Raw genomic sequence first — 72,089 nt, forward strand, 5'->3', positions numbered from 1 at the left:
TCCTCTACTTGGGTTTTCATCTCCCTTACAGGAAACTTCCTTTTCAAGAAGACTGGAAGCTCTGGTTCGCTTCCATCATCGTATTTGTGTATTTCAGGTAATACTATTATGTTGTTTGAGCTGTTTGTTTGGAATGGCGATGTCGGATGTGGCGGAAGGGTGGTGTTGCAGACTTTTGAGTGGGACTCTTCTGGTTCCTTCAGGTTCATGGTTGGTGAGGTGTTTTCCTTTCTCGATGTCAAAGGGGGTGAGGTGTTTTCCTTTCTCGATGTCAAAGGGGGTGAGGTGAGTCTGAGAGGGTTCTGTATCAACAAGGTTTGGGGGAGAGTTTTTTCAATTCTGCTTGTTGCGGTTTTGAGGTGTTTTCCGTGTGTGGAGTTTGAAAGTGGTCAGCTAGGTCCCGGCTTGCGTGCGAGTTCATCAGTCTTATCCACTTGCTCAGTGTGTCATCTCCAGTGGGGGTGAAATAGGTGAAAGATTGAGTGTGTCTGGAGATGGCAACAATACAGTGTGGTAGGGAGTCATATATGTCTTCTTTTTTCCTTGATGTTTGTATGACTGCTACATGCCCTGCTTGTTTGCCTTGAAATTCATGCACTGTTGACACATTAAAGCCTAGGTTATTAAGTGCTCGTTTTTCAGCCTGTTTGAATACAAGGACTTTATAAAGGTCTTTGTCCAATCGCAGCTCTTTTATGTCTTCCAGGTACTTTAGGCTTGTTTCGTTTTTTACAGGGTTGCAAGTTACCATTCCTTGTTCATAATAAGATGCTAAGAGGGTGGTAACACTGTTAGTACATCTATATGAGAAACTTAGGACTTGTGTCACCTCAGCCACTCTTGTGATGTCATAGTATGTCATGTTGTAGTTTTGTCCTGTTTATGAAAGGTATTTGTTGTTTATTTCCCACCAGTAGTGCCTCTTTTACTCCAGCAATCGCACAAGCAAAGAGGATTTCTCCAGCATGGAGCATTAAGGCTTCATCTATAATTACCCTGTTGTATCTTCCTCCTTTTTTATGTGGTCTGTTAGATTTATTATGAAGGAGTGCACTGTTCTGCATGAGTCTTTGATCTGCTTATTATTGTGTGGTTGGGTATTTTGTTTTAATTTTAGCCGATTTCTAAAGTCATTTGCTCCCTCCCTGGTTGGGAAAAGGACCAGGTCATTTTTTGAGTGGTTGTTTATAATAAACGTTGTTTTGCCACATCCGGGCACGCCTTGGACAAGTTGGAGTTTTATGTCAGTGTTCTTGTCTATGTCAACATTTTTTATGCCACCATAGAGCGCCAACTGATTCATCACCTCGGTTTCCCCTGAGACCAGAATTATTTTTTTTTTGCTGGCCTTGTGTTGGCATCGACTGTGTATTTTGAGTTGTTGTAAGTTAGTTTAATAAATCGAGTGCCGTCAAAGCCGTAGCAGTACTGTTTTGTTGGGTTTAGGCGCAGCAGAGGTTAACCGGTACTGAGGTCAATTACGTCATAAGCTATTTTTGACGCTGCGATCTTTGTTTCTAGCGCTTGTATTGAGAGAGAGAGGGCCTTTGTTCAAGGAGTTGGCCTTATAGAATTCAGCAAAGGATTTTAGTAAGACCCCTTCTGCTTGTCTCCAGGCATTTTTTTGTTCCTCCATTGCTGCTTTAATGAAGGCTTGTGATTCAGTAATTTCTAGATTTTGATCTTTAGCTGTAGTATTTGTAGTCGCAGGCAATTTTTCATTGTTGAAGTTTGCGCCTCTTCTTCTCCATGTGCTGTATATGGTTGGGTTATTTTCGCTGGCTATTCTTGAAAGGCTGAGTTGGTGTTTAAAGCAGGTATCTAGTATGGAGTCAATGGTTTTCTTTATTTTTTTTGTTACTTGTATAGAATCTATATCTGTGCAGGTAGGCATTACTATTGAATTGAAGTACAACTTGTAATATTTCTTCTGTGCTGGCTTTATTTGGCATTATTGGGTGCCACAGTTCGTTTATGCTGATGGTGAAAGGTATTGGAAATGTTATGCAGTCATTTACCGTTTCCATGAATTTGAAGAGCTTTGATCTCCAGTCGTTGTGTTATGAGGAGTAACAGATTATGCTGTATGGTTTCTTGTCATGTATTATGGTGGCAAAATTGTTGTACGATAATTCCTTGCTTGTGACTCTGCCTTTCAGCTCTGCTAAAGTTTCTGAAGGCAGTGTGAAGGAGCAGATGGATGTATCTTTGTCGTAAAAGCCAATACCGCAGGCCCTCTCCCAGTCAAGGTCAGAGTGCAGTTGTGATGTCACAAGGGGCGTATGTTCAGGCACAAAAGCTACAGTTTTCAGGTTACTAATCCTGTTTGTATCTTGTATGTTTAAAAATGAAATGCGGCCGGTATTTGTATTTACTGCAGTATTGCGTATTATTTTTCGTGCGACTGATCTGGTTTGACATGTGTCTGTGTCTTCTGAGTCACTAAGCTCTTGTTGCTCAAGGGTACATGAGAATGTGTTATCTATGTTAATCACATTATTGTCCATTTCTGGGTTATCACGTTATAGGTTCAAGTCTGCCACTTTATCTACATTTGAAGTTCTTGACACAACAAATAGGTTTTTGTTGTTTCCTCTTGTGGGAAAGTCAGTTTTTTTTTGTGGCCAAGTTTTTTATGTGATGGCTTTATATTGTTGTTTTTCAAGGCCTTTGTGTCTTTTTTACTTTCCAGTGACTGAAATCTAGAATCTAAGATGTTCAGGCTGTTTTGCAGTTCAGTAAGCTTGGTCACAATTGAGGGGGTTGTTGTGAGGAGCAGGTCACTGTGTTTGAGGGGAGACAGTGTTTGGGTGGCCATGCATTTTACCTGTTTGTTAGCGTTCTCAGTTTTGCTACTGTCCCTTTTTATTTTGGTTATATATTGCTTCAGTTCTTCTATTTCTTGTAAGTGTGCATCCATAATTTGAGTTTGTTCCCTGTCATGTTCCTCAAAGACACTTTGAAGCTTCCTTTGGTGGTCTTTTCCTTTTTCGAGGGAGTTGTCCAATTCAATTAGTTTTAATTCCAACTGTTCAATTCTCACTAAATGTGATTCTTCTTTGGTTAGTAGATCTTCTACAATGGCCTCCATATTATCAAGCTTTATTATAGTCAACGCACTATTTTCCCTTTTTAGCTGATTATTTTCTTCTAGGAGTGCAGAAAATAACTATTTTCGCTGCTATAATCAGCTGTTCCTGTTCTGTGGCGCTGTTTATTGGGTCATCTCCAAGAATACTTAATTCCAATCCTCTGAGTTGTTCAGTATGTGGCTGTCGTTAGGAGGTGTATCTGTGGTAACAAGTTCTGAATACTTATTTACAGCTGAGGAGCAATTCGTGACTTCTGGGGAGGGTATAGATAAGGGGCAGCCACCCTGTGTGGTATTCAGTGAGGATGCACTTTCCTGCTGTAGGGGGGAGAGTGAGGTGTGTAAATGTGGTCGTCCAAATTGATTCTGCTTCTCTTAATGCTTCGTTGAGTTTTTGTTCTTGTGGTTGTCTGCTTGTTGGATCCCGTATAAATGCACATTTCCCGAATAGGAAAATAGTTCTGTGGCTTTTACTTTTGATGTTTTGTGGTCTTCATAGAACATGATGTTAAATTTAGGATGATTTTTGCCATCGCATTTTATTATCTCAGTGATAACTGCAGGCCAATGTCTATAGCCCTTTAGCTTGGCGAAGACCAGGTCTCCTACTGAGAAACTGCTTGAATATCTTGTAGAGGATCTAAGTAGCTTTATTGATAAAATATTCATTGACATATCTCAGATCTTTCAGATTAACATTAAAAACTTTCTTACTCACTACAGCTTCGTCTGTCCCAGTCACAACTGGTTGAAATGAATAAAAGGAAAGAGAAGGGATGATACTCTGGGTAAGTGGTAGACAAGATAGGAGGAAAGTAAGAAGGAACACCTGAGTACATACCCGATGTTAGACAGAAGAAAAGGGTAAAATGAGGGAAAGGCTTATTACACAATTCAGTTTGTGAGTCGCACGGTAATTTTAAAGTAAAACTAAGAGATTTTGACCTAGTCGAAGATGAGAGGTATTACTACTGTAGAGAGCTGGAATAGCGCAGTATGTTTTAATGGATCAAGAAAAGGATAGAGTTGAAGGAGAATTTTGAGGGATAAAAAAGTAACTGGAAGAAAAAGAACTTTGTAAGGCGTAAGGAAACGGCAACGATCTTGCAGATGTGCAAAAGTATAGGGACAAAGAAGCATGAGGTGGAAACAAAAGGAGGATATGTAGGACATAGGATATGTGTTGTTTTCTACAGGATAACTATAGACATGAAATTTTGCATATAGCTTAAGCAAAGCTTATTACGTAGTCTGAAGTATTCTTACCTTGTTTTACTTACAGTAATCAGAAAAAGAATAAACTTATGCAATAACTGAAAGTAATTATATGAAAGTCCCATGATGCAAGACAGACATTAAACCACCCGGGAGCTCATAATCTTAATGAGTAAGTGGACAGCAACCACAAGGTTACCCGAGCTGAGTATGTTATTACTTTTGTTACTTGTAACATTCTCCTTCAAGGAGGCCCTATTTTTTATTTATTTTCCTAAAATAGACTTAATCAATCTTTTACTTCAACTGGCTTGCTTGGCCTACTTCTTCTACTTTCGACGCTAGAATTATCTAGTAGTATATCAACTTCTTTCCTGCCCCTCCTTGACTCTTCTTCTACCTTCAGAGGATAAAAAACCTTGCTGGTTAGTCCAACTTGGAGCTGAAGGGCACAGACGTAAACATATACAAAATATAAAAAGGAACTAAGAAGCACAACACAATCCTGGAGGAAGTTTTATCAAGACTTATAACGTCTTCCAAAAGCCTCAAGAAGTACAAAACATCTTACAGAGGGAACAAAGGAGCACGATAGCATCACTGAAAAAAGAGGAATGTATAGCAAAATGAATTGAAACAACGCACTTACTGTTGGGACCCACTTCCCCAGGGCAAATATAATGGGGGAGAGGATAATTAGTGTACCGCGCATTAGAAGATCACGCAAGAAAGGAATGTGGACCAGAACACCTGCTTGAAAATTTTCATTAAAAAAAAAAGAATAAAACGGTAGAATAGGCCATTAAGTCCTTTAAGGGGACTCGGATGGGCAAAAAAGTTTTTTTTTACGGAAAATTGATTTTGTATTCCCTATTTCATTCTTTTTCAGAAAACACTTCACTTAAGATTTTCTGATGGTTAGTTCTTTTTTTATAGCTGTTTTTCTAAAGAATTGCAAAGAGATTTTGACGTGCAAGTACCAGAGAGCGATGACCAATAAGGAGGCCTATGATCATAAAGATCATTTCCACCTGCCTAAAGTGGTAATGGACAAAATAAAACCAATATTCCAATATTTAGGGACTTGGCTTCACCAGACCTTCTAAGGAAATGTTTACACGGAGGTACACAAAACCCCAATGAATCCGTCAACAACATAATTTGGTCTCGACTTTCTAAAAATACATTTATGCTAAGGTCAACCCTTGAAGTAGGTGTATATGAGGTTGTTGCTTGCTTCAATCAAGGTAATATTGTGAGATGTTTAGCTTTAACAATTAGGCTACAAGCCTGGCAACAATTTGGTCAGACATACGAAACAGAAAGATGAGATCCGACAAGCAGAAAATGCCATCGAGGAATTAGAAAAGAAGTGCCGGCAGAGGACAAAATTAACCAAATTAAGACTGGAAGAGTTGCTTGAGGAAGAAGAGGATCCAGATAACCCAGCATATGCCCCTGGACACTATAAACTGTAGTTTATTTTTGTATTTTTATAGAGTTGGTTACAATAACTTCAAATGCGTTTTCTGTAAAACTATGTTTTTTGTTCGATAGGTACACTTTTTTCAAGAACTATTATAGGTAGCCTGTTGATTCTTTTTTAATTTGTTCCCTAAGTAATAATCTACATTTTGAATACATATTATTGCTTTATGTTCAATACTTAATTTTATACATCAGAGTAAATTGTAATTTTTTATATTTTTTGCATAAAAAGAAAAAAAATGTCACACACGTTTATCTGAAAAGATTTTTTATAACCCTGTATTCAAAATGTTAAGAAAAGTACAAGGAACATAATTTAAAAAAATTAACTGGCTACCATTTATAGTTTTTAAGATAATGGTACCTAAAATTCATCAAATTAACATTGCGGGGTAGGCCCATCCGACTCCCCTTAAACCATTCAAAGCCCAGGGCAGACAGGATTTACACTACACTACTTCAAAAAGGGGCAGACATAGTGTCTACACATCTAGTAACAACTTTTAGAGCAAGTTTCTGTTTAGAGTATATACCAAAGTCGTCAAGAAGTAGTTGTGTTCATTAGTGAGAAGGGAAACAGAGACAACACTACCCAAACCTCCTATACACCAAAAAGTCTCACTGCCTTTTCTGAACAGATATGTAAGGGACGAGGTAATCAGAAACTCCCCCTTGCATGTAAATCAGTACGTGTTTACATTCAGAAAATCCACAATAACAACAGCACTGCATAGTTTAGTTGTGGAAATTGCCTTATAAAATAAGGAAATCATAAAAAGGAAATACTAGAAACAAATGGAATGGGACACATATCCATTCTAAAAGAAATAAAGAAATCAGACAATCTATACAGTCTCAGACATAAAAACCAAGTTTATTTTTGAAATACCATTCAATGTTACTACAGGAAGTAAAAAAGAGTCACTGGAGAAAGTCAGAGATTCTCAGGATAGAGGCCAGTTGTGTTCTATATGGATAGCTCGTGAATGGGGACTGCTTCGGGACCGGGTCTTAGAGCCAAGCATAAGACATTCTGTTTTTAGGTTCAATAGCCACTGTTTCAAACAGAAGTTGGAACCATATAAGTATGCGCACAACTAATGATAACCAAAAAATATAATAAAGCAAAAATTCTTATTCTCTCAGACAGCCAGGCAGCTATTAAGAGACTACAAGTTTAATCTAACGCTGGTGTTTAGTTGCCACCACATGTTAAAGGAACTAAATATAACCAAGTAGAGTTGGTGTGAGTACCGGGCCAAGGCATCAGAGGAAATGAAGAGGCACTCACTGGCAAGAAAGAGGGCAGAATCCACATTGATAGGTTTGGGACCTTGTTTTGGTATGGCCTTTAGTTATGGCAAGGGGTTTATAAAGAATAGGGAATAAAAAGTTAAAAGTTTCAATTGGCATAACTCCCGAGGATTAAGAATGTCAAAACTATTCATACACCCGCTACAGGAAGGTAACAAAATGGCTTTGACCTTACCAAAAGAACAAGACTTCAGATGAGAATGTTAACAGATCATGGGCTTCTCTGGAAACACCTTAAGAGACTAGGACTGAGTGACACAGAAGTTTGTAGATTTTGCAATAGGAGTCAGCAGACCATTTCTGTGTGGTCCATCCAGCCATCTCAAAATGTTGACTCATGTGGATAAGAAAGGCTTTTCTTGTGCCCTGTGATATGAAAGACGTGGGCACAAGAAAGCCAGCAGAGTTCTGTTAAAGCTTGCAATTTCATGGCAATTAACAAGGGGACATAAAAGACCTCAGGTCCAATTGCATTGGGCTTGTTAGCCGTACTTTAACAGGCAATAAAGAAAACATATTTTTGTGTTATATTTGAAAAATCCATGCAAAAGACCGCAGTAGGGAGTAAGTAGTGTAACTATGTGATCTTCTGGTGTCAACCCTCCAAACCTTTCCTGAAACAAACAAAATTCTTTATCAACATTTAGAATGCTGTAACTGATTTAAAATACACTAACTGAAAATAATTATGAATTTAGATATTTTAAACTGTCACATAAGTATTGTGCCATATAAGTCTTCAAATATCTTTAAACATTAAAAAATCCAGTACCTCATTATGTAAAGTGCATGGTTAACAGACACAATTATAGTAAATGTTTTTATTAATTACCTGTTCATTAACACTGTAAAAAATGTAATTGGTGGTTAAATTTAAATGTTAGAGAATAAACATTTCTCATAAAAATGTTAGAGAATGTTAGAGAATGTTATACATAGTATCCACAAATAACTGTATCAAACTTCACCACTAGATTTGTTCCATCATAATAAATAAGAAGTATCAGAAAGAGTACAGTTGGTAAGGTTTAAACTTTCTAACTCTATTTAATTTTAAAATATAATTTTACCCCGTGCTGTAATTCACTAGTGGTAATAATGAAAATATTTCTGATGCTCAAAGAATCTTCATTGCCTTGATATTTTTTTATTTATAGTAAAATTATTACTATTTATGATATAAAAACTGCCGTACTATACCATAATCTGAAATACCTCTAATGTAAATTTAGTTTAAGTAGTTATATTAAGGATTTGTTACTTATTAATATCAATGAGGCTGCAGTATAATAAGCAGCCACTGCCACAATCAGATCATGATAGATTATCGAATGATATCATACCATCGATATTTATGATCATCCAACCTAAAAATACTAAAAGGAAGATGTCGAACCAAATAAAGTAATAGATATTTCAAAGAACAATTTGGTTTTCTGGTTTCAAATCTTACAAATTAATTTATAAAAATTAATATGAACTATAAATTAAAATATAATATATAACTAATATACTTACAGACAAAACAATAACATTTACTTACCTGTAACTATTTTAAAGGATAAATGTGAGACCTTGTGAAGCAAAGAACACACATACATCATTATTCTTGCCGCCATTAGTCAATAACCAAACATATGATTTCACTTAGAATGTATTTCTAAACAAGATTTTACATTGAATAAATTTCTAACGATAATCTGAGTTTAATTTTAGGTTTTAAAAATTGTATTATAAAGAACCTGAACTTCTACATGTAATAGAAATGTATTTATTTCAAGTTGTATAAAATAACTAAACTGTATTTAAACTACTCTTGAGTCACGTAGTACTTACAATTACGTCACAAGGTAGACATGTGTGATAGCATTTAAAAAATGCTCAAATGGATACCTACCAATAATCATTACATCTCGTAGATACATATATATACTACAAGATGGTCAGCAACGCAGTTACTTCTAAGTATTTTTTTTTTAGGATTTCTTTGTAGCTCTGCAATTCAATAGTTAGGGTGTTTGCAGAAGTTAATCTTAGTCAATCTACAATGTTTATATGTAAAACATTGCTCAATAATTAAAAATACATTTCGAGCGTACATCTACATATTCATCACCATTGTTCTCATTGTCACTAACCTGCTACATAAAAACAAAATAACAGCAGCTTGCAATGACTAGCCTACAGTACTCAGTACGTTATGAAATAAAAACAGCTGGCAATAATAATTTATGGGTTAATTTTGTATTTGATAGTATCGATAATCATGATTCAATTGTGGCGGTGGCCGCTTATTATACTGCAGCTGAAATTTATAATGGTAATTACTTAAAGTGTTACTTGGATAGCAATATTAGAGGAAAAAAGCCTCATGAAAAACCTTGAAAGGAAAATTCAATTCAGAGAATTTCATAATTTGCCTTTAGACCTAAAATACTTGTATTTTAATCAAATCTAGTTTTAAGATTGCCTATGAGAAAAACAGTAATTAACCCTCCATCTGTTAGACAACTGGGACTAAAAAGTAACTGCTAAAAGATGTTTCTCCAATGTTGAACCACTAGTCACTAGTCGATCACTAGTCATCTTTTAATAAAAACATTTGCTTCCGAAAATAAAACAAGTAGGGCACATATTACACCAAATTAACCAGGAACTTCACAGATTAATTTTATATAGTTTATTGAATAATAATGCATAATAAGTATGGATCAAAATTATAAATTTGCAAAATAAATCTTAGTTTGCAGTGTCTAGTTGCGCACTTAAGAGAGAATGCAAAAATCAGGACTTTTTCCCTATATTTTTGCCATGGGAAATTTCATTTAGGAATGAGTTTAGCTACAGAATTCCTTTCTCAATAAGATCATCTGCTTCAAACATCTGTTCGTTGATATATGTTGCGAAGAAAGAACTTCGACGATATCTGTAATGATAGACTAGTCACTAGTATTTTGTTGTTTTACATAATATTATTAGAGTTTTGCTGGTACCAAACGACATTAAACTTTTTCTTATGAAATTTGCCATTAAGTAGTATAGATATCTTCAAGGAATAAGTCAATTAATTATAAATGTTTATTTTGTTATAAAACTTTCGAGAGGACTATAGCCACCATATTGATGCACCGGCATTACTAATTGTGTATTCTAAACTTGTATTTGTGAATTCTATGCTTGTACGTATAAACTATGGTAAACAATAGTTTATTTGTGATTCATTTATTGTACAATAATTTAGTAACATTCAAAGCTCTGTAGGCTGAATTGTGATAATAAATCAGGTAAACTATTATTATTAGACAGTTTTTATAGTAAATTTACTTCATTTTAAGCATTTTCTAACGGTAGGCTATATTGTGTGTTTAATTTATTCACTTAACCCTCCGAGCATCCATCATATTTTCCTAAACATCCACCTGTTTTTATAGGTTTTGCAGTCTTTTTTTGCATAATTCATAAAAAATCTTAAGAATAGTTTAAATATAGAGTATTATAGCCTACATAATTTTTCTTTTAAAGAATCACCGAATATGAGTATATAAAAAAATGTTCTTTTTGCAACAGCCTGTGAAAGGGAAAAAATATTTTTTTAATATAAGTATCCACATGTTAGCCTATTAGTATATATTACTTTTAGAACAATTTCATAATAGGCAAATTATAGCAAATTTAGTCATGAACACATAAATATACAGGGTTGTAGGGTTCTGCGAATATATTCATAATTTTATACAAACTTACATGGATATGCACAAATTTGAATATTTGCCTAAATTTGGTATTGCTAAGTAACACAACAATAAAATGTTCTACTAATGTTGAAGCAAGCGAGGGGCTACTTCTTCTGGTGCTGTTCTTGTGAGTTAATCAATTAGAACCATCACAAATTTTCTTCTGGGCATAGGCTTAGTATGTTTTTTTTAATATAAGACGAAGGAGTCAAAAATCGCCATGTCAAGGAGATTAGAACAGTTTTTTTTTTCCAATAGCGAGTGGGGGGTCCGCGAGCATGATATGTGATAGATGTATTTATCTGGTAAATATTAAGATCAGCGACTACCGCTCAGATCGCCGTAAGGTTTTTCGTACTAACACAGGTTAACGTAATTTCACCGAAAAAAATAGTCCTGATTATCGCTAACACATAAAAACCAGCTTTTCGGCAGTAAAATGTTGGCAATACAAAACACATAAATAACAAGATTTTCGACTATCAAACTTAAAACAATGGCCGACCATGGTCGTTTTGATGAGTTGACAGTAGTCACGTGACAAACAGGAAAGTTTCCGATTGGCCGGGCGGGTCACGTGACCTATAGGACGGCTTCGATTGACCGCCAGACGTAAACAATGAAACCCACATGGACAAGGAATAATTAGTGAAGTTATTGACATGGCGTGCGATGGTTAAGGTCACCAAAAGACCTTAGCTTGCCTATTCAAAACTCAGATCACGCAATGCTTGTCCGCTTGCTCTTTTAGAAAAAAAATTAACTCGAGCTTGCAAAGTCCAAGTCCAGATCACGCCATGACTGCATACACATACAAAACTCAGACAGAACTAACGCAGGTTTCATTACAGGCAAAAGGTAAGGGGCGCGCGTTTATCACTGATAAGACGAGTTTATACTAGAAGTAGTACCTGGACTACTGCCCTACGAACTAATAAGACCAAAAAAACGAATAAATGCAATGTCAGTCAGGTTTTTCAAATTTTTTTTTCCCAAATTTTTTTTGGGGGGGGGGGGAGTAAACGGCTACAGCGATAATCGGGACTACTTTTTTGGTGAAATTACGTGCCCTACGAACTAATAACACCAAAAAAATGAATAAATGCACTGTCAATCAGGTTTTTTTAATTTTATTTTTTCCAAAAATTTTTTTTTGGGGGGGGAGTAAACGGCTACGGCGATAATCGGGACTATTTTTTTCGGTGAAATTACGTTAACATGTGTTAGAATGCAAAAAATTATGGCGATCGGAGCGGTAGTCGCTGAGCTTAAGATTTACCAAAATGTTTATTATTGAAGTAAAGTATACACTATTATATATTATTTTATTTTTAAGTACGAAACAAGGAACATTTAGGCTATATGTAGTGGGATTAATTTTTTAATTTAAATTTAGAGTTTTGTCTTTCATTTTAACCCTCCGAGCGTCGGGCCGACTTGTTTTAAGTTAACGGCACTTTTCTCTAAACGTCACCGTCTTATTTTCAGATGGCGGGCACTTGCCGATCAAATTAATTCAACCCGCACTATTATTGGTGTAATATTATAATAATATAACAACAGAGTGTTTATTTTATAAGAGGGCCTGTGTTAGCAGAAGGGTACAAACAAACAAAAAACCCGAAAACCAGCTTGTCATGCCTAAGACCTACGGGTTTCAAAAGTCACCATGAGGCTGTAAAGCCATAAATGATACAGCAGTATAATTTATACATGGGTGGAGTGGACATGAAAGATAAATGGTAAATCTTAAGCTCAGCGACTACCGCTCCGATCGCCATAATTTTTTGCATTCTAACACCATTGTTTTAAGTTTGATAGTCGAAAATCTTGTTATTTATGTGTTTTGTATTGCCAACATTTTACTGCCGAAAAGCTGGTTTTTATGTGTTAGCGATAATCAGGACTATTTTTTTCGGTGAAATTACGTTAACCTGTGTTAGTACGAAAAACCTTACGGCGATCGGAGCGGTAGTCGCTGATCTTAATATTTACCAACATTTTATATAGGTTTGAATGAAGGTGTGCATAACTAGCAAAATGGTGCTTGTCATTAGGCTATAGGAATTTCAACTGCGGATCCAGGGTTAAACATTATGTTCATAAGGGTCACAAAAACTTACATAAGTAACCATCTTACCTGAGGGCTATCACCCAACTTGGAAGCATCCATCCTGAGAGCTTTCCAACTGCTCTGAGGCCTTTCCACCATAAAGAAGGGTTTTCTCCCTTTTAGAGAGATTTATTAGTTTTTAGTCCTTTCACTTTAGCTAATCAATATTGTTATTCTCGTCACTTAATATTAACACTTTCCATTAAGAAAATCTCCAGAAGATGAAATGGATCTTGTAAACTAGTATCAAGGAAACATTGCTCAGCACAGCAAAATAGTTCCACTACTTCATTATTTGTCATGTCCACTACTTAGAAACCTTATTATTTTGTTCTGAAGGCTGATAGTTAATCATTGGGTTAATATAATAATAAAACTAATGTTTTGCCACTCAGCCAATCATTTCATATTTTAAGATAGTCGGTAAGATTTGAGTATTTCTTAGCCTTGAGAAAAAAAGAATAAGTAGCTCTACTCACCTTATTAATGCAATTCTGTACCATAATCAATGATTCATCTCTTCACAGGTAATACAATACTTTACAATGCCCACTGGCCAATTTTTATTATTCTCCATATACAAGTAGCTAATTTGGTAGATAAAGCTAAAGGAAATTAATTCTCATAACTGCCTTTCTTCTAACTTACCAATGATGTCATCGCCATATTGGTCAGGTGACTCACTTAGGTCTTGGTCTTGGACACATTATCATAACCTTTTTTGTATTATCTACATGCCTTACGGCTGACTTGGAATTACACCATGAAGTTAATTTTCACTTTAAAAAAGATTTTTGCACTGATTTCATCTTTGATTGCCTTCGATCATTATTCTTTGAGTAGGCTATTATGTTTCTTTTTATGGTGGTCAGAAATCGACTTATTTCTTTATATAATATTGCGTCAAAACTGGATAATTTGTTTTGAATATTTCTGGGGTATTGTCATCCAGTATTCTTCTAATTTGTTAGAAACATGAGTTCCTTGCAATGTCAAATTTTGGACATTTCATTAGTAGATGATTCGCAGTCTCATTCACTCCTGCAGTGCAATTTAAGCACAGAGGAGTGAAATAAAGTTTCATTAGATGAAGTGTCTTGTTCACTGTGACATGTCCTACCCTTAGTCTGATGTATGATTATATTTACTATTTCCCTTCTGCTAAGTCTCGTATCTTGGTATCATGATAGCAAACGACTAATAAGTTGAATACTCCTATACCACGTGGCCTTTGTTGTATTTATAATCAAGTTGTTTTTTTTCTTAAAGTGCCTTTCTCTTTCGGAACGATTTGAGGTCATTTAATGGAAGTGCGATGTCTTGAACATATATTACATTAACCACTGCCTCTTTTGCGAACTTGTCAACCATTTCATTATATTTCAAACCCACATGGCTAGGTATTCACTGAAAGGTTATTCTGTTCTTGGAGTCTACACAGTTTGTTATTATTTATAGGGACACGTTATCTTCTATTATGACATCACATAACTTTGTAGTGATTTTATGGCAGAAAGAGAATCAGTGCAGATGAATATGTCACAGTTGGGGAGTTTATTTATAAGCTGAGAGCACATATACAAAGCAAAAAGCTCAGCTGTATAAATCGAGGCATTTGGTGAAAGTTTATATTTCTTTTCCACATTCATTTGTGGTATAAAAATTGCTGCTCCTGTACCTTCGCCATGTGTAACACCCGTCTGTAAATATTTTGATCCTGTCTCTATAGGTTAAGTTAATCATTTAGTCAACTATCTGTTGGAAAACTTCCGGGGAATTATCTTTCTCAGTTCAAATTTTGTCATCTGTTGCATCATTAATCTGTATTGAAATGTTTGCTAGCTGAGGGGGAATTTCCCAATCATTAGGTCTGAATTTTCCTTGATTTATTTCAGTAAATTCTGGGATGAAGTTAACCATGGAATCTATGGCCTCGATATAGAGTGGAGTATTTACAGTTCCAGAAGGGTTGATGTTGATCATAAGTTGTATGTATAGGCATCTGTATCGATTTTGGTTATCAATATCTGTGATAGTTTTATACACAAGTCTTTCCTTTAAAACTTTTCTTCGCAGGTTTAAAGATTCCAAAGGTTATTCAGATTATAAAGCGATTATAGGAGATGATTTGAGGGTTCCTAAAGCTATCCTTAGTGCTTGGTTTGGAATTTATTCTATTTCAAACAATCTATGTCCTGAACAGTTCCCAAACAGGTACGAGCAGTAATCAAGTTTAGATCTAATTAAGCTTTCATAAACTGTAATTGCGAAATGAGGATTAACACCATTTCTTCCATAGGCAATCATCTTGATGATATTCAGATCTTTACTGCATTGGTTTGTTAAGTTGTATATGTGTTCATCAAATTTTAATCGATTATCAATCGTTATACCGAACATTTTAACTCTTGACTCAATTGGGAGTTGTGTGTAAACCTTCAACTTTAAGATTTACAACATTATTTATCCTCTTCTTTCTAGATACAACCATAGCTTGGCATTTATTCCCAACTAAACTAAGGCTCATATTATTGAACAAGTTATCAATATTTGTGAGTGCAGTCTCCATTTTAACCAGTACTTGATCAATTATCTTTTTACTTGAGTACAAACCCAGTAATCAGTATATTGTAGGGATATGACTCCTCCAGGCAAAGAGTTGTTTATTTCTGCCAACTACAATGAGAATAGTAATGGGCTCAAGGTGCTTCCTGAGGCTGACCTCTACAGGTCACTCTAGATATGATGCCTTGGTTTGAAACCAAATTAACCACAAGCCACTTTTGGCAGTGATTGATGAACTGTTTGGGAACACCATAAATGTACAATTTTCTAAACAAATAGAATAAATTTACACTATCATATGCACATGATATGTCTAGACTTGTTAATATTAATGTTTCGTTAAAAGTTCGAGCAGTTTCCTTAAGCAATATTAGGTTTAGTACATAGTTGGCGCATCCTTTGTTTCTCCTAAATCCATACAGAATCTTTTCTTTATCATGCCTCTCATCACCTTAATAAAAACGGAAATCAAAGAAATCGGGCTGTACGATTCCTCATGATCTTTCTCTTTACCTGGTTTAAGCAGACCTATGACTTTTATATCTTTCCATTTTTGTGGTAAGCTTAGGTTGTCATTCAAAATATTATTATATATATTCAGCAGTACGTTTAAGGCCTCCTCAGGTAGGTGAGTAAGTATATTATAAGAAACGAGGTCATTTCTTGGAGCAGTAACTTTTTTTCTTTGTTTTAAAAATTGCAATTAACTCAGCCATTGTGAAGTTTTCTTCAAGTATGTGAATTGTACCCTTTATTTTTGGTTTGGATATCTCTTCAGCCTGTGGAACGTTATCTGGGACAATGTGTTTCATAAACTTCTCTGCTAAAATTTAATGCTGGTCTTCTTTGATGAGTGATATTTCATTATTTATTTTGTTTGTTTTCAGTTATCTTATGACCTTCCATGCAAATTTGCTATTTTTTCTCACCTATGTTTGCACATAATTTATGCCATACGTTCTTTTTTGTCCTTTCCTTTGTGTTTTTGGCTTTCATCTGAGCTTCTTGATATGTTTGGTAACTTACAGGGTTCATATCCATTTTGAATTTCTTAAAACTAAGCCTTCGTTCAGCAATTGCATGAGAACATTCCGCAGTCCACCATGATTTTGGTGTAACGCCTTTTTGGTTACTTACACTAGGATTGTTCCATAAGGGTATTAATCTATGTGCTGCATTTTTCATAGTTTTTTCCAACATTTCTATTTGGATGTTTAAGGGCCCGTGGACAATATTTTTCATATTTTCTTCAACTAATGTTGAATACTTTTGCCAGTTTGCTTTCTGAAAGTTCTTTCTTGACGTTTCTGCCTTGGATTGTGAATTTTTAACATAATTTAGAGTCATTACGATTGGAAAGTGGTTGCTCCCTATCGCATTAGATATGACTTCCCAGTTATCAAGATGTGTGTAAGGTTCAGGGGTTAAGAATGTTAGGTCTATGGTTGACTAATTATGAAATAAGCTCGGAATGGTAGTGAATGACTGGTTGTTATCCCATATAAAATTTGAGTTACCGAAATTCCTAAAGATGTCATTACCTCTTTTGTCAGGTATTTGCAGTTCCAGAATTGATGGTGACAGCATTAAAATCTCCACAAATCATTGTAGTATCACCTTAATCTAAGCTAAAAATTGCCAGAAAGAGCAATTCATTGGTTTATTGGTACAATATTATCTAAAAGAGTTCGCTATTGTTATGCCTAGGATTCGCATATCATTCTTATTATGTTCTTTGATTATGTTGGCGGTCAGATAGTTATGAATAACGAAGGCTACACCTCCATAACCATCTTCTCTATCTTCTAATATTTTGAAAGTGTTATCTCTGTTCGTATAATGTGGACTAAGCCACGTTTCTTGTAGGATTGCAATATGAATCTTGTTTTTGTCATATATTGAATAAGTTCTACCCATTTTTGTTTGATGGACCTTAAGTGCCATTGAATCAAATTTAATTGATTATTTTCTTTTCTGTTCATTGCAGAAGTTTCGTGGATTAGGACCAAACGAACTGTCTTTGGGGTCTATTGTTTTGTTTCCTGCTTTATTTGTTGTGTTTTTTTATTATATGTCTGGATTGTATTTCTAGGTTTTTGAGACTCCAATAAATCTTTAGGCAGTTGTGCCAGTAAGTCATCGACCTTTTGCTTATTAATAGCCTTAAGTCAGCCTTGAATTTGGGTTTTCATTCTTTAATTTTGTCATTTAGTATTTTTGTTATATCCGCTGTTCGTAGGTGTTGAGCGATCGATTGTTGTATGCAGGTTGGTAGGATATATTGTTGATGCTTGAACTGGAGGCCCTGCTATAGCATTTTCAGATGGGTTTTCCTTGGGTTTCACGAATTTTGGTCTGGTATTGATAGGTTTTTTAAGTGTTTACTTGGCGTCAAAAAATCTTCTTTATGGATAGACATCCTTTGCATAACGTTTTTTCGTCTCTCATATTCTTTGCACGACTTACTGTTGCTACTGTGGTTACCATGGCAGTGAACATATTATTTTACTGTGTTTATTCACCATTGTGAAACCTTAGTCCACAGTCTCTGCATATTATTTTCAAATTTGCAAGGACACTTAACTACATGGCCATATTGAAAGCAGTTATAGCATTGCTTGATAGGCACCATGTACCGTTCAATGGGTATTCACACATAATTTAGATACACCAAATTTGGAAGCAGGCTGGTCGGATTCAAATGTTAAAGTCATGAAATGTGTGTCTGTTACTTGTCGGTTTACATACTTTGTAATTCTTTTGGCATGAACTATGGGATATAGGGACTTACTCTCACTCATCACTTATTTTTCAGTAATTTCAGGTCAGATTTCCACCTTACTGGCTGGTACAAAAACATTAAAATTCTTTAAATGAACACAGTTTACTAACTCATTTGCCGAAAAAGTATCTTCACAAATCACAGTTAGATTTCTGCCTACTCGTTTAATATGGTCAACTTTACAGTCTCCATTTTTAAATATTTTGCCTACCAAAAATGGGTTGGTTTTTTCCATCCCTACTTTGTTTGATTACTTCATCGTAGTACTTTTTTGATTCGTTGTATAACCTTAACCATCCAGTGTTAGGTTTTTTGCCACATTTAAGTCCAAATTGGAGGCATTGGGTCTAGGATTTTGTTCTGACGGATTAATAAAATTATCACCTTCACTGAATTTTCTTTTCTGTTGGCATGCATTAGTGGTGTTATGGCCTGATTTTACTGTAACATTTTCTGCAAAATCATGATTGACGTTTGTATTTTCTACGTATGTATACACGTATACTCGAAGCTACCGGCAGTTGAGTTTCCATTTCCATTTTCTGTGATTCAATATCTCCTTGAGGGGAGTTTTCTGAACCTGACATTTTGTCAGGACCAGCCTACCGTAATAATGTAAGATGTGTGTAAATGTAACGTATATTTTAACAAAAAAATAAAGGATATAAGTTTGAAGTCTAATAAATGTCTAACTTAGCCTATAGTGGCACAGACACACCACACACCTCAGTTAAACCACAATTGTTTGAGGTTAATCAAATGGAAAATGCTATTAATGTAAGTTTTAAACAGGCAACCACAGGTATAAAATCTAAAATCTCAAGATTTTATCTACAACCACACAATTCGCCGTCTTAAACTCGAATGAAGATGTTCTTGAATATCACTCAATTAGTCAATACCAGCAACGCAACACAACAACGATGTTGTTGCTACATCCTAGTCTACACGGTACGGAATATTTTTTGTTTCTAAAAGCAGGCTTCGAGTAACTCGTATAACCTCATAGTACACTGTTATTAGGTTACAAACAAACACAAACTATGTAATATGTTTTGATATAAAAATGTTATAACTATCTCTTTGTTCTCTTCTCAATATCACCTTAACCATTTTATGGTGCTTATCAGTTCGATCAAAATTAAGTCATTACAAATTTGTTGATTCTGCTAAAGCCTAAGTATTATGCAGACTTTGAAACCGGCATTTTGCTCAAATGTTTTGGTTCTGAACGCAGTTCAGTTATTATTTTCTTTTCTTTTCTCTATCTAAATGGTTTTAACAAGGTAAAAGAACTGAGCAGGTTATCGGTCTTTTAGTGGCAACAACTGTACACACACGCGCGCGCGCGCGCTCGACGGTCGTTCACATATCGTTTATACTGCCCCAGAATTTTATTCTGAAATAAGATTCGAGTGATAGAAACTTCTAAATCACACCAATAAAGTCTGTAGCTGAAAGAAATTCACAAAAAACCTGATCACTGATATGTCATACTTCCTTTTATCTATTCTATTGTGCACGATAGTGGACTATGCACCCTTCTCTCGTTTATACTTTCCATAATTTGATTCGTCGCAAGCAATGGTTGGACTTTAACTTGTCTTCGCGGCTTTGTTGTCATGACAGCTTCCCGTTCCGAACGGATTGAGAAGAGAATAATTTGGACTGGGAATACTCTTAACTGGAACAGCTATTTATCAAATACTAACAGAAAATAGTGGGCTAGATCACTTGAAAGGAAGTAACCGAAACATCGGATCCCGTATGTATCTTTTTTTCGCCTTATAATCTTGAGTTGATATTATCACCGATTTGTTTATATTCAAATAAATTGCCTCTCAACAAGAATACGAACAACAAGAGCATTTAGACGCCTAGTGCTAAATAAACTCCACGAAAAGAATTGTCACCTAAATCGTGCAGGTCGTTTATGAAATCGTGATTGTGTATGTAAAACTGTGTCTGAGGTTTTTTATTGGTTGAATGGACTGTGGAACAGAAATAATCGTTCAATATTGAAGGGGTATGCTGTACCCGAGGCCTGATATAATCTGAAGAAGAGGCTACGGTCAGATTGCCATTGACTTAATACGGTAAATGGAATTCATGTGTTGAGTGTGCATATGTAATGAAATATCCAATTATAGAAATTAGATATAAGCTGTTATGGAGACTTCCTCATATATATATATATATATATATATATATATATATATATATATATATATATATATATATATATATATATATATGGGTATTTGGTCTTCTGATCATATGTTAGTTTGCTTATTTAAACGCATATGTGATAGATACGGCCAAATACAAATTAATTGAATCGGAAAAAGTAAGCGCTCTGTGGTGTAATGGTAGCACATTCACCCGGCAAGTGAGAGATCCGGGTTCGACTCCCGGCGGAGCAAGTACTTTTTGCGATTCAATGTTTATTGAAATTAAATAAGGCAATTGCCATTTATACAATTTAATGTAAATAAAAGTCGTTTGACAGGTATTTGGTCTTCTGATCATATGTTAGTTTGCTTATTTAAACGCATATGTGACAGATACGGCCAAATACAAATTAATTGAATCGGAAAAAGTAAGCGCTCTGTGGTGTAATGGTAGCACATTCACCCGGCAAGTGAGAGATCCGGGTTCGACTCCCGGCGGAGCAAGTACTTTTTGCGATTCAATGTTTATTGAAATTAAATAAGGCAATTGCCATTTATACAATTTAATGTAAATAAAAGTCGTTTGACAGGTATTTGGTCTTCTGATCATATGTTAGTTTGCTTATTTAAACGCATATGTGACAGATACAGCCAAATACAAAATAATTGAATCGGAAAAAGTAAGCGCTCTGTGGTGTAATGGTAGCACATTCACCCGGCAAGTGAGAGATCCGGGTTCGACTCCCGGCGGAGCAAGTACTTTTTGCGATTCAATGTTTATTGAAATTAAATAAGGCAATTGCCATTTATACAATTTAATGTATATATATATATATATCAAGACCAATACATCGTCTTTTCATCGTGCACAGTCTTTTGATTTGGGATGTGGTCTTCTCGGATAACGAATTCGTGTGGGTCTCATGGTTTGGCTGTGCACCAAAGGTTTGTCCGAGACACCTACAAGTAAAATAAGATGAACACCAAAGTTGCGGGATTAAATATTCTTCTAACCATCCCATAGGTGGGAATTTCACTGAATAGTATTGTGGTTATTATTGCTGGTACCAATGTTTTTCGCATCAGTTACCTCGTAATGTATTTTCAATCTGCGTCTGTTTATGTTACTAATCGTTTAAAAATAAATTAAAAGGAGGCTTTCGCAATTTCTGAATATTTAAAGTAAACCCACATCCCACCTGTTCGGGAATTAAACTGTAACAACCAAATACGAAAAGCAGTAATGTATCAGTGGTACATATGTCTGCTAGTCTCCAGTAAACAATGTCATCATTCTGTTACCGCTAACTGCTGCTTTCTGCCGGGTTTTCCTCGTCACGTGTCCAGTGTCACATATGTTTTTCATCCCTGTGACCTTTAAATGTCACTGTTATTTGTACCTACGTAGAAAATATTATTTATCTGGAGAATTGTTATATTATTTTGAGTATCAATAGTAAATTGTATTATCATTTATTTATTACAATTAATAACCAAGATAATTGTGTTAACTTAAATGCTTTACATGAAATACCATAACTACATTTCCAATTTGTTGTGGTTTAAAACTATTGAATAACCACCTGAAGCGCCCCAGCAGTCACTAAATGTTCATTGAGCATTACTTGTTTCAATTTTAATCAACGTACCAACAATATTTTTAAATGATTTTAAATCCATTTCATATAAAGTACAAGAATTACACTTAACTTGTCTTGTGTGTTTTCTGTATGCCTAACCATTGGACTTCAATATTTTACAAATACAGTTACTGCGTAGCGCTTACAGTGTATGCCACTTTCCCTATATCTATTAATCAGTGAAAGTCGTTCCCGGTTTGTGGCTGGACTGATGAAGATTGTATATAGAGCTAATGACTGATACTAGAAACTGGTCCGTCCTGATTGCCATTAACTGTGTTACTGAAGAATATTTGCTGCGTAAGCGATTTTTTATGCCGTATATGATAACTGTTTACACATAAGACCTTTTATTTAAATACTGTGACGTAAAGAAATGTACAGATATTTTTGGTTTAAAAAAATGTAGTACAACCATAATAGGCAGCAGCGCATACACTGTAGCCATAAAGAACTAAATGCATAATACATGTAATGAATATATATTTCTCAATTTATGTTCTTATACTGATAAAAACAATATTTATTTGACAGTAATGAATGCCCCATTTACATGATCTGTAGAAAGCGTGTTATGGTCTTAAACTACTTTTAGGATGCCGATGATAGAGTAGGTTTTTGATCACAGTAAATAAGAGGGAAATACTTACTATAATTTTGTTTAATGTCTAAAAATCAGTTTTAATGTATTTAAATATTGTTTTCCTGAGAATATTTTGAAATTATATTGCTTACCTATGTATTTTCTAACTTGATGCAGTTTTGATTATTTTATTCATCTCCCTTTGCGCTCGAAAGGCCAGCAGCACTGGCTACACCAAGGTTGCAGACAGGTCGCGTTGGTTTTCCGTAGTTTGTCTTCGCAACTCGCATGGCCAGTACAGATGGGCGCTCTACTACCATTAACACCTCGGGGACCAAATTTGTTGTATGCCTCCCCATATCGGAATTATCTTTCAATTTCTTCCGCGTTATTTGTACAGTAATTTAAATTTTTAAAGAATAAATGAAACATAATTTTTAAAATATATTTAATTAATCTTTCTAATACAAAGATAAACATACATTTAGAAAATGTAACTCTTATACGTATATTGTCAACAAATATATGTAATAAAATGTTATATAAAAAGTATACTTTTACAATTATTTTATACTCAGACACGAACTAATTTAAATTATTTCAGTCTAAATTTTTTACGTAATAAACCTTTTTAAAATACGTACCTTTGTAAATTACATGAAAAACATAAAACCAATATTTAAAACTTTTATTGTTTTGTGAGGCCTTTCGATAGCAAGGCTATCTTCTTCAGACACATCACAAAAGTGCACTGCAGCCAGATACCCTGGAGGTTAATCTTCTTGCCTTCACTCCAGGTTATGCGCGGTTGACTACGTTATAAAGATCGCCGACCCGCTAAACCCCACCCTTTTCCTTCCTGCCCACCTAGCCGGAACCGCTTCATAGCATTTCTTCAGCTAAGTGAGTGCCTTGTGCTACCACCTTACTGCCTCATTGTTTCGTCTTCCATTTTTTGACGAATTACGGAAAAGGCCATCCTGCTGATTGCAGCCCACTTGTCTTCAGACTCCAACATACAGACGATTAGGGTCTCAGGTATCAGGTGTCCGGTAGTATCAAAGCAGTTTGTTCGTGCTTCTGCCCACTTCTCACAGTGGAAGAAGGTGTGTTCTGCGGTGTCTTCCTCCTTGCAGTAACGACAGGTGCTTGATTCGCTTTTTTTCAATCTTTTCAAGGTAGTACCGTAAGCATCCATGACCAGACAGAATCTGTGTCAAATGGAAATTTACCTCTCCGTGCCTTCGTTCTGCCCATCTTCTTACCTCTGGGATGATCCTTCTTGTCCAGGCGCCTTTAGCTGAAACCTCCCATTCCCGCTGCCAGCTGTCATACAGTCTTTCCTGTAACATCGTCCTGTCCCTCTCGCCTTGGTACAGGTCTGTTCATTCCTTCACCAGAAGGTGGACAGGTGGAGTACTGGCCAGCACCAGAACCCCATCCAGAGATATTGTTCTGTAGGCCGATGTTATTCTCATTGCTGCATTCCGTTGCACCTACTATTTATATTTAAAAAAAACACACAGACTTAGCCATAGTTAAAATGTTTTAAATAAGTGGATATTCCTTGTATAAGGAAGATAAGGAGATTCAATAGGTTCAAATTGTGTTGCTGGTTTTGTGTTTAAAACTGACCACTGCCATAATTATCTATTTGCCAGCTCTAGCTACGGTATAGACAATTATTTAAATACATTTAAATGTTGGTAAAGTACTTATTTTTGACTAATATCTGTCTACAAATACCCTAACCGAAAGCTACAAGTAGTAAACGAACTAAAGCCTTTTCCAGAGTATTGCTCTAATGTTGCTAAAATTACCAAAAATTTAACCCAAATTGGAATTGTCTTCAGATCACCACTTGTTTAAATAAAAGGACTTCACTTTCAAATTAATCTATACATTGCCGTATTCATGACAATTGAATTATCATTCCAGAATATCTTATATACTGATGAATAACTTTATTACCTGTTTATAGTACAGACAATCTTGCCTGAGTTGGATTTCGATTATTCATTTTTAATTATATACTTTTACACTCAGCCTCAAATACGTTCTTTTTATCAAAGTTTGTATAATAGTAATAAATATTAGGAGTTTTAGGTTAGAATCGAACGAATGTTTAGAGGTCAATTTGGAATAAAATTCGTATGTAGAAATAAATAAAGCAATCTACACATTTACGGACACACTTCTATGGTGAGCCTAATAGATCGAACCCACTATATAGTGTGAACCAGACCACCTGGGTCACTGATTGTAGCGGTATAACAAGTGAAGTTTTCTTCATTTGAACTGTAATATCCCAATTTTGAAGCCAAAGAATTGAATAAAATTATTTTGAACCCCCCAAAAAATGGAAGGGCGGTTGTTTTGAGGAAATTTTTAAATGTACAGGTTTTTTTCGAGATGGGGGAAAACCTTACATAGGCACCACCTAGCCCGTAGTAGGTGGCAGTGTAAGATTCTTACTCACTAAATAACCCCCTTTCTCCGCTTCACTCTGGGATCACCTTGTTGGTATTGCTTCAAAATAAAGGGACTGTTTCTTCTACTCCTCTGTATCAATCGGGCATCTCATCATACTATATTTCTCTTTTTCCTTGCATTATTTTTCGTATGTAGTTGTTAACCTCCTCCAATTTTGATTTAGGGTCTAACATTAGAGGCACTAATGTATCCACGGTCAGCACACCATGTATCAACTCCCTCTACCTCCATTTTTTCTGCAGTACATCTCTGGCAAGCAAAAAGTGTATGCTCCAGTGTGTCAATTTCAGTGCAGTAATTACACAACTCATCATCTGCCAAGTGAAACTTCTTTAGGTACGACTTAAAGCAACCGTTTCCGCTCAAAGCTTGCGTGAGGTAATAGTTGCATTCTCCATGTTCTCTATCGACCCATGCTCTAAGGTCGGGAATTAGGCGTTTGGTCCATCCAGCTTTCCCTGTGTCCTGGATCCGTATAATAATATGTATATATAATAATTATAATATAATAATAAAATGTACAGGTTGGGCGTGTGGTACCTAATTTGTCTCTTGATACAATATATCATAAAAAACTTTTTAATTTTTCTTGCTGTAAATGTACAGGGTGTTAACAAAAATCTAAAAAATAGCTTTAACAGGTTATTTATTGTTAATTTATTGAACAACTTAAGAAACTCCAAATGCTGTAACTAAAAAATATGAAATACAACTGTATGGTCTGCATTACAGTAAATTAATTTATCCGTACGTCTTGTTATATAGTGGGGTGCAAGGCACAATCCGTCAATCAAGTACTGACAACGATTCTGAAACGCCATGTCTATTATTAATAATAAACCTGTAATTTTGAAATTAGAAAAAGAGAAGTCGCTACTTACATTTAAGTACAAAGTGAAAATGAAGGAACATTTTAAATTTTACGAGGGAAAACAAGGGATTTTAGGTAGGAGAAGTGATGCGAGCCAAAGTGGAAACACTGGTCGGTAGTGTGTGATACGATTAACGATAAGTGATGTGACAGTCGGTGAATAAGTACAGTTTCGAGAACAGTAATCTTTGACATTCCGGGCGTTTGGTCGTTGAGTCATTAGTTTATATATCGTCTTGATTTATTATATTTTACAATACATTTTAACGATTTCAATTCAGTTCTGGTCAACCTGCTACAAATATAGTAAATACTACCTTGGTTGAAATTAGGTTGATACTTTGGGCAGTTATACTCACAGTTAAGTTTTAGAGGATAGCGGTGTTTTAAACAAATTTGTTCTTATAAATTAAATTTGTTTCTCTGCGCAACGACAGTATAGGCACTCCAGCTACAGTCTTAAGTATTCTTGAGAGATATGGCTGCTGTGGAAGTTGAAAGACCAAGGGTGAGTGGTTTTTTTATTTTATTAGGCTACTTTACTATAAAATGTCTATATTTAAAGTTTACTATAGCAATCCAAATTTGTTTTACCAGCTATCTATTTCGCCCTGAGTAACCTCAGGCTTATTTTACTGTTATTATGTGCTAGCCTACTTTGGATAATGTTGCCATTATCAGAATGAAACTAATCAAACTAGGTAGGCCTATGCGAGATTAATTTTAAATTCACACACTTAAAAAAACACACTTCAATATAGTAATAAGATTCACATTTAACATGAACGTAAATGGTTTCAGTATGATAAGGATCCAACACTTAAATGATCAAATCAACTATCGATTAGAACAGTTTAAATGCTGTCAGACACGTTTACTCCGTAAAGTAAGTGTAAATAATACGATGCTAAAACTCAGCGTAAACAAAGTTGCATTATATACCTATATTCTATAACCTAAAGTGTGTATATTTTTTTCCATATAAAAATATAGCTTCACTAGGTATATAATATAATCTTCAAAGTCTATAACGCAATTCAGATCAAAGTTTTTGTTCCAAATTAATTCAAACAAAGTTAAATAATGTGTACCAGTATGGTGACATGTAATGATGTGATGACATGTAAAGTAGCTCCAAGGTATTACTGTGGCTGAGTGGGAGAGTCAAGGTATGCCAGTGTTGAGTGTTCAGTATTAGATCGTGGATGTCAGCACGCTGTTTCAACAACAGCTTATATCTAGAATTAAAACGGATTCCTTGCGTAAATTTGGGTAAGTTAGGGTACGATAAGCGGACCCGTTTTTTTATATCGAAGAATATAGTCATTGATACCTAATATTCGTATCTCAAATCCTTGACTATCAATCGATATAAAAGTACCTATAGTCCTCAATAACAATCATATATGTTTTAAATTAAAATATGAATTTAATATTTACAGTGATCTAAAAAATTATTATAACCAAAATTAGAAAAACTGAAGACGACCATATTTACTCCTCTCACAGTTACTTACAGTTGTTTCTTTCCCACAAATTTTACATAATGGGTTTTTTCGGTACGAGTCCAACATGTTAAAGCCACGAAAAAGCGTTGTCGTCTAGTTTTCTAAAATTGACTGCCATTTGTAATAATCAGAATTACTTATGTAAAATTGAAATATTATCCTACGTGTATTATTTTAGAGTGTTTACAACTGTTGATATAGATTATTTAAGTTAATAGTTAAAAATAATTAATCAGTATCAATTGATTATATTTATGGTTAAAAGTAATATCGTTTGCCAAATTTGATATAAAAAACCGGGTCCACTTATCGTACCCTACCCGTAAATTTTAATAAAAAATGTAACTGATTATATTATACTGTTTCCCTCATCTTGTAACAAGCAATTATTTTAGCTGTCTAACTTTGAACTGGGTTTTCAAAGAAATTGTCACATCACTTTTGTTATTGTGACTATTGACCATAATTTATTACCTTACACTCTAAAAAAAAAAATATCATGATAACTGTCACACAACGGAACATACATGGCGTTAATAAATTGCGGCTAGACAGAGCTAATACAGTATTTTGATGTATGCTCTTAACAGAAGGAAAGTTGTAAGTGAAAACACTTGTCTAGCAGCACGTCAGTCATCGTAGTCCTGAAAATAGCCACCAGAGAGCATTAATGCTTCGTAGGCAGGAAAAAATAAACATTAAAACAGCCATGTCTAAAAACATTTTAACACAAGAGTAGCAGTGAGGGCATGGCGCATTGAAAAGTGTAAACAACAGTTGTGCTGGTGATACTTGGCTAGAGATGGAAAATACTGTTTTTGTCAAGAACCTATTACAAAATAATGTGTTGAGGTAATACGTTCGACAGTAACTCGTTACAATCCATTCCAGTCTCAGTATGCAGTTACTGAAATGACGTTATTAAGTTCCATGTAAACTGTTTACTAAGTGCGGGTCTATTTACACATAGTATACAAAAATTTAACAAACTCATTATATTGTAATATTTAGAGTGAAAGAGTAATTAAATTAGAAGCTGCTTGTTTCAGATTTTTACCATACAATACAATTATTGGGCACTACTCAATCCATATCTACTATTTGTTACTAGGCTATACATACATACGTATTAAAAAAAAGTTAAAGTATACATTTGAGCTCTCAAGTGATCTGGGCTTGAATTTAGGTACTATCTCGTAGGATGTTTTTCTGGCTGCAGTATAATAAGTGGCTACCACCACAATCAAATCAACTTTAACGATTTGAAATATTTAAACTATTGAATGTAAAAACAATTGACCTATAGATATTCATATTGAATCATTGCCAGCTGTTTTTATTTAACAAAATAACATTATTTTTCAGTAGAATCTTGGAGCATTGGAAAAAAACTAGTTATTGTAGTATCACTAGATAAAGAAATACGACGTTTTCCAATATATAATTTTTTATTTCGTGCAAGGCCTTTCTGAATCAAAGATTCCATCATCAGGCACTTCACAAATTCAAATTCACAAAATTTGTGAAGTGCCTGATGATGGAATCTTTGATTCAGAAAGGCCTTGCACGAAATAAAAAATTATATATTGGAAAACGTCGTATTTCTTTATCTAGTGATACTACAATAATTATTTTTCAGAATTAATATAATTCAATAATGAAAATCATCTATGTATTGAGTAGGCTAGTAACATTAGTAAGAACAATGGTGACGAACATGCAATTATTTTTTCAAAATGTATTTGAACAATGTTCATTTGAAATACAATATAATGACTTAGCTCCTTTAAATCCTAAGTGACGAGTTTGTAGTGAGAAGATGAAAAGTAGAATTACAGGTGGAAATCAAATAGTGTTTCATTGCAAGAATAATCAGAACAAACACAAGTTGCAAAAAACAAAGAAAGACTATTTTTGACCATTATATAGTTGGTATTGTAAATATATTAAAAACTATGTACTATTTTAGTTGGAATAAAACAAGGGTACGGTCCAATAAGCGGACCCGGTTTTTTATATCGAAATTGGCAAACGATATTACTTAATCATAACCATCGATATAATCAATCGATACTGATGAATTATTTTTAACAACTTAAATAATCTATATGAACAGCTGTAAACACTTTCAAATAATACAAGGTAATATTTTAAATTTCACGTAACATTGTGTATTAAAATGGCCGTCAATCTTAGGAAGCTTCACGAAATTGCTTTAAAAGACGATAAAATATGTTTTTTATGGCTTCAGGATGTTGGGTTAGTACCTAAGAATCCATTATGTGATATTTGTGGAAAGGTAACAAATGTAACTGTCAGAGGAGCTAACATGGTCGTCTTCAGATGCAAAAAAAGAAGGTAATGGTGGACACAACTTTAGTAAAAAACGTTTTCGTTCTGTTTCATTTAGTTAAAGTTATGAGTTTCCCTGATTTTGGTTATGTTCATTTATTATTTGTTATAATTAAATTCACATTTTAATTTAAACATATGATTGTTATTACTGTTATATCGATTGATAGTCTATGATTCGATATGCGAATATTAGGTATCGATGATTATATTCTTCGATATAAAAAACCGGGTCCGCTTATTGGACCCTACCCTAAAACAATCCCTTTTTAATGAATGAATGTAGTTTTGACGGCATCAGTACCTGTAAAAATACCATTTTAGATTAGCTATAGTTTTGTAGAGAGCTTTGTTTTGTTTGTTTAAATAAGTTTAAAAATGAATAATTGGTAGGTGGTGAAGGAGTTGTAGTAGAAGTTGAAGCAAAAGTGGAAAGAGAAAACATAGGTCTAACCGTGGAAGACTAGTAGAGGGTACCTACACTGGTTATAGGCATTATAGAAATAAACACTAATATAGACATTTCCAAAAGGGAAAAAAGAGGTGGTAGATTCCGGTTGTAGATTTGCCTAGAAAATAAATGTTATGCTAATTCACTTATCCCATTAATTTTTAAGCATGTAAAACCAGGAACAACAATCGTTTCAGATTAATTAACCCTAAAAACAAAACGTTATGACCATTTTACTGTAAACTACAGTACAAACTTTGTTGACCCATTAACTTCTACAAACATCCAAATAATAGAATCTAATTGGAGAGATACAAAAAAATCACTGGCATACAAGATATTAATTTTTTTTAGGCTGACTTAAATTCTATTGGAAGTTGGAGTATGAAAATAGTCTTGAATCTAGATAAATGTTCTGTAGTTAAATTTTCAAAAACAAAAAGTTATATTATGAACAATGATGATGATTGTGTGGAGAAATTCCTGATTATAAGTGCCTCCAATTCATTAAAACGTTTTGGATATTTTATGAATTTGAGATTCAAACACTGTTATCAAATAAACAACTGGGTTCAATAATACTAGTAAATTCTTGTTTTATTGTTTTGAGATCTTTAACTGCAACTTTTATAAAAGTTTTTGTTGTATAAAACCCTAAAATATCCGAGCATATTAAGTGTTGAAGATGTACTAGACATCCCAGAGAAATAACATTAGGATATATTTCCTTTATCAAATTCGCTACAGCTGTTATATTTGCAACATTATCACCAATCACCACCAGAAAGTTTTCTAGTCCATAACTCTCCATTACATTATGAAAAGCATCAAGTTTAATAATAAAATATAGTTTTAATATTAGTTTGATGATGTTTTAAACTGTAATTTATAAGTAATACATAATTAAAACAATTGTCAATTATTTTGATTAATATAATAGGAAATTTTAAAAAATTTAAAATTTTTAAATTTTCCAAATTTTAAAATTTGTCCTAATATTTTGTATTTAAAATTTATTTAGGCTAATGCCTGTATAAATGCCCATTTGTAAATGTCCTGCTCGATGGGATGTGTCGGACATGACTAAACGGGGCTTAAGAAAATATTATCTTGTGTTTTACTGCATATTTGTATCAATATTTGGAATAATAATTTTAAGAAGTGCATGGTGAGTGTACTTTAAAGCAGGGACCTAAGTGTTGGAATGTAAATTGATTTGCTTTTATTTTGAAAAGAGGTTTTAAATTCTTTTTGTACTCAATGTGGAGACATTGTCTTGGTATGCTACATAGAATCATATGGTTATGACTCGCCTTCGGCTCGCTGGGGGCTACGTCCCCAGGCCCCTAATTAGGGAGTTGGCTAAATGCGGGGGTAAGCGGAATTCGGAGACAGGTTAAGTATCCGAGGGTATGTATGTTACCGAGGGTTAATACATAAAGATATAGAGAAAAGTCATTGGACCTTTTTTGTAGTTCACTTCATTCCTGACTAACGATTTTTCCTTCGATTCGAGCTAGCTCTAACGGTTCGCCCGCTATCGGGCTTCAAAGGAAAGCCTGCAAGTGTGAAAAGTGTAACATTTCAAAAAATTTTTGAGTGACTTAAAATTAAAAAAATCCTGTTTTGACGATAGGCAAAAAGTAACTGAATTCTTTTTGTAGATCACGTGATTTTCTAATTCCAGTACTACATCTATTTTAGGCTACGATCAACGGTTTGGCCGCTATGGTGCCCGGAGTCTAACATTTCACGTAAAAATTACGCCCCCAAAGTGAGTGCTTAAAAATTCGGGGATTTAATAGATTTGGTGATTGGTTAAATTCGGACATGAAGTTTAAAGGTTTATATTATTTCACCTGTTTTTGATTCTTTTCATTTCTTAGTTGTTATTCTATGCTACGTTGATAATTATCGTGATTGCTCTTTTATTATACCTTGAACGGTTTAGTCGTAATAGGTCGGTGTCAGCAACTCTAGGTTGGCAGATATGGACATAGTGAACATCGCCTTGGATTAAATTTTCTCAAATTCTTACTGGTTTCAGATTGAATCTCTTCTTAGTTGACAGTTAACCTACTGGTCTACCTAGATTTAAGCTCCGATCAACGGTTCAGCCGTTATCGACACCAGAAACTAAATTTTCACCCAAAAATTACAAAAGTATTGCATTTAAACGTGTTTTGTGGACAAATCATTGAGGAGAGGGCAAAACGTTACTAGATCTTTTTTGTAGATCATGTCATTTCCTAAATCTTCTTGACAATTTGTTTTGAGCTACAACCAATCGTTTCACCGTTATCGAGCCCAGAATCTAAATTTTACGTGAAAATTTTGCACAAATGTTGCACTTAATCACGTTTTGTGACTTTTACTGATCAATACTATCTCGACAAATGTTTCTCGACTATCTCCAACATTGCCTGTGACATTTTGAATTGATTTTTTTCAAATATTTCTAAGGGAAAGTAGAACATAAACTGTAATACGGTACTCGAAATTTTTGATGACCCCTCCCCCAACCAATCAACCTTAGCTCTTAGGTAATAGAACCCAAGATTTCTGGTTTAAAGTTCAATAAACTAAATCCTTAATGTTAAAGATTAAAATTAGTGAGTTTTTCAAGGATTAAAGTACCAATGGAATGTTATCACTATCAATCAGTAGCATTATAAAATAGCAATTCTATCAGTATAAATGTTTTATTGTTTGAATTTATTGAAGTCTAATTTAGATAACACTAAAAATGAACTATATTTAGTTAGTTAAGAAACCATAGGCCTAAACCAACAGAGAAGTGTATATGCCATTATCAATGACAGATTACAAGATTATCAGTTAATCATCAAGATATCAATGCTTGTTTGTAATTTTAATCATTAAACTAACAATGCTTGTTTGTAATGAAGTAGATTATGACTAGCTCAGCCTGATAGGGTTAGTATAGATAAGAAGCAGTAGAGATGAGTCAGGTGGCAAATCCGCATGTCTTGTATTGTCTTGTCCTGAATTGTTTCATACATTCCATCTTGTAACAAAATCCATTCATCCATATACAGTTCATGAACAAAATAGAGCATTATATGGAATTGCCTATAATTAGTCTAGCCTATATCTAAGTTTACAAATATTTGTAAATTGAGATTTAAAAAAAATTGACATGGATTTAGATTCTTTCTTTTATTTTATTTCAACAGCATAATCTTTACAAATAAGGACTAACATAAATTGATTAACAAGCATGTAATACATTATGTAAAGAATAAATATTTAGCAACACTGTCAACTTGTTACAAGAATAAACTTTATATCATGCAGCAAACGAGTGTTGACACAGTTGTTTACAAACATAATAAAGATAAAAAACCAAGATCACTTAATAATCATTATAGAGCTAACTAATGCTCCAACCAAGATCTAACCAATATCTTTTTTTAAATTTGATAGTTAAAGCACAATGCAATTCTGAACCATTTTAAAAGACTAGAAGTTGCCTTTATAGATAACTTCTTTTGATTGTTTTTATAGAGTATTGTATTGCATATTATATGGAAATTACACTAGCCTACTGATAATTTTCACAAAGATAATTCAGTCTTGTGTGTTTTAAAATTAAAAGTGCACTTGTATTTTGATGAAACTTGGACAGAACAATAAAAGGAATTTCAGACATTGGCAATAAGAAAATTAAGATAAGATTAATCGATTGTAGCATAGAAACAAGTTATATGTTGTAAGTGTTTTGTAGCAAAATGTAATTTTTATATTATTTTCTAAAAACAATTGTATATCTATGACTCTTTACCACATATTCATATAAACCATTTTGATAAGTAATAGTTTCATCTGGCCCTTGGTTTGAAGTTGGATCCATTAACCTTAATATTACACTAAAATCTTATATTAAGATGTTATTGTATCTTTATATTAAGATTATGTTTTGTATTTTGTCATGTTTTATATCCTATCAAAATGTCATAAAAGATTCTCTCCAATACTGATTTAACTTAAACACATTATTAGTCTTGGATCAATTATTTCCAGACCGAGAACAACATCAGGACATTGCCTCTGTCCGGCCACGTGGGGTTTGACAACTTGCCAGATCAGCTAGTCAACAAGAGCGTACAGAATGGCTTCATATTCAACATCCTCTGTATTGGTGAGATATTAAGTAGCAATCCATGGTTTTGTCGCTTCCTAACAATAAGTTGCTGTTATTTTTATATTAGTTATTTACAGTTCAGTAGTCTGTATTTTTTGTTTTGAATTTTTTGTTCATCCATACAAACAATTAAAAAAAATGTATGTATCAAACGTAATGAGTTTAAAAAATTAATATATTTATACAAAAATAATAGTTATTGATAATTAATTTGAGTAATAATTTAAAATTACTTTTTTTATTTTCAAAATGTTGAGATGATGATACCAAAATGGGAGACTGTCCCTACATCAGAAAATATTTTGGGTACTTTGGGATTATACCGACCACACCAGTATGAAGAACACAAAAATAGAAATTTATAGAAACAAACATGATAGAACGAAAAAACAACTCTTCAATTACAAAATTACAAAACTTACAAGCATTTCCAGGTATTGTGATCGGTATTGTTGTCGCTGTTATCTTATCTTTCTCGAGAATCCTGATTACGGCAGGCCGCGCGGCATCACGTGATTTGCACGGTACATAATTGCCTTTCCATTACAATTCAATTTATATTTCTGATTAGCCCCTCTAGAATTTGATATATTTTACTGATAGGTACTATCTCGAGGGATGTTTTTCTTTCGTCGACATCAGCGCGGGGCAGCATTGAAGGTGCTGCCGAAGCCCGCGCTGATGGCCGGAGGCACTCGCATTTTGGGTGGCGGAATGTGATCAAGAATAAAAACAAGTTTTGAGTGTTTTTTTAATAAAAAGTTTAGTTTGGTAAATGTTTGTTTTTGTTGAATTTTTGTGTTTGGAGAAATGTAGAGGTAAAACACGGAAGTACAACAAAGCGATGCACCAGCTGAACGGGCGGCGAGACTCTGCAATCACGTTATCTACTAGACGCTCGACTTTGACCTCTGTCTGAGGATGGGGAGGGGTTTGCGATAAGACAATTCCTGTTTTATATTGACGAAATATTGTTCTACGCTAATCTAGTAATCAGTAGAAACGAAATGTGAAATAACGATTCATGTCTGGGTGTGGTCGGTATAATCCCAAAGTACCATATTTTGTATTTGTGGTAGGTACTAAAGGATAAAATTTTCAATTCAAATAATTTAACATGTTCCTATGCAAGCATTTGGAAAAGTTAAAATGTATGTGGAAATGCTGAGCAATTCAGTTCAGTCCCAATAGTTAAAAAGTTTTAATATTTCTGTTGGAGATGTTAAATTCTTCAGTGAGTCGTTATTGCTTCCCTTTTTGTTTGAACAAAAAGTAATCAATGTCAAGGTAAGGTCAAACAAAGTTAAGGTTGTTTGATTAATGTTCAATGTTCAATATTGAATGAGCCAGAAGGTAAGTAATGCAAACTACAGTAATGAAGTAGTAGTTATTTTCAAAATTAAACAGATCTCAAACTGTAATGTTGGTTCTTGGGTTCATAAAACAAAGACAATGTAGGAGACCAATGTTTGTTTATTGATCTCACAAAATGAAATGTCAGCCAAAAGTAGGCTGCACTCATGACATTTACCATCCTGTTGGGTTGGGGAGTATTACTTTCTGTCTCATTATCTTCTAAAAGTACACCAACATACCATTATATTATTAAGAAAATTGTGAATGAAAGAAAGATTTGATCAAGTGCAATGAATGAATGAGATTGTTCTTGTTTATGTAGTTGGTTGACTCGAATTTACAAATTCACACAAACAATAACCACATAGTGTGACAATTCACTATAAAGGTTTTGTTAAAAGAAGAATAATAGTGAAAATTTACTGCTGTATCCAATGTAATGTCGAATTGAATTTAGAATTTTACCTTTATTCAAACTTAGCACAATACTTGGCAACTTGAGTAGGTAGAAATGTGGTCTGTGTTTCAGTAGTTTTGTCTCATCAATACCTTTAATCATAAATATTACTCAATAGTTCATACTACCTACTCAGAAATTAAAAAATTCTGAATTTTTGACAAATTAAAATTGGGCAATTTTTGCGACACCTAGTTAATAATTGGCTGAGTGTTACCATTGCCTGTCACTCGAAATCATGAAAAAATTTCATTCCTGTCTGTCTGTCTGCGCGATATCTTGAGAAGAATGAACAGACCTATAGACTTGACATTTTTATGACGCTTAATTTCTATATTGGCAATACTGAGTTCGATGATAGTGTGTCACTCCATTGGATTTGGCTGTGCTCACTTTTATATTTATGGATAACCATTATGGCAACGAGTGCCATAAATAAATTTGTTAACCCATTGCGGATCACTGACGAGCTGGGTCGCAAAAGCGATCTGCTTTTAAGTTTCCCTCCAAATAGTTCTATTAGTGTCTGATAGATCGGGCGATCATCTTCACTTGTCAACTAAGAGTGTTTAACAACGGTCTATGTTTAGAGTTTTCAAAAATTTTATAAATATCCTACAGATCGCAGTTGTATGTCGAAGTTGAAAAATCATTCATATGAATTTTCTCTCTGCTTTTTAGCGCTTCTGATTGGGTGTTTTCCTCAGTTGTTATTATAATACTTTTGAGGTTAGTGACACAACTAATCGATGCAGAATTACATGTTGGCAGATTTAGTCTAGACAATGGCCCGGATGTTGTAATCGCTTCGCCCGAGCCGCTTTATTTAGACTATGATTCAGACATCATCCCTGCCACCCCGGAACCTTGCTCGCGTGTTATCGTTCCTACATCACGGATACTCCAGTAGGCCCATGTTCCATCTGAACGAATACCTTCACAGCTGAATCTTCTAATATACAATAGCGAGTGATACGATGTGGCACACCATTGCTGTTTGTGCGGCCGCTGCCGTAAATTAATTCGTGCCCGCGCGCCAAAACAATACGATCCGCAATGGGTTAACAGACAGTACAATCATATCACATTTTAACATGTGCACCCTATCTACCTAAATACATAATTTCGTGATAAAGTGTGGACTTTTATAATTTCAACACTGCTATGAAACCCAACTTAATAAACAGGAATGTGGATGTATCATGTGGCAAGATATTTTGAGAAAAATGTCATCTGTAGACTTTAAATTTTGCTCAGAACTTCATTTATACACAGACAAGAATGAGTTCTATGAACGTGGATGTTCATCTATGGGATTCTATTGAGTGTCATTGAAGCCTATCTCTCAGTAGCCTGGCACAATTTCTCTTTTATGTACTTGGGTAGATGTAGAAATATATTTTTGTATGATTGTTTGTCTGTACATAGGACATCTCAAGAATGAAGTGAGCTATAGAATTTTACACGTAATTTTAGCAAAAACAGCTTCGCAACATGTGATGGTTATTTACCTGGTAATAATGAGCATCAATAATTCCTCAACATTTCTAGCCGTAAATTAAAAGAATAAAAATCAGCCTTGCTCCAAATTAAATATTTTCTTCTGACTGTCACATCTCATTGTAATGGAACCAATAATTTCTACTATTACTGAGTAAAAGATCCTAATCCAAAACATGTTTAACTATTAAAATTGTTAATCAGGTATGTAATAATGGTTAAGAATTGATTTGTTTGATGATTCTAGCTTTCACACTAAATAATCTTAAAGAGAAAGCAGATATATTGAAAGTTTCTATCTCAATTAAAATCTTGAGATATGGTGCAAGGATCATTCAATAAGCAACAAGACAAATTTCTACTGCCATAAAATGGTTTATTCAATCAGTACAAAATTTTGGTTATTTTTCAACATAGTAATCAGGAACAATTAACATATCCTATCTTTCTGTTAATTAGTAAATGCCCTTGGCATAAAATTCGTTGGTTTGGTCTCGAAGCCACATACGCACCTGATTTTTTATGTATTCATTGGATTGAAAATGTAACCCCCGTAAACTCTTTTTAAGGGGTCCAAACAGATACAAGTCTGATTGGGTGAAGTCATTAATGTGAAAGGATCTCCCACCCCAGTTTATAAAGTTTTTCTTTAGTCAGCTGTGCCGTTTGTGGATGCAAATTGTCATGGAGCAAAATAACGCCTTTAGTCAAGTCTTTTCACGGTGTTTCATTCGAATGCCAGGTCTTATCTCATTTTCCAGCATATCACTGAACTGGCTGTTGAGTGTCCTTTGGCCTTCAAGAAAATCGTAATTAATTGGCCCCTGAAAATTCCAGAATACTGTAAGAGTGACTTTACCGACAGATGGCTAGTCTTTTCTGTGAGTGGAAGAAGTATTATGCTTTCACTCAAGGCTCTGTCATTTTGACTCTGGCTCATAGTAGTGGATCCATGTGTCATCACACATTACAATTCTTTTCAAAAAACGTTCTTCAGTTGAATATCAATTTTTAAACTATTGACTGATTTGAAGCCGGGTTTCTTTGTGAGTGTCCGTGAGTTGTTTGGCCACCCATCTCGCACAGGTTTTCTTTACTGCAGCTTGCTTTGAATAATTTTATGGAAAGTTCCAAAACGTGCCTTTATTTTTGCAATTATCAGTCAACAGAGATATGCCTATTATCCCGGATTAACGTATCAATCCTAGATTCGAGAGATGAAGTCCCAATTTCAACTGGTCATCAAAGACTTTTGTACGGAATTAAACTGTTCTACCCATTTATAATATTTGATCAATTTATATAACTGTCTCCTACACTTTTAATATTCTTTTGTGGATTTTACAACCTTTCTCATCTTCCACAACTAAAAATTACGGCACGTTGCTCATCCACGGTGAAATTCTCAAGCGGTCTGTCATTGTTAACTGAGTAAATTTGAGGCTATTTTTACAAAATATAATGGAGTAGCTGATCAGATGTCATTGCAAGCTTGGTAACTTTATGTCCTGAAAGTGTCATGTGGATCAATTCAGCCGTTTTTGAGCAGTAGAAATTTGTTTCGTTACTTATTGAATGACCTTCATATTTTAATTGTTTTGGCTATTTTTCCATGTGGTGTAAATCAGAAAAATTACTTTATAGTTATGACAATATTCATGTCAGCTTGAACTTATCATATCACAAAATTAGGCTATTTCGTTAAAATCTCACTTTTTTCATAGTTTATACATGTGGTGAATAATCATCCAAAAGCAGGAAGAATGGCTATTTCACTCACAACAGAAAAAATTTCTAGGGGATCTGATCATACATGTCTGTGAGCACTATCAAATGTTCTAACGGGTTGAAATTTAACGAATATATTATTAGTTCTTATAGAAAAATAAAATGTAATGACCAGTTTAAAAAGAGTGAGATGTTCAAAGATCCTTGTCTGATTGGTTCACTGAGTCATGAGCAGATGGGGAGAAGGATATCTCATCGAGAAAAGTGCTTTTCATATCAAAACTACATGTATTCTATAAATTTCACATTGTCTGCAGCAACATCATTGGTACAAAGAGAAATGCACAGCTTGTTAAATGAAAACATTGTTTCTTCATATTTCATATTATAACCAACATTTCGCCAAACAAATTAACCAAACTTTGTTTAATTTACCAAAAGTTCAATAAACTTTTAATGAATTGACGGGCAGTGTGGAAACACCCGTCTACAGGTGTCAGGAAATGTATAATTTTAACATGCAAAACTCTAAAAATTCTATACTTAGATAAAACTACTTTCTCCGGTGATGGAACTCTCACAATTACAAAACAAATTTTCTCCTCTTCAGTACAATAGTAGATAACATGTATTTTGATCTTACACACAAGATGGCATCTAGCATAAACTATGCAATTACATTGACTTTTTCTGTACATTTAAGGCAGTTTAAGAAATTGTTGCTTTTTAACTTTTTTTTTTTACTTTCGGTCCACGCTGATGGACTCTTTGTTCAACACCAACTTTAATGCCATCTCTAATTTTTTAACTTTCAGTTGTAGGTGAGACAGGTCTGGGCAAGTCTACGATGATGGACTCTACATTCAACACCAACTTCGATGCCATCTCTAGCTTTTTAACTTCTTTTTACTTTCGGTTGTAGGTGAGACACGTCTAGACAAGTCCACACTGATGAACTCTCTCTTCAATACCAACTTTGATGCCATCTCTAGTTTTTCTAACTTTCTTTACTTTCGGTTGTAGGTGAGACAGGTCTGGGTAAGTCCACGCTGATGGACTCTTTGTTCAACACCAACTTTGATGCCACCCCTAGCCCACACACTCTGCCTAATGTCAAGCTGAAGGCCCACACCTATGAACTGCAGGAGAGCAACGTTCGACTCAAGGTATAGTCAACTCTCTTCACTGTTCTATATAAACTTCAAATTGAAATGATTGCAGTGGAGATGTGTAGTTCATCTAGTTTTAGGTTATCACGTAGTAATTAAATTGAACACATTTGTCATATAAAAAATTGTAATTGTAACTCTATTACAAAGACGAGCTCCATAAAAGCTGTTGTTTCATACTTAACCCTTTTACTGCCGACGTCCGACATATCGTCGATATGTCGGACGTTGGTATTTTTTATTGTTACTGGCTACTGTTATGTTCAAATGCCGAAATATTCCGTATTTTGGTTGTTTAGGAGCAAAGGATAATGAAAGAAGCCATTTGAAGAACTTTGGATTTCTATTTTCGTCGTCTTTGACTAGAATTGACGAACTACCTAGACAGCTGTCAAAACCAGTTGATCGGGTTATGTTACTGAAATCTTCGTTCGTTGTTGTTGTTGTTTACAATGTTATCGAAAGTTTTTTGAAGTGTTACTTTTGTTGATTAAAGATAAAATGAGTAAAAGAGTTAGATCTAACTCTCCTGTGAGTGAGGGAACAATAATTAACTGTTTAATCGATGGTGGTGTACAAGTGCAAGACGAACTGAGTGACGATTTCCTTCAGAATTTGTCAGATTCAGATGCCGAGAACGAATCTGATATTAGTGTTAGGGCTAGTGATGACAATCAAAGTGATGTGGATGACACTGATGACGATCCTGACTTTATCTTACCATCAGATAATGAGGAGTTATTAGATAGTGAGGAGGATGTGGCACAGATAAGTTTACCTTCAACTTCCACTGGTAGGCCTAGAGGGAGGCCTAGAAGGAATAACCTAATAGGCTGTCCTAGTGATAACATAAATGATGGTTTATCTTCTCGTGATAGTCACAGGCCTAGCCCTAGTAATCTAAATGCAGAACAAGCTCTAAGTGATGTAGTATGGACCCCAGTAAATGAAACAAATGACCCCGGACATAATCACAATTTTTATTTTACTGAGCAACCAGGTCCTAAGAACTGTCCACCCTCTGACTCTAAGCCAATAGCTTATTTCTATCTTTTTTTCACTACAACCTTGCTGAACCTATTTGTTCTTAGAACAAATCAATATGCCGACCAGTACATGAGGGCCCATCAGAACACTTTTTCCCCTGGATCTCGAGCTAATCAGTGGAAAAACACCACCTTCGCTGAAATTAAAGGGTTCATTGCTGTCATCCTGAATATGGGGATAATCAGAAAACCAACAATAGCTAGCTATTGGACAACTTCAGACTCCCACTTTGTGCCTTGGTTCGGCAAATTGTTTAGACGTAATCGTTTTGAAGCCTTATTACAATTTTTTCATATAGTCGATAATAGCACCCTACCTCAACGTGGCCAACCAGATTATGACCCCTGCTCCAAATTCAACCCACTAGTAGAACACGTCAACAGACTTTTTAGAACATACTATACACCTCATAAAGAAATTTCTATAGATGAAAGTCTTGTAGGAACTAAATGCCGGTCACAATTATTACAGTATCGCCCGAACAAGCACCACCACAAATGGGGGGTTAAAATGTGGATGATTTGTGACTCAGTTAGTAACTATTGTCTGGGTTTTTATTGCTACAAAGGTTCTAAAGCTAATGATGGTAACAAAGAGGTAGGCCTAGCATTCAATGTTGTCAAAAAACTTCTTGAACTTGGTCAGTATCTCAACAAAGGCTACCACGTCTTTGTCGACAATTTTTTATGAGTATTCCTTGGCCCAATTCTTATACAGTAAAGATACCTTTGTAACTGGCACAGTGAGGAGAAACAGAAAAGGTATACCAACTCAATTGAAGGAAAATTTTAAAATTGGAGAAAGGAAGTACCTGAGAAATGGCAACATGCTATTTCTTGGATACAGAGAAAAAGCATCTCAAAAAAATCCGGTTATCTTGCTTTCTACAAAATCAGTCGCACTGTCCATTCAAAAACGAAAAGTACGCCAAAATGTTGAAACAGTACAATCCGAGCCAGAAATTATTAACTCTTATAACATGTTCATGGGAGGAATAGACACGTCGGATCAAATGTTGTATGCTTACTTAGATGAACGACATACCGTTAAGTTTTGGAAGAAAGTAGTGTTCAACATTTTTTCTCGGATTATCCTAAATGCATATATATTGTACAAACATAACTGCACTGGTAAAGAAATGACGAGACTGCAATTTACTTCTTCTATAATTGAAGATCTAGCAGCAGAGTGGCTAAAAGCAAAAAATGTAGATGTGCCATTACGTCTAACAGCAAATGTTGGAGGTGGAGATGGGCCCCAGCAATTTGGAATGGAAACTCTGCCAGAAAAAAGGAAAGGGACTGCTCTGTTTGTAGCAAAATAAGCACAGCTAGTGGTGGGTCAAGAAAAAAATCAAGGACCATTTGTGTGGCATGCACAAGAGGTGTGCATGCCACCTGCTTTGGACAGCACAGGTGCTAAAAACTTAAATCAGGCACATTTAAATATTGTAAATATGTAGAAATTAGGTTTAGGTTTTGTGTACTTTTTTATTTGTTATTGCTATATATGTGTTATTGCTTTTTATAAACTAATGAATGAACAGAGGTATAAGAAAAAGTGTTTTCGTGTGAAACATCGCAGTGTACACCAAATGTCCAGAATTTGAGGAGTGTTGAGTTTTGGGAAAATTCTCATAGTGCAGCTATGTTTCAAGGTAACACCTTCAAATTTGGTATATGTTCTAAGCAATTGCTCTAGTTTATAATGATATCATGCTCATAATTTTAGTTTAATTTTAAAAATAAATTATCACATGCCAAACACAATTTTTATTTTTTTATTTATTTTTTTATTTATATCATTTTTAAAATAAAATAATGAGTTTGTTTCAAATTAAAATGTTATTGTATTATTTAAAAACAGCATTTAAATAAGAGTAAATAAAATAAAAATTCATGCAAATCTAATGATAAATAAAAAAGATACAGCATTTTTTGTAAATGAATGCATGACAGCGATTTTCCTCCTTGGCAATCTTGGCTGGTACAATAAAAAAATGGCTGGCAGTAAAAGGGTTAACACATTACTAATGTTTTTGTCATATATAAACTTAATAACTCAATCCTTAATCAATTTAATAAAGTCTACCTATTTGTACATTTAGATCTGGCACATGTCTACTATTTAAAGTGTATTACATTATAACATTATATAATATTTATTTCAGGATATGGACAATTTCATCTGGGGTTAGTAATTAGATTGCAAAAACTTTAATTAAGAGAGATATAAATAAAAATGATAACTACTTTGTTATTATGTTTAAAAAAAAACAAACAAACAAACAAAAATTAGAGTATTATTTGTGACAGTTTGAAGTTATTTGAGTATGAAAAATATTTATGTACAACGTGGGGTTTTTGTAGTCAAGGGACAAAATTAATTTATTTGAAATATTAACAAATATAATATAAAGTTCAGGAATTTTTTTAACATGGTTCAAGGTAGAGCATGACAAACAATTCCCAGTAAGTTGATCATGCAGTTGGATGGCAACAATGATGCAAGATCAGTGGCACACAATATACAGTCTCTCTGTGGGTTTCTAAAATGCCCAGTGGGCATGAAACATCCCAGTTTTGTGTGTTGTTTTTAATGTATCTATGAACAAGAAGAGGAATGTTTGGTAAAGGGAAGCCTGCTCTTTCTATCCTAAATAAACACTCATGTTAAAACCTGACATTTTGACTTTTTAGTCATCAAAATGTAAATTATTTGGATTGTTAAAATTAACTAAAACAGGCAGAGTAGATATTGAAGAAATGGTGTACAACATAATTGTGTAGTATTTTGTTATTGGTATGTGTGTATAATGATGACTAATGCATTTGTAATTAACTGAGAGATCAACAGACATACATTATAAGTAGTATAATGATGTCAAGAACGCCTTTAATGCGGCGAGATGAATTGATATGATGGACGCGTTGCATAACACCTTTCGCATCCCGGCATATCTGCGGAGGTTGATAGAAGACTACCTCCGATGCAGAACTCTCATTTACGAGACGAAAGATGGACCGCGCATGGTGGATGTCACTTCCGGTGCCGCACAAGATTCCATCTTAGGCACGGATCTCTGGAACGTTGCTTACGACAGCCTCCTTAGGTCCGAGATGCCGGAGGAAATGGTTTTAGTTGGGTATGCCGATGACATCGCAGCCCTAATTGTTGCACGCAACGTGGAAATGGCCAAGCTTAAATTGAACCAGGTCATGCGAGTCGTTAACAGATGGATGGAAAATCACGGCCTGTCGCTCGCTTTGAGCAAAACAGAGATCGTGATTTTGACTAAGAAATGAATCGACTACGTTCGTCCCATTAAGAGTGGGAGATGTAATGGTCTAGACCACGCGAGCCGCAAAATACCTTGGCGTCTTGGTGGACAATAAGCTGACTTGGAGGGACCAGATTTTCCGTACAGCGGACAAGGCCTCTTAGATGGTAACTCATCTTAGCAGGCTCATGGCCAATGTCGGCGGTCCTAAGTCCAGCAGGAGAAGACTGTTAATGTCTACAGTCCAGTCCGTGCTCCTTTATGGGGCTGAGGTATGGGCAGACGCATTAAATATTGAATTTTATCGGATACGGATCGCCCAGGTACAGCGTCAAGCCGTACTCCGGGTGTGTTCCGCCTACCGTACAGTGTCTGAGCCTGGTGTCCTGGTTATTACTGGAGTCATCCCCGTCCAGCTTTTGGCAGGGGATAGGAAGGCAATTTATCAGCGACAAGGCGAAATCAGCAAGGACACTGCAAGGACTGAGGAGTGCTCTTGTACGTACCAGCACTGGCAAAACAGCTGGCAACAAGACACCCATGGACGTTGGACTGCCAGACTTATCAAACAAGTCCAACTGTGGGTAGAACGGCAGCATGGCGAGGTGGATTACTACCTCACAATGTTTTTGAGTGGTCACGGCTACTGCATTTATTGCTCAGGTGTTGCCCGCGTTGGGAAAGGCCCACCTTGAAGTGACTCAAACTTTCGGTATGATTTCGGTGGACACAGTCTGTGACCGGATGTTAGAGGGCGAGGACTACTGGTGCTGCTGGTCCAGCTTTGCACAATGTATACTACGCACCAAAAAGAGTGATCTGGACCGGAATGTGGGACAGATCCAAGATCCGAACGGCTAGATAGGTGCGAGCCCTCCGGGCATAAGCCAAAATTAGGGCTAACCCGAAGTTTAAAGCGATAAGCGGTTTCCAGGCTAGAGTAGAGGAGGTTTTTAGTGTGTATTCTACGTAAGTAGGAGTTCCACACTACAGGCTGGCCACCTGTGTGCGCAAAAGCATTTTCCTGCCTCCCCCTCAAAAAAAAAACCTTATAAGTAGTTTTATATCAAACTAATCTTATCAATTTCTTCGTTTGATATTGTTTACATTAATTATGAATAGTTAGATTTGGTTCACCTATATGACCAAATATGGACTGTTGGACATTATACATAACAAATATATAAATAATTATTTTGTGAATGACCGTTTCTGTCACATATGTTTATATAATTAAATTTACTTATGAAAACCAAATACCTGTCAAATGACTTTTAACCCTTAGAGCACCATACAATGCCATTTTTAGAAATTTGTACACAGTTATAAAGAAATGTCATAACTTTGTTATTTATCAACCAATTTTTATAATTTTTGTTTTGTTAAAAAATGTGTGTACAATACTGAAGAAAAAAACAACAACAAAAGGCCTTGAAATTGTCAGGTTCAACTCTCAATAATAGTAACAATAAGTTCTCAAAAATATCCCACATTCAATGAAACCAAGTAGACTAAAAGAACTCTTTATTTTGAATATATCTTTTATGTTTTATTAAGTTATCACCTAAAATAAAATATTATAGTGTAATTTTAAACCTTTTTTTAAGGACTGGTCATTTTGTCAACTTTGGTCGTCACTTCTACTGAGATTCATCACTATGTTTTTTCACTGTATAACATGTTTAAGAACGTTTATTTGTAAAACGAATTTATATAAAATACTTGTAAAAATTTAGTTTTTATATTTAAAACGCCTGGTTTATCAAACCTGGATCTCTCACTTTCTGCACGAGCATGTTACCACTACACTATAGAGCCATATCTACGCACAAATACTACATTATAAATATTTTGTTTATTAATGAACCATTGTCTGTTGTCTAGCTTACAATCGTGGACACAGTAGGCTACGGAGATCAGATCAACAAACAGGACAGTTTCAAGTCTGTAGTAGAGTATATAGACACCCAGTTCGAGGCTTATCTGCAGGAGGAACTCAAGATCAAACGTTCACTCAACACTTACCACGACACTCGAATCCACGTCTGTCTCTACTTCATCTGCCCTACAGGACACGGGTACGGTTGGTTGGAAGAGACCTCAAAATATAAAACTGGTTGTGTAGTTAAAAAGAAATATGTAGATTTTCTTTTAAATTCCCCTTTAAAATTTGTTAATAATGTTAGTTTATTATCTAAGTAATATCTGAGTACCGGAAATATATAGAATATTAATAAGGAAAAAGTTAAATCCTACTACAGTTGGATTTAGCTGTATTATTTTCAAACAAAACTGTTGAATGATTTACTCTAAGGATAATTAATGCACAACAGAAAACTGAATCAAGATTTATAAATGTAATATTATTTTTTGCTTTTCTGAAATAATTCCGGTTTACATTAATCCTTCTCACTCTGATAAATAGGTTATACAACATGGCTTAGTACAGTTTTTTTATATTAATGTTAAGAAAATTGCTTGGCTAATTCTATGTAATTAATAATAAATAATGTCTATTCTAATGTAAAAATATAACCATGTCAAAACATTATAGATATTTATATAATTCAAAGATATGTTGCAGAAAATAATGTACAAAATTTTAAATCACAGATATTTGATAATAAAGCAATTTAAAAGAGTGTAAAGAATGTGAATAAGTATGAAGTATATCATAATTTATTATATTTTTTAATTGTAATACAGATATAATAATTATTATTATTACAACAAATACAGTCTCTGTGATATAGGTAGGTACTTAAAATCTGATATTAAAAAAAACATGTGTTGTACTTTTCAGATGTGACATCAAGAAAATTTACTGTACTCCTAGTGATGTTTAAGCTCTAAGCACTTAATGTCTTAATCTGCTTGAAAAATATATTTGATTAAATTAACTGCATCAGCAGTACCACACTATTTGACACTGGTATTTTTGTTACAGGCTTAAATCAATTGATTTGGTTTGTATGAAGAAGTTGGACACCAAAGTGAACATCATTCCCATCATAGCAAAGGCAGACACCATTTCCAAAACTGAACTGTCTAAATTCAAGGTATGCTTTTGTTATCTAACTGTTATGTAGTGGTTAGTAAGTGATCATGAAAAACATGGCCACATGGAACAAAACATTGAGTATAAAGTAATAATGGTAACTTTAGTGGGAGAGCCAGTAGCCTCATGGTGTAGTAGTGGTTATATATATGATCTCTCATATATGGTCAGTTAGCTGGATATGTTTGACTTTTTATCTGAGTTAAACACAGGTTCAAATCCTCTCTCTGATCTTATACTGTACCAACTCTCCCCCTTATTATATTTCATTTGATTCCTGCACACACCAGTGGCCAATGGGAGGGGTGGACAGAATTAGGCAAAATATAGGGGGTGCATTAAAAACAGTTTTAACTATCTTAAGGTTACTGTATATTGTCACAAAATTCACCATAATTCTGTTTTTAAAAGCTCTTTAACCCTTAAGAGCTTTTAAAAAGGTTTAACCTAAATATAATTAGTGTGCATTTCAAAATTTTATAAATATTGTACTTTTGCCAATGTGTAATGTATTTTCTGTTTCTTGAAAGAAATAATAAATAAAACCACGTCTTTTTTAATATGATAAAATATAGTACTCGCTATTGATTTATTATTGATGTGTCACGTATTCCAATTAGCTTCCTGATGGTCATAAATAAATTCATTAACGCATTCCTACATAATCAAGACACTTTTGTGACATGTAACGTATAGATTGAGAGATTCCATACGGGCCCTGAGAAGCGCGACAGGGGAGTGGTGTGGTACGGAGTGGGAGAAGCCGTCGTAAGAGGGGAGGGGCTGACTGCCGCTGTGCCACAAAGCTTGCCCTGTCACTATTGTCAGTGAGCTGGATCTGCGTGCTGTGTACGATTATTTAAACACATGTTAGACAAATTTAACATTGGCAGTATAGTTAACATACTTTCCAATAGCAACAATTAAAATATTTCTATCTGAATTTAAACGTTAATGTATACAATTGAAATTTTATATTATTCCTACCAATACTTTTTTGTCATTAGTAGTCTTCTTCCATCTAAAATTCATTTTCTTTAAAATGCATCGAAGAGAGAAAGAACTACCTTTAAAATTAATTGAACTTTTCAGAACAGATAGCAGAGATTTTATTGTTGGTCTTTCGCCATGAATTCGGTGAAATTCATTTATAGTCCTCCTAATAACACCTATATTGAAATTGTCTAGATCGGTTTTAGGTTTAGTACGATTTCGATTCTTTTTCAGAGTGCTGAATTCTGCATTGTCTTGAATTACTTTTTTCCTCTCAGAAACTATTTTTTTATAGTTGTCAATGGCACGCCAGTTGCAGCTTTTACACGGACGAGAACATTGTTTATGTTTATTGCGGCGCCACTTTCTTTCTCATGTTTCATGTATTCATAAACGTTTGCTACGATTTCTCAAGCTTGGCTGTGATATACTTTGCCACTTCCAACTTTTTTCATGAAGTTTACACCCGCCATTTCAGAAATATCACACGGAAATCCTGTAAATAGTAACAGAGCAAAACAGTGCAAGTATCACAGAGGCAAGAAGAGTGTTGAACAAGCATGCGCGAGGTCCTCACCACACAGCTCCGCGATACAGACTGAGGAAGCGTTACCCCCACTCCTCCAAATGACAAGTAGACCACTGCACATCGCCAGGCCAGGGCCCGTATGGAATCTCTCCATCGGTACAATTAATTAAAATAAGACAAATTAAAATTATGCCACGCTTTAAGTGTTTATATATCTAAATTTATTTGGAATTTTAACAATTATTTTAGTATATATATTGTATACATAATTTTGCCTACCGTTTTGGGACAGTGGCATGTGCAAGGATCTTCTTATCCAACAGAATAAGGAGAATAGTCAATACAGTACTAGGTCGATAGTAATGATAAAAATTTCTACAATCATAAGACAGAATTTGAACATGTACTATCCAAAGAACAGAAATTTTAATTCAGATCCAAAGTGTGATGTCTTAGACCGCTCGGCTATCTGCTCTCCCCAAATTTAATACTTGTTATTTTACTAAGTTGAAATTTTTTGTAGGATCTTTAGTAAAACCTAGAACCGTTATAAAACTGTACATATTCATAGGTATTGTTCGATCAGTAATCCAGTTGAAATTAAATCTGAAATAGTACATTTGTCTATGAAAACAAAAACATTATACCAGTGGTGCAGTTAGGTATATTGTATGTTTACATTTTTTAATTTCAAAATGAATTCTGTATTACTCTTTGATGTCTTAAACACTTATCTGTTGTCATCTCACAATTCCCCAGGACGCCAGTTACATCCTTTTAACAAATTCTCTCTGATATATCTTAGGCATCCTTTGAGGTTCAACAATGTCTTATTATTTAAAAATATCCATTATTAAAAAAAAATGTTTTCAATGGTATAATGAGTTTAAAATGAATTTGACGAATTTAAACCAAGATTCATCACAAATAATAATAATAATAGTATTAAAAGGCTATGTTAAAAATAGATTCTGATATGAAACTTAATTTAATGAACAAAAATATGATCATTGAATATGGCTGAGCGTCGTTGAAAACTCATTCTTTCATATGTTTGCAAGGATATGTTTATTACTACTCACCAGAATATCCAAAGACATTTTCAACTTGGCACAGCCCGTTCATAATTTTATTTTGTGGAATTCGGTTAGATTTGTGTATTTTACAGTAGATTTTATTTATCTAATACATTGGATTTAAATATTCCACCATAACTATTTATCTACTTTAACCGTTTTAGTCAAAAATAATCTCCGAGTTGAACGCCAATGGAGTGGAGATCTACCAATTCCCCACAGACGATGAGTCGGTCTCAGAAGCCAACAGCACCATGAACTCTCATGCCCCATTCGCTGTTGTTGGCAGCACTGATTTTGTGCGAGTCAGCAACAAGATGGTGCGAGCCCGACAATACCCTTGGGGCACAGTTCAAGGTACATCTTTCCCATAACTATATAAGTATACTTATTGCGATGACACAGTTTTAATTTAAATTTGTTTTAGTTATATAACCTGAAGATTCAAAATGAAATAAATATACTGTTACCAAATAACATACATTGATTTGTTTTGTTCTTTTTCCAATTCAACTATTTATTTGGATTAACAAAAAGTAAGCTCTTAATAAGGTGTTATGAATTTTTTGGCAGATGACATTATAATTACATCCTTACAATTTTTCTAAAATCTTGAAGCTTTCTTATGAATCTGTTTTAGTTTTGGATGCATGCTTATTTGTGATATACTATGAAGTGAACAAAATTTAAATTATGACCAATCAATCCCAAATAAAAGCTAGGGCAGGATCTTTAAATCAACAGTAGACAATAGACAATAGACAATAGACAAATTTCTTTATTACGTGTTCATTAAGAACAGAAATAGGGTCATGAAATACAAGTACAACAAATATTATGTTATCAGTGTCAATGAACATGGCTGCGCCTCAGGTCATCTTCTCTTGCAGTTATGAATTCTTCCAGCGTGTAGGTTGGCCTGCTCACAAGAAAGTCATGGAGTCGCTTCTTGAGAGCTGCTCCTTTGAGTTGCTTTATTGGTGTTGGAAGAATGTTCCACAGTTTACGGCCATTGTAGCTTGGACTTTTTCCATACAGGGTTGTGCGATGTATTGGCAGGACATAGTTTTTGGAGTTTCTTGTGTTATATTTGTGGTAGTCTTCATTGGTCTGTAGATTTAGCTTGTCAACGTATAAGATAATGTGTAAAATGTATAATGATGTGACTGTTAAGATTCCTAGAGTTTTAAAAGCTTGTCTGCAGCTTTCTTGAGGTCCGAGCTCAGCAAGAATTCGTATAGCTTTTTTTCAGTAGCAGTGGTTACAGTGTCCCTGAGTTAACTGCATTCCATCCAGTTTCAACTATTTATACTAAATTATAATTTTGTTTAAATTGCTAAATTATTGCTACTTGGTTACGTTATGAAATATATTTACAAATTTACTAAACTGCTTGCTTAAATAATTACATTAAGTATATTCAATAAACAAAATACATTGTATAAATGTTCATCTAGTTGCACAAAACAATTGTTCTAACGTAAGCATAAATTGCACTCTTCTAGTTGTGTAATCCATTATTAATCTCTTCAAAAAATACGCTGTAACTAATTTAGCAGTAGTATATTCATTCACTCACGTTAATATATAGCAAATACGTGTTTTATTTGAATAGTGTATTAAACGTATATGCGATAGGCTAAGACAAAAATATTCTAAATATCAAAATTTTGTTGCTGATTTCTAAAACAAGAAACAATTTTAAACACACTTTTTAAAAATTTTACATAACGACTTCACAGGCAAAACAAAATAACAGTAAGAGAAACACATGCACTATGCTCAAACATTAACCTACAAACTAACACTGTATGCATGGTGCTTTTTTGTGAATCTACAAACCCCACCTTAACCCCATCTAGCTCTAATGTGTTCACAAATTGCAGCAGGCTCTCAGTTTGGAAAACACTTTTTAGGTCCTCCATAAAAATTTTGTATTACTTCTTTTCACTATCAATTCTGAATAACCCAAGTCCTCTACTTCTAAATTTAAAAGACTGTTCCTCGAGTTATGTGGTTTGACAAATTGAGCTGTTTGTTTATTGTAAAATAGCAGTTTAGTTTCCAACTACATTATTACAATAATTACACATTCAAAACAATAGTTATGAGCAAATAGATAGTGTATAATCAATCAATGTTCCTGCATTTTTCAGTGGAGAATGAATCTCATTGTGATTTTGTAAAGCTGCGAGAGATGTTGATCCGTACCAACATGGAAGACATGAGGGAGAAAACCCACATCAAGCATTACGAGCTCTACAGAAAGAAGAGGCTGGAGCAGGTAATTAATCTGAGGAGGATGTCCTGTTGCAGTACAGTGATATCCTGTCCCTCCATATTAAAACTGAACATGTAACTAGTCATATTTAGTGCTTAGTATGACTGTTATAGTTGTTCCAAGTTTCAGTAATCAAAAGCATTAATCAGTAGCATTCTTAACCCTCCGACTGATAATAAGAAACTCCTATAATGATGCACTGGTTTTTGTCTTTGCACAGCATATTTTTCAGATATTAAAAAGTATATGCTACATTTTAAGTAATAAGTGTTATATATCAGGTATTTTTTGTTAGAAATCAGAGAAAAATGCGAAATAATAAAAATATGCACTTACTAGATTATTTTTTTTATTTATACATAAATTTTAAAATGTGAATTTTAATTTTTTGGTTTGTTAAGTTTCACTCCATGTAATTTTCACAAGACTTTGGATAGTAAAGTACTGCAAATGTACAAAAAAGTTTTTGATTTAAAATATAATGTATGTAATACTTCTTTTTTTTTGGCAGTATGCATCCATATTGATGTTTGATGAATTCTTTGGGCAAGAGGAATACCAGATAATGAAAAAAATGAAAAATTCTTTATGTATATAGGCAAAGTTATGGCTGCATAGCCCTTTCTTACACTTAACCTGCAATATTAAAAACAATTAATAATAAATTTATATAATGATGAATTGTTGTCACTGTCACTACCGATTTGTTCATAACCAAACTCACATTTCACCCATAATCATATAGTCTACCTGACAACAAATATGACAAAGAAATATCATCATACACTTCATTTGTTGATATGTCACTGTCATAATCAGAACTACGAGGGTCTTCCAGAAAGTAAAGAACGATTGCGCATCACGGGCGGCGCAGTTCCCCCACCACCGCGGTAGATAGCTTGTTCGTTAGCCACACCTTCTGCTGCCTCAGTGTGAGCTGAGTAGCGGTACCGTGAGGTCACGTTTGCGTCTCCTGTGAAAGTTTAAAATGGCGGCGTTAATTGAAAATCCCGCCAAGTGTGAACTGTGTAGTGTGATACGGTTTCTGAATGCACAGAATGTTCGACCTATTGAAATTTATAGGCAAATTAAGGCAGTTTACGGTGACAATGCGATGAACGAGTCATCAGTGAGAAAATGGTGCATTCAATTTAAGGAAGGTCGAACTAATGTGCATGACGAAGAACGAAGTGGAAGGCCGTCACTCGTTACTGACGCAGCGAAAGTTGATGGAAAAATTCAACAAAACCGTCGTTTCACTTTGAGTGGTCTAGTGGAATTTTTTCCACAAATTTCAAGGTCGCTTTTGCACGAAATAGTGACTGAACGTTATCAGAAAATGTGTGCTCGTTGGGTGCCTAAGATTCTTACTGATGTCCACAAGACTAAACGGATGGGAGCAGCTCTTGAGTTTTTGACTCAGTATGACGAAGAAGGTGATGCGTTTCTTGACCGCATCGTAACGGGTGACGAAACTTGGGTTTCCTATCGAACCCCGGAAACAAAGCTCCAGTCAATGGAATGGCATCACTCGAATTCACCAACAAAAAACAGGAAAGAAAAACCAAATTTGAACACCAGGAAATTGATGGCAACAGTTTTTTGGGACCGAAAAGGCCTAATCCATGTGGAGTTCATGCCGAGAGGCGAAACAATCAACTCAGAGGCCTACATCGGGACCTTGCATCGGCTTCGCCGCGCTATTCAGAACAAACGACGCGGAATGCTGTCGTCGAAAGTGGTGCTGATCCACGACAATGCTCGGCCTCATTGCAGTGCACGAACCAAAGCAGAACTCAATTCTTTTAAATGGCAAATCTTCGGACACCCTCCGTATAGTCCAGATATGGCTCCGAGTGACTATCACTTGTTTCCAAAGTTGAAAGTGTTTTTAGGCGGAAAAAAACTTTTTGGGTGACGAAGACCTCAAAGAAGGAGTAAAAACGTGGCTTCATTCCTTGGCGGCAGAACAGTATAACGTCGGTATAGAAAAACTGGTGCCACGCTACAACAAGTGCCTTGACAGTTCCGGCGATTTTGTAGAAAAATAGAGTAAGTTTATAAGTATTTATAAATAAATTTTCATGCTCTTATCTTTTGTTTTTATTGACTTATAACAAAACGTTCTTTACTTTCTGGAAGACCCTCGTAATATTTTCATCATCCAATAGTTCACATATATCACTTGAACAACAATGATTGCCTATTTCATAACATAACAATCAATCATAAACAACTAGTGTACATAATAACCTAGCAATAGTAGTAATAAAGAACAACAGATCTTAAAATAAATTCATCATCAAATATTTGACTTTACACTATCCTTAGGTAGACTTAAAACATATAATTAAATTTTTTTGCATCAGATATTCAAGATATTCTGGAACTCCTGTCTGTACAATTTGTAAACAGCTATTTCGCTATTGGCTATTCGCTGAGAACCTCAGTTTAGGCAGTGTCTTATCACAGTAAATCTGGTTTAAGTCAGTTATTTATTATTAAATTTCAATAATAATGGAGTCATTAATTTTTGTGATAATATCCACTAAAAAAATGTTATTTTGTCATTCTTTAGCAAAACTGCTGATTTACAAGATATTCAAAGTTTAAACGTTTTAATGGCCGAAATTTTGAAATTATTAAAGGTAATATATTTTTTTAGTAATTGGTTTTGTTATCATAGACGTTTGAACCATATTTTATAGGATTTGTTGTATTACACTTTGGATATGATATCCTACCATCTGTCATCTCTATCCTTGATCTCACACACCTATCTAATTTATGATCTTCTATTCGGTGTAATATGTATTTATAAGGTATTGAAAATGTTTTGTGATAGTTAATATATCATTAAAGATTAATTTAGGTGCTCAAATATTCTAATCTTAGGAATGTTATTGCCTTACATATTTGAGTCTGCTATAGTGCTATTACTTCTGTGTAGATGGGTTTCACTGATGTGGATGCAGAGAATAAACCAATTAGCTTCCAGCAAACATTTGAAGCTAAGCGAAACAATCACAAGCAAGAGCTTCAGCAAAAGGAAGACGAAATGCGACAAATGTTCGTTATTAGGGTGAAGGAAAAAGAAGCAGAGCTGAAAGAAGCAGAAAAAGAGGTGAGTCATTACACTAATGGCTTTAAATCAGAGGTTTTAAATAAGTTTTATTTGCTTCCTTAGTTAATTTTTTTTGAAGTGAAAACTTCTTTAGGCGCGTTGAGCGTTTTGGTAGAGGGTAAAATCCTCGGTTCGCGTCACCGACATGCTAATGATACTAACCTGCATGAAAAAGTCAGTCTCGCTGTGTTTTTTAACCGTAGACTTGGCCGCGGACTACTAACCTGCATGAAAAAGTCAGTCTCGCTGTGTTAAAACTGTCCCGGCGGAGTATGAAAACAGACTGCGAAAATCAGTGACCTGTACGGCTTCCTCTCGCGATTTAAAAGTGAAGCCAATGTCGTACAATTCTGTAAGATACGTCAAATTAAAGCTCTTAATATTGGCAATCTATTGGTTACATTTTTAAATATTAAAAAAAATTCGAAATAATTTTGATTATTGTTTACATTTTACATAGCGTTTACAATGACAAAAAAAACGTAGTAAGCGAGGATTTTTTTTTATTTTTTGGTCAGACAAAATTTGTCAGCGAGAAAGTTGTGTGAAAATAGATGAATATTTTTTTTGTAATTTATCATTTTTTATTGGAAGTTAAGTTTAGCCTGTAGTAGCGTATGAAGTGATGAGTGAACGTTTCTGCCGGAACTGTAGTTGGCGCATTGGCTCACTGATACCGTATTAACTCAATAAATTAGTTTATTGTGCAATAAAAATACCTTTACGAAAGAACCAAGTTAATTTAACTAATTTATTAGTTTTAAAAATATTGTGGGTTTAATTGTTATTGCAATTATATACTTTATCCGTAGCAATAACTGTATTATTTACAACGGTGTTCAACTCACTGTTGTTCACTCGGTGTTTATTCACTTGTATTCTATGTTTAACTAACTATTAATATTGAGCAATTACAACATATTTTTATACAGATAAATGAATAATGAATACAACGAATATATTTTTAAACATTTTTAATATTTGTACGAATATTTGTATTTAAAATTTAGCATTATTCATTTTAATTATGTTTTTAATATTTAACCTCTTCATCATGAAATGAGTATTATTACGGTATAAGATTTATCTTACTAGCGTGGTAAAATAGATTTCTAGTTATTTGATAATATTTTTTCGTGGATTTTAAAATTGGAAAATTAAAAACGCGTTACGTTTACAATTACAGATGTAATGCTACTATAACGTATTGTTAATTACTCTCAACTTAATAGTTCCGTTTTCACTTCTATCGGCAGTCCCACGACTGCTACGTTTTTTTTTTTTTTTTCATTAAGATACCGATTCTTATTTGTAGTGTCAATACAGGATTATTAATGATCAGGTAACCTGTGATAACTGCAATAAGTAACTAGCACCTGATTATGATTGCAATTATACAATATTATTCCGTATAAACTGTCCAAATTGGTTAAGATTATTCATATAGCTGCGTATTATTATCAATGTAATAATTGAAATATGTATCTTTAATAAAATGTTATAGGTGAATTAATGTGTAACAATTTATCAGTACTAATGTAATTTTCTTAATTGCTTTGCAACATTCCATGGTATTTTATTGAATAGCTTCAAATATTTCTGTAGCACCATAATAATTTTTGACCAATTGGGAAGTATCTTTTTCCTTGTAACAGCACCTGGAATGTATTATGATAGAATCCTGTGATAATACTGAAAGAGAAATCAGCATTTTTTGGATGCATATCATTTTAGTGTTCATCTAAAATTACAATACAATTGTACATAATCCTTTTTTGTGTAACGGAAGCACAAACATGCATTCTATATGTGTGCTTTTTCGGCGATGATGCGTACTGTCCTCATTGTATCTTTGGGTTTCATTTATAGAAATTATGTAAACCTAATACAACACATTAGGTTTCAATCTCTATTCACTATATTAACCTCTTATTTCCTTGGTTCAGAGAAGAGATTTGATCAATTTTTATATACAAAATCAATATTATAAACCTTGTCAATAGAAATTGGACTTGTTGCCCCTTTGTTGGTTTTCTGTGTCCTCAATAAAATAGCATTTTTGACTGATACATTGAGTTTTAATTCTATTTGCAGTGGTCACGGACTTGATGCACTTGCTTTTTTCCTAAATTATAAGCGTGGAGTCAATGGCTCATTGAGTCAAGTTAGTGTCTGTGCCTCTTTCGATTCCTTCAGTTAATTGAAACTTGCTATGCCATAATATCAAATAAAACAAACTTAAGTGCATGCACAAATTCACGATTTTGTTGCACAGAAGAACAGAACGTAGTTCTAGAAACATAGTATTCAATTTTTTTCATATACAATATTGGAAAATGTTCAAAATTCTGATAATTATTAAAATTATCCCTTATCTTCTTGAAATTTAAACGAAGAATGCTCAGATAATTTTTAAATTACCACTTCTCTGATCATTTACTGTAATTCTCTTTCAGCTCCATGCCAAGTTTGATCGGCTGAAGAAGGAACACGCAGAGGACAAGAAGAAATACGAAGAAGGCCGGTCCAAGCTGGAGGACACAATTGTGGAATTCAACCGCCGCAAATCGCAGATCGCCCAACTTGGCAGCAGCCACCACACGCTCACACTGGGCAAGAGCAAGAAGAAGTGAGCTTCCTCGAGCCACCGCTAGCGAGGACAGCAGACTTGATGTGGCATACGACATTCCCGGGCTCATGTAACGTCCAAGTAAGAAAGCAAAACTTGACTTTGACACTCTAAATTTTGTTCTTGAAAAAAATAATGTTATGAATTTTTGGTTTAAAAATTATTTTAACCTCTCAAGCAAGGATCATAAAGAGACTCTAGGTTTATAAGATTTTTAAGTAGAGCTTCTCTAACTAGCACACAATCCGAATTACCCAGTGAAAAATGTAACTGACGGTTGGTTTGATTGTCTCCTCTATTTCAAGACTGTCCCAGTAAAGAAATCCTTGATCTTTTCCTCCATGACTGCCACTTGGTGTGTTCATCTATTTTCATTTCACTGAATTCCATCTTCTATTAGCATATCCATTCAAAGCATATTAGTAGCATTAAAACAATAGTTTAATTTTAGGTAAGGACAAAATATTTCCATGTACATGCATTTTCGTGTAGGCTTAGATCCAATGTGATTTAAGAGTTATTAAGATTTTTTACAACCCGTAGCTGCTACTCAATGTCCTGTTGCCATCGTAGAGCGTATCTTTCTGGTCTATAATATTGTGTTTATTCCAATGTAGGATGAAAAAGGTGGGATGAATATATAGGATTATTATTATTATGGTTTAGTTGTGTAAGTTATATTTATTTATTACACACATTATTGTGCACAATATTGTAATTATTTTAAAAGAGGTACTATATTTCATTTTGTTTAAGCACTGTAATAGACACTAGTAAGCTATTGTTACTCATTTAATTGCATAATCAAGTCAGAAGTACTAGTAAAATGTCATATGCTATGCAAAATGTATAATTTAATACAAACACTTATTTGTAGCATGCTTATCATTATAGTAAGTAATGTAACAAGAAAAATGTGAAATCTCTCTCTCTCTCTTTCTCTCTCTTCTAGAATAAATTGAAATCATATTTTGGTATTTGTTAATTCACAGAAGAACTGTATGTCTTGATTGTGAATTACAAAATGAGTAAAGTACCACTTTCCATATATTGATTAATTTAGGTATGATTGCAAATAATCTCAAATCCATCTGAAGCATTTTAAATCAAATTATATATTTCTGTTATTTGATAATTTTTATCATTTTAAAATATACTTTATTTAAGTAACAAGTGGTATCTGTAAGACATTACTAGGTCATTCTATATTTCATGATCGCTGTCTAGGAGTTTCACTTTACCAGAAACTCTTAAACTGTCTTCCAAGCAATAATTTTTTTACATTTCACGTACAATAATTTTGGTAAATATCCTCCCACCTTTGCTCATGCAAATTTTTATAAATTAGTATTATCCTATTAAATTATTAATTTATATATTTCTAAGAGTATTTATTTGTTTTTACCTGTAAGACAGTTTGTAATAAATTATATTTATCAATTGAGTTGATGTTTTTTTCATAATCCTCGTAACATTGTCACATTTATAGATCTACAGTGGGATTGACAACCTCTTATTCCAGCAACGGCCAGGTATTTAAATTGTTCACAAAGATTTATTAATTTTGTTCAATACTATAGCCGGTAACAAAAACAGGTAACATAATAAAAAGTGTTTAATAACTTAATTTAACAGTAGTACACTATTACATACTATATACTTCCATTTCAGATACATCCATATAATTTTGTTGTTCATTCAACAAAGCTTGAACTTGGTAAATGCGTTGAATTGAGAGAAATAAATTTTAATTTAAGCTTGAAGAACCAGCAGCTTTTACGTCGGTGCAGACGTTAAGAATCAACTTAAAAGATATATAAATTGAATAATTCATAATGAGAAAGTACGAATGTTTATTATAAAATATAGTACCTTGTATCACAAGGACGAAGAAAGGATCCACAGTAAATCGAATCTGTCTGGCACTGCAATCACTTGTAGAAAGCCAGGCACAATGTGAATCTAGAAGCGAAGATCCCAAAATCGTTATTTCGTAAGTCCAACAGCCATGGAAGCTGAACCAAGGAGATCTCGTTGAGAAGGAACAACATGAACAGGTACAAATACTACCATGAGAGAGGAAAAAAACTATTAATGTTAGCGATTTAATAGATTAAATTATTGTGCTTTGGTTGAGAGAGACTGACTGCATTAAGTACAGGGCGGAAACAAATTGGCCAGCTCCATGTTACCAAGTGCACAGCAAGTAATGTCATTCTCTCTTTGTACATACAACTTTAGATTTAGCTACTTGTACAGTAAACAATTAAATTATAACTTAAATACTAAACATTGATAATCATTATTTTTTCTTATTCAAAATAACTTAGATGAACATTATTTGGCATTCAATGTTACGGAAACACACCAATTCACTCTAACTGACTACAGCCATGAGTGTCCTCCTTGTGATCAAAACAACAAACATCAGCTGAGTGCATTTGACTGGTAAGTTGTTTATCCTCAGTGTAAGTGCCCTAAAAAGTGAGTTTTTTTTTAACCCTTTGACCACCGTGAGCCACTATAGTGGCTCGAGATGTATGGTACCTTGACCGCCATGGGCCACTATAGTGGCTCTGTGAACTTTACGCCTTTGTCCTTATAGTTTAAACATAATATATATAAAAATATATTTATATCAACTTTGAATTGTATTGCTCTGCTTCGTTTCAACTATAAAATATTGATATTTACTTGTTTCTATCAAGTCTATCTGTATCTCATCCTACAGCGGAATTTTTATAATTTTTGTGAATTTTACTTAAATAACATTATTTTATGCAATTTTTGTGGAATATATTTGTAACTTTTAGTATATGCTCAAAACAATATGTACTTTTAGGTTAAAAAACGTTATTTGAGCCCAAGTTACTTACTCAGTGTGTTTTTGGACCTCAAACTTAGGAATTTTTTTTTTTTTTTTGATTACGACAGGCATACATACTACTAAACAAATGTAAAAAAAAATAAAACTGTAATTTATTACATCAACTGAAAGAACATCTCTTCCCCTCAAAAACAAAACCAAAACTAAAAGACTAGCTCAAAATTTATGAAAGTTATGTAATTTAATATGTGACCATGCAAAAACGGGTGATTTTGCCGTGGCGGTATTGGATTTGGAGCGGTGCTCCAACATCTGGCGGTCTAGTGAACGACGGCGCGCGGGAGCAGCGGCGCACTAAGGGTTAAATTTTAGATTTTGTTTTTTATGTGATTTGGGTTTATGTCAGGAGAAGTGTTATAAAAAACACTCTGTTAAACATTTGTGAAGTTATTTTGTGTATTTATACATAAATTAACCCTCTAAGTGGCAAGCGACGTCTGAGACGTTCTATTTACGCCGCCGTGACGTGGCAAGCGACGTCTTAGAAGTCGCTTCACATTGCCGCTTATTGCTAGGCAACCGATAATTATTTTTACGCCTAGTTTGCACAGTTGCGTTCACCACTAAATTTCAAATACATTTCATATAGTATCATCAACATCACGATGAAATAGTCAATGGTACTAACTGAAATAATCCTAAGTTTTCTCCCGCGGTCTGTGGCAAAACTAGCTGAGTAGGCCTACGTGACTGTTTCGTTTCTCTTGGCTTGTACATATAGCTATATATTTTCTTTATTATTATAACATTGTCTACCTTTTTGGTTTGTAATAAATTTGGCATTGTTTTTACAATTTTGTGTTAGTTTGTTTATTCACTGTTTCCTGGTACCAAATTTCATTTTCAAGTTTGATCACAAAAAAAAACTAAAAATAATAATTTACTGTAATAAACTGTTCTGGTAGATCTGTAGAAAAACTCTTTCTCTTCAAAATAAAATATAGTATGCAAATATTCTACAGCATTTAGGTTGTTTTTTACCAGTTTCAACAAAACAACTCTTTTTGCTATTTTACTTTTATTTTTTTCATTTATTTTATTTATTTTTTTATAATTTTCAAACTTTTTCCTTTGGTATTTGTAGGTAATTATTGTTTCTACCTTTGGTATATAATGGATTTTCTGTAACTATGTTTTTATTATTTTTTACAAAGTGTCAAAGTTACAATTTTAGTTCGGTCAATCAACATTTTTTGGTTTTTCACATGATAAGTCCAATTCAGGTTTCAAGAAATCATTTTATTTTGTCATAATATGAAAATTCAACTCTTTCTGAAGAATTCAGTATGCAACATGACTAGGTTAGAGTAAAAAATATATTTTTGGTGAATTTCTAAAAAATACTCTGCAAAGTGGCCAAAAAGAGCTTGCCACTGTGGAAGTTTAGCATTGCCACTTCTAAGGTTAATGTTATTATGCACAACAGTTATTACAGTTACAAAATATGAGTATAAGATAAAATATTTAAATATTTTCTCATAAACATACTAAGGTACACCTTAGGTACAAGCTAGTTACTGTACACAAGTCTCCTCAGAAATCTTTGTTGTATAAAAGGCGCGGAAGCAGTCGGCCACACAAAATGGAACTTCGCAATCGCAGTACATCCATGTCATGTCCCGGTTCCGCTGCTCGCCAATGCTGGTCTATCTGCACACATGGTGTGTTCTCCTTGGCTTGTCCTTCATATCTGTTATAGGGGTGGTGGCGGGAAAATGCCGGGCAGTTAGTCTTAGGAGAGCATCTCAGCTAAATCTCGCCTGCAAGTCTTTCATGTGCTATTTTATACACTTAGTAATTGACTTACTGAAACTTATATGACTTACACAAACACTCACATTTGTTTACTCACGGTAAACACAACAAAACGTTTACAAAAAAACAGTGTCAACCGATAACGTAAAAGTGAGCTTACAACATGTATCTAGTACAAACGCAAATAAAATCAGCTGATTACTTGGAACAAGTGATTAAATACCCTTCATATGGCAGTAAATTGGGTCTAAATGAAATAAACAAAAGAGCAACAGTGATCTAGTGGAAATGACAAAAACTACTTGAGAGTGTTTCATATCTATTGTGATAGATCGCATACATATTCAGGCGAGAGAATATTCATCACAAAAAATTATTGTGAAAACTGTTTAGCACCTTAACTCTTCCTGCACGGCTATCGAGATTAATGCGTAGTGCGCTCCCGAATTAATTTCAAAAGGTTAAAAGATAAAGTAATATTTTTTTGGTATTATGCCAACTATAAACATTAAATATGTCATGGATCAAACTAGGAAGAGTTTGGAGCTTGTTTAATGCTGCTGTCTAGCAGACATTAGTAAAACTACATTATCAGTTTCATGGCAAGACTATCTTGTTCCAATTTCCCAGTTATCTCTTGTCAGCATTGCAAATAGATTAAAAATCAAAATGCCTTCTCGATAGAATCACTTTTTTAATGTTTTTACCCATTCCCAAGGAGACTGTTCTTAGAATGCAAATTATATGGTACTAATTTAATGTGCTATCTTGTCATTTATTATGTATGTCTTTATTTTGAAGTCAAATTTAGTATTTCTGTCTATATGTAATAATGAATGACGAACCTAGAACTTAACCCCCAGACCCTGGTGACATTGTTACTCTTCAGTAAATGTCACATTTTCCAAGACTAAGATTCTTCACAGTAATGACATCTTGACCCATTGCAGGATATAAGGGAGGGCCTTGTGGTACAGTGATGAGTTCAGCTATTCATAGCATCCTGTGTACAACAATGTTTGTTAGAATGTGGTAATGTGTTGTTTAGGCAATGTAGTATTTTGTTAACAATTTATATGACTAATCTTAACTATATTCTGTGAAAACAAAACATTAGTCATAAAGTATTGTTTTAAAATCCTAAAAACCCATGCAAGACCAAATGTTTTGGATGAGTTTTTTTTTTTAAGTAAACTTAAAATGTTACTACAAATTTTCTTTTTATTAGTTAAGCATAATCGTATATGCAGTTAAAAAAAAATCTATTAACATCCTAATCATACTTAAGAATGTACATAGGACACCAAAAAATCTAATTTTATGAAGAAAATTAATTTTATTGGGTAAATACCACATAATTCTGTTACAAATTGCATCTAAATTATTCTAAATAAGCGAAGTAAAGCAATAAAATACATCCCTAAAAAACCTTTTATTCTCTACATGTGTAGTGTAAAAGTAAAATTCAGACATCTCCTAACTTTCTAGCATAGAAATAAAACAATTAAATATCCTGTAGATGGTGTTATAACCTTATAGAACTGTATGATTGGATGGTTTAGAAAATTTGTTTATCCTAAAAAAATTTAGGATTTTAGCAGCAACTCAAAATAGTGTAATATGAACCCTCATCTGATGAGCCCTTATTTTAAACAGCTTTGAAAAATAGAGATTACTCGAGAGTAGATTTGTGACATTTTGTTTTAAAATCTTAATGTTCCCTACTCTGTGAGCAACCAAGGTTATTTATTTATGTATTGTAGAGAATTGAAAAGGGGAATTATATTAAATTAATGAATGAAATTTTTTACCATATGACACTGATAAGGCTTATATTTGTTAAATGTAATCTTTGTACTTAAGTGTTGACTAGAATATTCTCATCAATTCTAGTCTAATGCTTCTTTTTTTTAATATAATGTAACATTCATAAGTTGTATACTAGTTACAAAAATATAGTTGCTAAGTATTAGCCTATATAAATGGCTATAACAACGCCTAAGAGACAAAAGCAGACATAAAATGTATGTTTCACCAATTAAAAAATTGTTTAATACAAAAATGTTGGACCACTATCTATTGTTTAGTAAGGATTTTACAGTTTAAGAGAAAATAAATACTAAAAGCTCTATGATTTGAATGTAACATTTTAACTAATCCATTATCAATCCTGCCAGGTTCAGACAAATTAGATTTGCTGCCAATTTGGTTACAAAAGAAATGAGTTATTAATTTCTAGTTTTTACAATTCTGTCTCTTTTTTTAAGTTTTTTTTTTAAATTAAGAGGTTAGCTGAAGAAGATACAAATTTTAAAACTTTTAGTTGCTCTAGAAATACTTGATTTTTGAGAACTGTCAAAAGTTTCAAAAACATTAAGTAATCATTCCTTAAGGTGATAAAATTACCAAACGATATTTGTTCATTTTAAGTCAATAAAGAATAGAAGGAGTATTCTATACTTAAATATAGAATGAGTCAAAGTTGAAATTTTGTATCCATGAAAATACGACAGCAGTGACACAATTTGCTATCAATTTAGTTTTTACCAACCAAGCAAAACCGTTTAATTTGCAATTCATAAATAATGATTTTCTTTCTTTGAATTATACATTTCTAAACAAAGGGATTTATTTGTATTCAGTTTGATCAAATTTTATTTCTTTTTAACATTAATATATTTAGAAATAACAGCACAATTTCTATTGATGTTCTTCTTCTTTGTAGATGATGTAAAGCTCTTCACAGGAACATTTATCTTATTACTTCTGGCTAGGCTCAGAGGATTATTTGTTAGCATGAGAAAATTACATGCCCAAACCAGGATTCGAACTTGGATCCCTCAGAAGCTAAGTTGAGACAATAATCACTGCAAAAACATGAATGCTTGGTTAGTGTTCTGTTAGTTCACATGTTTTTGTCAGTCTTCTAGAGCAAACAAAGGAATTTATCGGAAAATTCTGTTGAACCCTCTAAAATAGAATATATTCGTCATAAGAATAAGAACTTCATTTAGCCAGAAAATGTTTTATACAAATACATTGGCACGTCACAATTATTATTATACCAGAGAATAACAACACTAAAAGTCATTCATAGTCCAAGCTTTGTCAATATGTTCTTCCACAGAATAAAACGATCTTTTACAGCGAAATTATTAAGTTTATGTTTAAAATCCTTATCACTAAGTTGTCTTATCTCTAATGCTAACTTATTATATAACCTTATAGGTATTCTCATGGGGCCTTTTGTCAGTCTTAACCAGTCTAACCTGAGGCAGATTAATACTAATACAAGATCTTGTGTTGTAGCCATAGATATCTTTTCTATAACTTACATGGTCCAAATTGATTCTAAGGTAAAGCACAGCCTGCTGAATAAACAAAGAAAATAAGTTAACATTTTAAGATTTGGGAAAATGTCTCTACAACTATGAAATTTGTCTACTCCTGCCATGATTCTGATAGCTCTCTTTTGTGTAATAAAAACTTCCTTTGCATGGGAAGATGGCCCCCAAGCGATTAATCCATAGCTTCAATGGCAATGGAAGAGCCCATAATATGCTTGTATGAGAAAAGTCTGTTCTAATTCACCGCATAAACGTTTTATTACAATTAATATACTTGAACTGAGTTTGCTTTTAACTGCAATTACATGTTGGTGCCAGTTTAACATTGGATCAAAAGTTAAGCCTAAAACTTTAGAATATAGTACTGCCTTTTGGACATAAGGAGCTACTCTTAAGACTAATTAAACACAGTAGCTGTCTTATCTTTATTTAAAATTACATTAAGTTATTTGCAGATAGCCAGTCCTCTATTATATTCTGGTTTAATGTACAGTCTTCTAAAAGCTTCCAAAACAGAACCTTGTGGCACTCTACAGGTTACAGGCTGACAGCAAGGTACTTCTTTTCCTAAAACTACATACTGAAACATATTTTGCAAATAAGAGCTAAATAAGGCTAAAGCCACACCTTTAATGTTGTAATGTTCTAATTTTTTATTAGTATTTGATGAGACACTTGATCTAAGTACATAATTATTAAACTGAAAGATCACAGCCTTGCTAAGATCACAGAATTTTATTGCTACATCAATGTCCACCAAGCACATATCAACACTTTTGATCTTTAGAAACAAGAGTACTATAAATTTCATGAATGTAATAAACAATAAGTGGGTTTCTTATTCCTTTTCAAAATTACCCTTAAAACCTTGCATTTTGGTAAAATTGTAACTAATACATTTTTTAACAATTGCTTTGTGTGTTATTTTAAGAGTGAGGTACTACAGCAGAAGACACAGACAATATTTTTTTAAGAAATATTAAATAATTCACCTCAAACACTTTCTGTTCAATAATTATGTACTTAGAAATTTCATGTTATTGTTTCAAAAAGATTGGCCTTTTTGGGACAAGGTAAGTGGAAAGAGAATGTTCTTATACTATCACCAGATCTATTTACTGATTTAAAGTGATACACATAATAAGCTTGACATTTTTTCTTATCAGTATAACAAGCCAGCAGTGTCATTTCTTTTATGAGCTATTACGATTCATAATTTGTAAACACATAATTTGTAAAAACACAATGTCGGCTATCAGGAGTTAACATTGTGTGTAATCTGAGGAAATGCAACAAACAGGAAGAGGATATAAAAGTGAAGATATTGGGAGTGAAGTTGTGCAATGCACCAATACCAGGGTGACAGCATGTGGGTTCTCTCTCCTCTCTTTCCCTCTCCCTCTCTCTCACACAAATGCTGATAAGAGCCCACAGTCCAGGGCAGTCTGTCTGGGTGAGCTATAGGTAGCCTATGGTGATTGGAAAAGTGGGTTAATACTGTGAATTGTAACGGATTAACTGTAGTGATAGTCGACAACCTGTTTTCAGAACAAAGGATTATCCTATAAAGGTAAGGTTGTAGTTTTTAAGAAGTAGAAAACATTATTCTTACTTCTTTTACCAGTTAAATTTAAAAACTTTCATTAAAAGGTGAAAAATTTGATGTATTAGTTCTTTGTTAAAGTTTGTTCTTGACAATGATTAAATCTGTGTTTTCCTTTTATGATCTTAAAAATATATTTTAAAAAAAATTTAATTTGCATAAGAACAGTAGACTAATTTGTTTTCTCCATTACTTATCATCAGATCATACCAATGATGAACTAGATCTGTTAAAATTTCCATTGAAAACTTAGAAGATACACTTTATAATATTTAAAGAAATATACAGGGTGTCCTGTGAAGATTGTATAGAAAAATGTTGTTAAACACTTGGTATTGACTACTCTTATTAACTGTAAGGATATAAGAAAAATTTTAGAATTAATCAAAATCACAGATCTTGTTTTAGTAAAAAATAATAATAAAGAATCTAGATATTTCTAAATTATAACATTATTTTTCCATTGTATTCAGTGCAATTTTCAATAAGAATAAGCTTTTTGATTTTACAAATCTTACACTATAAAATGTATCTGCTATTATCATTTATGGAACAAAGTAAGTTTAAATGCAAAAAAAAATAAATTCTTGGTTACATTAATTATTCAGTTTGTAACAACTGTTTTATCTGTTTGTAACAAACCATATATTTAATTTAACTACACTAAATGAAATGAAGTGAATGAACTTTAGTTAACATTCTATTAGTAAAAAGATTGAACCATTGTTAAATTCGTGTTTTGTATTGTTTTGTTAATCTCTGATGTCTATTGAAGACTGAGTAATAAAAGTGAAGGAAATTTGAATGGTGTTATTTATTTAGATTTTCGGCAGCTCAACTTGCTAACATTACTTGATGAAATGGAACTAACATTGAGAACAGAAACAGTATTTCCACTTGAGCTTCTTTGTAGTCTAGGTGTCTCTGATACCGAAACGATGCAGAGAATCCTACTTTTATGGAAAACTTCAGACATATGAACTCCAGATTCCAGGAGTCAATCTGTACTAGTGTTAGATTTCAGACGCTGTACTAAGCGAAAGGTTAAATGGAGCTTAACCAATATTCGCATTGAATAAACGTTTCCACCATAGCTACGTATTGTATAATCGTTTGTAACGTTACATGAAATCTGTTCAGTTCTACATTTTTTAATCATACCAGTTTTTTTTTCATTTAGACTTACCTTATTACCTCCATAAGAGATAATAACAATAGGAGGTTGTATTATAGACTTTTAAAACTTATTTATTGAGGAAATGTTTCATAATAGTTTACACATCTAGAGTATATGGTTTGCTAAATTTAAAGTGAAAAACAAAAGATTACAAACATAACTAAATCCAAATAAATTGTTTTTATTGTTGTTTACCATTTTAGTAAAACAAAGCTTGTTATTTTAGTGTATTTTAGCATTATTTTTATTCACTTGTAGTTAGAGTATGTCTCCTTAAATTTGGTTCATTTAGTAGCCAATATCACATATTTTAACACAGGACTTTTTCTTTTAACAGGACACTTTGTATAAAACTTAGGACAAACTGTATTTAAATGTAATTGCACAAGTGTAGTAAAAATTCTTGTCCTGAGTTTTTATCACCTATTGTAACAAATTAGAAATAAAAGTTTTGCTGTTTAAATAAATATAAACCTCAATTTCACAAGTGCACTATTAACGAATTTTCTCAGGCATTTATCACCCCATTATTATTGTCTTTTTATGAACAATAAAATAGTTGGTTTGTTCTGTGATAGTAACTTTAGTTTTTATGTTGTATTAATTTTAGTGAACTTTGGTATAAACATTTTAAATTGCCATTCTTATAAAATTTCAACAATTTGTGAATCGTTATTTTTTTAGCTAACCAGACAGATATACTGAATAAGTAAAGGATGTATTACTTTTTTAATTGTAGGACAATAAATCTTTTTCTAAGATTTGGGTTCAAATATCTAGAAAATTCAATACAAGTAATTTGACTATACAAGTGTTAGATCATTACAAAAATGTGTTGACTTGTGTGTAGCAGTAGCAATCCTTGCATTTTTGTGCTGACTCAGTACTGTACTTCTGTACTGCTGTGCTGTCCCTGTTTTCTTGATGATAAGGTTTCTGCAGAACCCGACCTTTCCAGATGCTTTATCTGTTCCATGAATTGCTTGCGTCATGGGTATTTTTTAGCGGTTCTTGATTAGAAACAAAATTTTAAAATTTTGAGTTTGTTACCTATTTTAATACTGGTATTTATCTGATATAAGCCATAGAAATACTAAGAGCCTCAAGATAACAATATATAAAAAGTTATATGCAATTTTGTTATTTAAAAGTTCTATTCATTAATGTATATAAAATATCGCCTATATAAAAAAGTAATGTTTACACTGTATGCACTGTATATAGTTTTAAAAATAAATAATAGTATGACAAAAATAAATTAATTTGTGTGAATATCAACAATTCATTCTTTAAACAAGAGAAGTTGGACATAATTATTCATTGATACTAAAAGACAGTATTTTCAAGTATGCTCAGAGCAGTTCTAAAGGGGGTGGCGCTGTGGTTTTAGGGTGAAGCAGTAACCATGGTAATAATAGCCACAGTCTAATACTTACTTGTGTTATAATAAATGAAATCAGGTATAATACCTATATCAGGTTTTAATTGTAACTGCCAAATTTCAAACTGCAACAACTCAAAAACAGAAGATTATATAACAAATTAAAAGAATAGTGAAATATGGGTTACTTTAATATGAACAATTTTATTTCACTATGACAAATAATAACGGATTAGTAAAGGTTTACTGAGTACCATCTCTCATTTAAAATACACCAATCGAGTTATTAATGCCGTTTAACTGCTGATTAATGATCAGCTAATTGTTGTAACTTAAGAAGTAAAAATATACATTTTCATAAACATAGACCGTGACCTGTACTGATCATATATATGTATTTTTATTTTAGTTAAGAAGGTTTTTATTATTTCATTGCTTTGAATTTGCATAAAGATTATGATTAATTTATGTTGAAGGTTTTATCGGCTTGACAATTTTTTAGTGTATTTATATTGAAGCAGTAAAGACAATGTAATGTACCTGAATACTTTGACGTAAGTAAAGATTGTTTCATGTAGCAGAACACACAATGTCTTCAATTTGTGTAACAGGAAATCAGACTAACAGAGCAGATAATTGTACACAGCAAAGCTTCCATGTGTTCACTACAGAATACACCTATTAGTCCATTAGTCGAAGTCCATGTAGTTGTTATTTATACATTTTGTATGTTTAATATGTAATAACGAGGAGTGTTCAAAAAATTCATAGATTTTTTAACTGTCATAATGTAAGATTTTAAATAAAACAAGTGATAACAATCTATTTAGGATAGATCATAAATTTTCAGGATACCCAAGAATTGGTAAAAAAATATCAAAACAATAAATTTTATAGTCACATTAGCATACTAAATAAAAAATGTACAACAGTGTCCAAGTATGATAAATGTACTGAATATCTCTGTAAACCAATGTCTAGGCACATTTTACTCAACTTTTGGAAGATGAAAATGTTTGCATTGGATGGGAATTCCATTAATAAATTACCAAAACTAAATTAAAATTAGTACTTTTTTATTTTTAAAGTTTTTGGACAGTTTATAATCATAATATTCTAAGATATAAATATAAGTCGAAATTATTTTTGAAAGCTGATAAAATTACTTAGAAAACC

The 72,089-nt window shown here is 33.6% G+C and overlaps 1 protein-coding gene across 1 annotated transcript; it reads left to right on the plus strand.

Moving 5' to 3' along the window:
* Window positions 1–26,170: 26,170 nt before the first annotated feature.
* On the plus strand, window positions 26,171–60,207 carry LOC124357807 (septin-2). The gene is made up of 9 exons (XM_046809864.1): window positions 26,171–26,568; window positions 34,416–34,533; window positions 40,601–40,743; window positions 46,958–47,151; window positions 48,021–48,132; window positions 50,894–51,086; window positions 52,886–53,013; window positions 55,961–56,134; window positions 58,591–60,207. The coding sequence occupies exons 1-9, from the start codon at window positions 26,539–26,541 to the stop codon at window positions 58,765–58,767; spliced, it is 1,269 nt and encodes a 422-aa protein (XP_046665820.1). The 5' UTR covers window positions 26,171–26,538; the 3' UTR covers window positions 58,768–60,207.
* Window positions 60,208–72,089: the final 11,882 nt, after the last annotated feature.

The sequence above is a fragment of the Homalodisca vitripennis genome, chromosome 3, assembly GCF_021130785.1.
Source record: "Homalodisca vitripennis isolate AUS2020 chromosome 3, UT_GWSS_2.1, whole genome shotgun sequence".
NCBI classification, from domain to species: Eukaryota; Metazoa; Arthropoda; class Insecta; order Hemiptera; family Cicadellidae; genus Homalodisca; species Homalodisca vitripennis.

What these genes read in the sequence shown, in the direction of transcription:
- LOC124357807 (XM_046809864.1), top strand. Translation starts at nt 26,539, where the DNA reads ATGGCTGCTGTGGAAGTTGAAAGACCAAGG. An exon ending in ATTCAACATCCTCTGTATTG is followed by an intron (nt 34,534 to 40,600) that starts GTGAGATATTAA and finishes TTTCGGTTGTAG; the next exon opens with GTGAGACAGGTCTGGGTAAG. An exon ending in CTGAACTGTCTAAATTCAAG is followed by an intron (nt 48,133 to 50,893) that starts GTATGCTTTTGT and finishes TAACCGTTTTAG; the next exon opens with TCAAAAATAATCTCCGAGTT.